This window comes from Lacerta agilis, chromosome 16, assembly GCF_009819535.1.
Source record: "Lacerta agilis isolate rLacAgi1 chromosome 16, rLacAgi1.pri, whole genome shotgun sequence".
In the NCBI taxonomy this organism is placed as follows: domain Eukaryota; kingdom Metazoa; phylum Chordata; class Lepidosauria; order Squamata; family Lacertidae; genus Lacerta; species Lacerta agilis.
The window spans coordinates 19,336,531-19,397,478 of NC_046327.1; the positions used below are offsets into that span (position 1 = coordinate 19,336,531).

The 60,948-nt window shown below is 42.1% G+C and overlaps 3 protein-coding genes across 7 annotated transcripts; all 3 read left to right on the plus strand.

The window, feature by feature from the left end:
• Positions 1 to 16,221: 16,221 nt before the first annotated feature.
• Positions 16,222 to 19,522, plus strand: TMEM139 (transmembrane protein 139). The gene is made up of 2 exons (XM_033173795.1): positions 16,222 to 16,810; positions 18,251 to 19,522. The coding sequence occupies exons 1-2, from the start codon at positions 16,383 to 16,385 to the stop codon at positions 18,660 to 18,662; spliced, it is 840 nt and encodes a 279-aa protein (XP_033029686.1). The 5' UTR covers positions 16,222 to 16,382; the 3' UTR covers positions 18,663 to 19,522.
• A 2,892-nt stretch (positions 19,523 to 22,414) lies between these two features.
• On the plus strand, positions 22,415 to 38,514 carry C9orf72 (C9orf72-SMCR8 complex subunit). Of its 3 annotated transcripts, XM_033173332.1 has the most exons (11): positions 22,415 to 22,538; positions 24,854 to 25,333; positions 26,348 to 26,407; positions 27,742 to 27,837; positions 29,132 to 29,196; positions 31,988 to 32,060; positions 32,386 to 32,502; positions 33,905 to 34,140; positions 35,812 to 35,869; positions 37,393 to 37,502; positions 37,598 to 38,514. In XM_033173332.1, exons 2-11 carry the CDS (start codon positions 24,890 to 24,892, stop codon positions 37,782 to 37,784), a joined length of 1,446 nt encoding a protein of 481 aa, XP_033029223.1. In that variant the 5' UTR covers positions 22,415 to 22,538; positions 24,854 to 24,889; the 3' UTR covers positions 37,785 to 38,514. The 3 variants fall into 3 exon arrangements, with proteins under 3 accessions (XP_033029223.1, XP_033029224.1, XP_033029226.1); XM_033173333.1 differs by lacking the exons at positions 35,812 to 35,869; positions 37,393 to 37,502; positions 37,598 to 38,514 and adding an exon at positions 35,672 to 35,792; XM_033173335.1 differs by lacking the exons at positions 35,812 to 35,869; positions 37,393 to 37,502; positions 37,598 to 38,514 and having other exon boundaries at positions 33,875 to 33,949.
• A 3,070-nt stretch (positions 38,515 to 41,584) lies between these two features.
• Positions 41,585 to 59,715, plus strand: CASP2 (caspase 2). Of its 3 annotated transcripts, none has more exons than XM_033173182.1 (11): positions 41,585 to 41,724; positions 44,409 to 44,559; positions 48,506 to 48,673; positions 49,355 to 49,436; positions 52,013 to 52,107; positions 52,870 to 53,046; positions 53,812 to 53,940; positions 54,291 to 54,381; positions 57,685 to 57,834; positions 57,996 to 58,105; positions 58,898 to 59,715. In XM_033173182.1, the coding sequence occupies exons 2-11, from the start codon at positions 44,410 to 44,412 to the stop codon at positions 59,030 to 59,032; spliced, it is 1,287 nt and encodes a 428-aa protein (XP_033029073.1). In that variant the 5' UTR covers positions 41,585 to 41,724; position 44,409; the 3' UTR covers positions 59,033 to 59,715. The 3 variants fall into 3 exon arrangements, 2 of the variants coding, with proteins under 2 accessions (XP_033029073.1, XP_033029072.1); XR_004428024.1 differs by lacking the exon at positions 58,898 to 59,715 and adding an exon at positions 54,495 to 54,550 and having other exon boundaries at positions 41,586 to 41,724; XM_033173181.1 differs by lacking the exon at positions 41,585 to 41,724 and adding an exon at positions 44,084 to 44,172 and having other exon boundaries at positions 44,407 to 44,559.
• Positions 59,716 to 60,948: the final 1,233 nt, after the last annotated feature.

Here is a 60,948-nt window from a genome sequence, read left to right on the forward strand (position 1 = left end):
GTTTCACAAATGTGGGTTATTATTATTTTGTGTGGCCCCGCTCTGGCCCTTAGTAGAACAATCAGCCACCCCCTTATGTATGAGTAAAAATGGCCAGAGAGTCGGGATTCATAAGATTTCAAACATTTTATCAGTCATTTCAGCCTTACCATTAGCAGACAAAATTTTCTGCCCTTTATGTACAGGGGGGAAATGGTCAAGGCTCATCCTCCCTAAGTATGAGTATGTATGTGCTTAAATGTTTGCTGGACTTTTTTTGCTTAAAAATGGCTGACAAAATGGTGAAAACCTCTACTCATTCCAATGCCTCTACCATTGCCATCAGTAGATTCACCCTCAAAATGCCTTATTTGCTTTTTCACACTGAAATCAGCAAGGCAACTGTTACAGACAAAGGAAGCAGTTTGATGCATCAGCTTTTAAAATGGGTATTCTAAATGTACAGTATTACCTTAGGAACAGAATTACTGGCAAGGATCCAAAATGCTGGCATGTTTGGAACCTTCTGGATTTATACACATCTGAAGGAACAAAAACTCAACAATATTTTGGTGACCCTCTTCTGCAGTTGCCAATTAACTACAATTAGGTATAATACTCTCACCCTTGGTTGGCTGCTTTTTGCTGCTGCTCCTTGTGGCTTTCTCAGTTATTTCCCCCTTTTTTGCTTACCTCAGAACCAATTCTTGATCCTAGTTTCTTTCAAAGCTTTTCTGGTTCAATAGTTATTTCTCTTTTCGTGCCTTCATTCTTTTCTAACTTCACCAATCTGAAGTGGCTCCCGGAATGCTTGTCAGTTTCCTTGATTCCCATCAGGAAAAGGGTGGGGTATTATTAAAATATAATAATTATAATAATAATGCCTCTTCCTAGCTTCATATGCCAAATGCCACCACTTTTAAGTCTGCTGCTCAAGAGGGTTTGTTATTCTGCTACGTGGAAGCCACATTATAAATACAGTAAAATGAAGTTCTGCCCATTAGTGAAGGAGTTTATCTATAGTCCCAAAGAAGCTAACACAAAATGGCTGCAAAGCATTTTTGTAAACAAGGCAACCTGAGCTAACATGAAAGTAAATGGGACTATGTTGTCTTCTCCCCCTCTGCTTTGCTCTTTATCACATGAACAGCTTTCTTTCCCCCTGGATCCCCCTACCCTTCTCACTTCTAAGTCTTACCTGTGTAAAAATCATCCCAATCTTGGTTTTTCTAACTTCTGGAGCAAGGTTCTGGAGCAAGTGGTCACAGACTAGATCCAGGTGCTTTTGGAAGAAGCTGTTTTTCTGGATCAATTTCAATAGGGGTTTGTCCTGGCTTTGGCACAGAAACTGGTTTTGGCGTTGGTCGCCCTGTACGATGACCTCTGTCGAGAGAGAGACAAGGGAAACATGTCCCTGTTAATTCTTCTCGACCTCTCAGCGGCTTTCGTTACCACCGACCATGGTATCCTTCTGGAGCGACTCTCCGAACTAGGAGTGGGTGGCACCGCTTTGCGGTGGTTCCAGTCCTACTTGGGATAGTCGCTCCCAGATGGTGTTACTTTTCAGCCCCGTGGAACCTCCAATGTGGGGTTCCCGCAGGGCTCAATTCCAGCCCCCATGCTGTTTAACCCTGGGAGGTCGCCTGCTCTGGATGGGGTTACACTGCCCCTGAAGGAGCAGGTTCGTAGCTTGGGGATACTCTTGGATCCTTTGCTGTCACTTGGGACTCAGGTCACCTCAGTGGCCCAGAGGGCCTTCCATCAGCTTCGGCTGGTGGCCCAGCTACGCCCCTATCTAGACAGGGATAGCCTAACTACTATTGTCTATGCTCTGGTAACCTCAAGGTTAGATTACTGCAATGCGTCATACGTAGGGCTGCCTTTGAAGATGGTTCGGAAACTTCAGCTGGTGCAGAATTCAGCAGCCAGGTTGCTCACTGGAGCAAGACGGTTTGACCATATTACACCGATCCTGGTCCGACTGCACTGCCTACCAATTAGTTTCCGGGCCCAGTTCAAAGTGCTGGTTTTGACCTATAAAGCCTTAAATGGCTCAGGACTGCAATACCTCAAGGACCGCCTCTTTTCATATGAACCTACCCAAACCCTGAAATCATCTTCTGAGGCCCTCCTTCATCTGCCTCCTCCTCGAGTTCCAGAGGGTGGCAACATGAGAACAGGTTTTCTCTGCGGTGGCTCTATGGTTGTTTATTGTTTTGATTTTGTGTATTTGATATGTTATGTGAACCGCCCTGAGACCTTCGGGTATAGGGCAGTATATAAATTAAATAAACAATAACAACAACAACTTTGGCAACAGAAACCCCAGCCTTCTTTTTATGGAATGGCTTCTCCAGTTGCCTTTTAAAAGAAAAGCCTTCTATTTTCCGTATTTATTCTTCACTCTGCTCGAAGCAGACTTCATACCCACCTACCCTTTCCTGTGCTCCTTTTCACATCCAAATACTTGATGGTTGAAAGGCGAATAAACTTGATTTCGCCCCTCACGCTCTTTCATTTGTCTTAGTTCTCCCTTGTATCTCTTTTTAAAGTTGTAAATAATAATATTTCCGTGCCGTACAATTCCTTTGTTTACTTTTTACCCCCCCCCTCCCCTAATCCCTCTGCCCATTAGCTCTCCTCCAGCACTGGCCAGTGAGAGGACTAAAACCAGTAATATAGCCAGGGACAGTCTCGCTCACTAGAATCTGGGTCGCTCCTTCCACCACCTGTTGGTCATAAGGACACATAAAAAAGTCCCTCAGCCCATTAATACAAATGTGGATACAAATGTGTTTGTTTTCAACATGGGATTATTGCGCATGGGTGAGAAATTACTGCCCACCCCACTCCCTCATAACAAGGTTGCTGGGGTGCAGGGGTGCCAACTTGAATAAAATATGGGGGCAGTATTATCAATCAAATTGTGGCAGTGGCCCAAAGGGCCATAAAAATGTGATAATGTGAACCCCTATAAATCATTGAATATGCCTCTAATAGAAGATGGTAATCTGCTGCTTTAAGAAACAGATGATTTGGCATGAGACCTTCCCTACAGGCAAAGTAGTACAGCGAACACGTCAATCACACACAAAGATGCCATTCATAAGCTAGAACATAAGTTAATACATGGAAGAAAAGCCAAACACAGGTTCCGATGCATTGCATACTAACAGAATGTAACAGATTATTAGGACCAAGGTTTATTTAGCAATGCTTGTTGTGCATGTGTATTAAATTAGGTAATGTACATGGGTAGGCTACTAAACTAAAATGAGGTGATGAAATATGATTGGTTAAATTGAAACCCTTTGTCTGAAATGTTATAAAATACCCCTGCCCAGACCTTTGGGCGGGGTTGCAGGCTTGCGAAAAGATTTGACTGTAACCTTTATTGCTTTGGAATAAATAAACAAAATGGACTCCTAGCTCCTCTCAAGTCTTTGAGTTTTATTGGTGTAGCTCAGAAGATAGGCCTTTCTGGCCAATACAACAACATGACCCAGCGCACACACACCATTTGAATGGCAATACTCATCAACTTTTGGGGGGGGGGCGGGGAGGCCCAGCCCCTTCAAATATTTTATTGGGGAGGGGGCTTAAGAGGAGTTAGCTCCTAAGCTGGGGTATGTGTCATTTCTGGATCAATGTCTTTGCTTGCTTGGCTATGTGTAGCACAGGGCCCAACAACCTTTTTCAGCTGTGGGCTGGTCCACCGTCCCTCAGACCTTGTGGGGGGCTGGACTATATTTTGAATTCCTATGCCCCACAAATAACCCAGAGATGCATTTTAAATAAAAACACACATTCTACTCATGTAAAAACACCAGGCAGGCCCTACAGATAACCCAGAGGTGCATTTTAAATAAAAGGACACATTCTACTCATGTAAAAACACGCTGATTCCCAGTCCATCCGCGGGCCGGATTGAGAAGGCGATTGGGCCGCATCCAGCCCATGGGCCTTAGGTTGCCTACCCCTGGTGTAGCACCTGCTGTGCCTTTGAATGGCATTATGCCCATGTATCACACTGATCTGAGCATTAAAGATTTTGGTAGACACTGCAACCTGAGTTCAAACTCTTCATTGAGTGGGAGATGGGAAATTCCCCTCCACAGTGTGCTTTTCTGGAGATTCTCCTGACCCTCTCAGAGTCAGGTGTTTTTTTTCAGGAGGGGGGGGGAGCATGTGGGTGTGTGGGTGTCTATGCTCTTCCCTTTCCCTATAACAAGATGTTCTTGTTCCTCCAATAATTTATTTCCAGTTGTAATTGAAAGCGGCACCATGAACAAACATGTGCTAAGCTAAGGGATCGCAGGTAGAAAATGGTCTTTCTAACTTTTATTTTTTTAAAAAATAATAATCAAAAACTTTTCAATTCCGAAATTGGAAATATTATTTAACACAATATGAAGAGGTGTTGATGTGCCAGGTACAGAGAAACATTTTTTTGCATTGGATTAATTCCCAAACCCAGATAAATTTTTTAAAATGAGATTAATTCCTTTTGTCTTCTTAATTTTCTGAATCAAGATCAAAAAATGTTCACAGCAGACTGGTCAATAGTTTGAGTAGTAGTGCTCCAACCGTAGGAACATCTGCCCACTTCCAGTCTTGTGGTTGTTTAAGAATTTCCGAAAAGTGTAATTAACCACTGACATAATATCTGCAAGTTCCTTTAGTACCCTAGGGTGCAATTCACCAGGCCCTGAAGACCTGAATTAGTTTCAATGGGCTAAGGGCTCCTGTATCATCTCTTCACCTATCTTGGGATGCAACTCTGTCCATTTACAGTATCTCTTAATCTGTTTTTATGAGGTCAAGCACAATTTCCATTGTGTGAGAAGACTGAAGCAATCCTGTCTGCTCCCTGTCACCTGCTAACACTTCTCTATCCTTCACACTGTGAACCTACCATTTCCTGAACACAGCAAAACACACACACACACAAAACACCCTCCTTTTGGTTATTTTGAACACCTCTAATAAGCCTTACATGCATTGTGAGCTTTAGCCCTGCTGATGATCTGTACAAGCTTTGGCTATTTATCTGAAATTGCCCTCAGTGATTTTCCCTTTCAGAACTCTTCCTCTTAGAAGCTCAAGAAAATAAATATGTTTGGACTGAACATATTTTGGGCGTTTCTAGAGTGGTTCCCTGCTCTAAAAAGGTCCTAGAAAAATATAATTGTACATCAATGGGTTATCATACTTGACAGTTCAGAATGAATCCCAGACTGTTTATGTGGTTGTATCTACTCACTTTAGCTAAGATGCATCTGTTCCACTCTAGCGATTAAACCTCTTGAGATCCTCCTCTGCTTCTAGATGTTGATCTGAAGGTATAACAAAATTTATTAAGACTCCTTTAAAGGGGAAATAGGGGCATATCAATTATTGCTTGGGCTGTGCTCTGGGGCAGGTTGAGGCAGTTCTGCAAGTTTGCAGCCCAAACTGGCTGTGGATGAGGGTACCAATTATCCAGTCTATGATTCCTACCCTCATACCATGCTCAGGGCACTTTTGCTTCTATTCTAAACACTTCTTTTTTTTAAAAAAAGGGCAAAGCATGAATGCTTAAATTAATATATCTATACTTTTAAAAGGAGGATTCGGTGTGCCAAAATAATGTACTACTATCCGATGAATTGCAAAGCCAGTAGGAAGCTGCATTTCGAACACGAGTGAAGAACCTACCATGACTAGTCTTTAAATATTGGGTTGATTTAGATTCAATCCCAGGCTCGCACAGTCCCTATCCCACTGGCATGGCTGTGAGAAAGAAGTGTGCATCTGAAGAAGTGTGCATGCACACGAAAGCTCATACCAAGAACAAACTTAGTTGGTCTCTAAGGTGCTACTGGAAGGAATTTTTTATTTTATTTTGTTTTGACTATGGCATGGCAGACCAACACGGCTACCTACCTGTAACAGACAACCTAGTGTTACGGAAAAATCTAGGTGTGAGGCTGCTCAGTCACCCAGCTCGTCGGGCAGAGCCCGCGGGTCCCTGCGGAACAAAAGAAGGAGTCCAGCCACCAACCGGAGCAAATAGCTATAGACCGAAGTTTATTGCGCAACAGGTTCAAAGAGGAATTTTGAACCCAGAGTATGGGGCGACATTGACTTTTAAAACTTCTCACCACATCCCAGGATACAGTTCACACAGCATCATTGATACATCATCTTTACATCACTGACATGTCACAAAAGGGGAGGGGTAGACAGGGGTTACACTAGTTTAACCTAGGCAAACATATCCAGACAAGCCCTTGGTTCAAGATTAGCATAAACTGGCATGTCAGGGCAAGACCCAGGTATAAGATTAGCATAGGCAAACACCCCTAAAGTCCCACAATAGAAATTCCTTTGCATGTCTGGACCCGCTGGCAAGTCTGGTGATGGGATTAAGCTTTCCTTGGCCATCAATCAGCTCAGCAATTGTCACCTCTGGGCACTTCCTGGAGTCCCTTTTTCAAGGGCAAAATAGCGCTGGAATGGAGGAAACTGGCAAAGGAGTTGATTTTATATGATTTTTAAAGCTAGGTAACCTCTCTGAGCTGTCAAATCGAAAGGATACATTTATGCATAATATTTGTAACATCTAACAACTTTAAAGATGCCCCCCCCATAATTTCTGTGACACTAGGCTAATTGAAACAGGCCAACGTCAAGACAGTTTACCAAATTAGCTTGTTTCAACTAACCATAGTTAGGGTTAATTATGCTGTGTTCACACGACAGGTGAAACTGGAGGTAATCTGAAGTGGGTGTTTATGATGTCTTATTTGTGGCTGCCCTGGAGAGGGGCATGGAAGAGGCCAAGGCTCAATGGGGCCCATTATTGTTCTGTTAAGCCATCTGTAGCGTATGAATGGGGTGGAGTGGCCGTGGCATCCTTTTGTTATTGGTGATGCACTCACTGGGGCAGGGATGAAGTGTGGCAAGGTGGTGGCAAGGCTCGGGGTGGGTGGCATGTATGCTTGCAGGACACCAAGACTATCAGGCTGCAGTTCCCCAGTCTCTCTGCCTCTGTCACCAGGGTTGTCACCAGGAGAGTGCCGCTGCCACCCCACCCTGCTCACGTGCCACTGCTTTGCTAAACCGTGGTTAATGCTTTATCTGAACACACTTGTTATGCCTATCTTTTCCCTATATCTAAAATCTACTAAGTGCTGAGCGACATATGTGCAGCAAATAAACATGAATCCATGTCTACTGCAAGAAGGTACTGTTTCTGTTGAAAGTCTCTCGACATATTTCTGTCCTGGAACCAATATGATTGGAAATAAATAACAAGTCTTTTTATGGAGAGCTGGAAGCACTTTGAAAGAGGATCACTGCTTATGTTGTACACTATCACAAGAATATACCCTCCCAACATTTCTCGGATGAAAATAGGGACATCCTATTCAATAATAATAATACATTTATTATTTATATGCACACACCATGGGAAATGTTATCTCTCTCAAGCTACTTTCAGTAGTCATAAAAATGATTGTCTGTCTCCAAGTAGCTGAAAAACAAAGTCCATTTCCCTCAGCATGACTCAGCACACCATGTAAGAAAAGAAACAACCTGTGAAAGGGAAAAAGAAGAATTGGTGTTTTTAGACCACAGAACCATGAGAATTAAAATCAGATGTAAGGTGGTAAGTCTGTAGCTGCTTGGCTGTATAAATTCAGGCTACAGGTGGGGCTCCATTGCTGGATTTTCCTACAGATTAAAAAAACAACCCTTAACTTTAATTTCACTGTATGTAGAAAACAGGTGTGCCATGGAGGAAGTGAGGCTTCTATGTGTAAATTATTTTGTTTGAATAGAATAAAATGCAACTGTGCAAGCCCTTTATGTTCTGAAATAGTACTAGTCAGACACAATTTGACCACCTGAACTAGGGGTATGTCCACACAGGCAACTTAAAACACAGTGAAGTAATTTCACCACACACATTTGCACTAGCTGTACACACTAAAGATTTGTTGTCTTGTCCCCACAACTCCTATTCAAGGAAGTTGTCATCTGCCCCTGGGCAATGGCTGCTTAAACTGTGCACACTTCAGCCACAGCATGTGTTTTCAAATCAAATGGAAGCTGGTTTAAGGGAAAACACATCGAACAGGAGCATTTTTCGAGGAAGTGCAGGATGCGTATGGAGTGAAGCTAATAACCTATGTGCTCGGCTTCCAACACCTGCATTGGTAGTGCCCTGGCTCTGGAGTAAATAAATCGCAGTGCGTACAAATGCCTAGAGCAGAAAGAACAAATGCAGGCATTCCTGCATGTGGTGACTGTTTGTTAAGAACGGGAACAGCAGCCTTGAAATTGGTCACTGACTGAAAATGTAATGGAATTTATGGGCTGGGCCAAGGGCCCTCCCATTGAGAGCCAGGTAAATGCCTCAGGATACCCAAATGATAAGGCAAATCAATGGCAGCCTAGGAAAGTGGTGATTAGGAGGATTAATGGCTGACTGGAAAGAGAGGGAAAGTTAGGGGCTGTTTAGAGGCAGAGCGGTGTGCAGCTGACCTACTTCACAGATACAGCGGATTTACTTGTATATTTTTTATGTTTTTAAAAGCTGACGCAGCCGACTTGTATTACAAGACAGTAGGCCTGGTATAATAATATTTATCATTGATACAGTGTGGTTTATATCTGTTTTATATACATGGTCAACAACCCTTCAAGATAAGCCAGCATTATTATCCCCACATGGAAGGAAAGGGGGGCTGAGACGAAAAACAGTCCTTCCCAAGCCACACAGTTCTAGTGAGTTCTTGGTTAAAGTCAGAACTGAAACATGGGCTCCCCAGCTAACATCCTTACTTATGACACTAAGCCAACTCTATTCCATGTGTCATAAATGTAAAGGTAAAGGACCCCTGGACAGTTAAGTCCAGTCAAATGCGACAGTGGGGTTGCGGCGCTCATCTCACTTTCAGGCCGAGGGAGCTGGCGTTTGTCCACAGACAACTTTCCGGGTCATGTCGCAAGGCATAGCTGTCAACTTTCCCTTTTTTGTGGGAAATTCCAGCGCCATTTCCCACTGCAAAAAAAGGGAAGGTTGACAGCTATGTCATGTGGCCAGCATGACTAAACTGCTTCTGGTGCAATGGGACACCGTGATGGAAACCAGAGTGCACGGAAACTCTGTTTAACCTTCCCACTACTTGCACTGGTGTACTTTTGAACTACTAGGATGGCAGGAGCTGGGACACAGCAACAGGAGCTCACCCCGTCACGGGGATTCAAACCGCCGACCTTCCGATTGGAAAGCCCAAGAGGCTCAGTGGTTTAGACCACAGCACCACCCGTGTCCCTCCCTTCATGTGTCATATAGTGAATATGAATTGTAAAGTGGGCGGTCATTCATGGGAGTGTTTTCAGCACATTCCCATGATGAAAAACCATAAAAATATTAGCGTTGGTCATAAAAATATGAATGGCCTTGTCTCTTGTTTTACCTGGGTGGCATTCGGTTTTCATTCAGTTGCCCTTGTGATCCACACTTGTCAGGAAATGGTACACAGCCATGATAGCTAAAAAGGACTCCTCAGCTGAACTTTTTGTCCTAGGAGCAAATACATTATGATCTCATTTTCCCTGTTGTGTGTATCATTTGAAGAGTTTTAAACAAAAATTGCCATTAGATAGATTTGTCTCTTTTTGGAGGTGTTCTCTGCGGGTGTACATCTAGTTCAAGCAAAGAACACATGAAGGCTATCTATCATTCCCACATTCTGTTGGGTAAGTTTTCCTTTCGTGTCCATGCTTTCCATCCAAAGGTGTTTCTGGAGAACAACAGGCTCATTTGTCCTGTTAATGTAACATTAGGTTGCACACAAATCCATTTGGTGCCTTTGAGACAGGATACATCCAGGCAGAATTGCCACTGAAGTTATCCCAAAGGGAAACATTGAGGTGAATCTCAGTGGCACAGCCTCTCTTCAAATATTAGATAAGCTACCTTGAATCATAGAATTGGAAGGGACTGCAAAAGTCATCTAGTCCAACCTCCTGCAATGCAGGAATATTCACACCAATGTGGGGCTCATGAACCTGAGATTAAGAGTCTCCTTCTCTACCGATGGAGCTATCCCTCAGAGCTTTCTATTGTTTGGGCTTTCCACAACAACAGCAATACCTTTGCATGCATAGTATGGTGGGCATGTGACATTATGGCATCTGAAGCAAACTACCAAATGGTGCCTCCCCCACCAGGAATGAAGGGGTAAGTGAATATCTAAATCAGGAACAAGGGAGAAATAAAAGATCTATATTGGGATCTGCTGCCCCCGTGGACTCTGCCACCTGAGGCAGTCACCTCATCAGTGGGCTGAGAGGGAACAGGAAGGACTGGGGGATTAAGAAAAACAGAAACAATTTCGAAAGAGGGATTCAATTTAAATTGAAAATTATGTCAGCAAATTGCCAGCTGATTATGCCAAACTCCACTCTGAGTCAGCTGCCGTTTGGTGACTGGTTCTTCCATTGCACCATCAACTTGTGACTGATGCGCCTCCATAATTTTCAACCTTCTCAAGTGGGCCCTGTGGTTTGAGAAATCCCTGCTCCAGATTGTAGTGCTCTCCTGCTAGCAGGGACCAGGATAGCAGGCTGTGAAGTGTGCATGGCTTCATGGAAATATATGCATGATTGTTCCACAAGAAAGAGTGTCTGGCTTTTTCCTGGTACTCATCTTGTAGTGTTCCTGATGTGCAGATATAGTACCAAGCAGGGAATGTGGGGTTTTCCCATCAGCTGGGTCAAAACACAATAACCTACACGGGTGCCTTCAGATGTTTTGAAATACAATTCCCATGAGCCCTATCCAGGCCATGAAAGGCTGATCATCTCAGATAATAGTTTTCAAACTGTTCTGGGGAACTCCTAGCTCAGGAATTGAGCATGTGCCGTGTAGCTCAGTTCTGTGAAGTCGGACACGACTGGACCTAATGGTCAGGGGTCCCTTTACCTTTATGAAGCCAAAGGGACGTGGGTGGTGCTGTGAGTTAAACCACAGAGCCTAGGGCTTGCCAATCAGAAGGTCGGCGGTTCGAATCCCCACAACGGGGTGAGCTCCCATTGCCTCGGTCTTTGCTCCTGCCAACCTAGCAGTTCGAAAGCACGTCAAAGTGAAAATAGATAAATACGGTAGGTACCGCTCCGGCGGGAAGGTAAACGGCATTTCTGTGCGCTGCTCTGGTTTGCCAGAAGCGGCTTAGTCATGCTGGCCACATGACCCGGAAGCTGTACACCGGCTCCCTCGGCCAATAAAGTGAGATGAGCACCACAACCCCTGAGTTGTCCGCGACTGGACCTAACGGTCAGGGATCCCTTTACCTTTACCATTAAGAAGCCAAAAAGTTTCAAAGGCACTGATCTACAGTGTTGAATCACCTCCCTAATGCCCAGTTCTTTTTGCAAGTTTATATCCTGGGTTGGGGTAATATTTCAGTGATCCTTCACCCAGTTGTCAAGATTTCAACAACACAGCTGTAATTTTACAAGAACTTTCGCTGCTTTTTTCTGTGCTCCGAATCCCCAGGTGGTTTCCTTAAATCACACAGAGACACTCCACCTCGGCTGTCGTCTGGGAAGGTTACTGACCTGACAGCAGCAACATTCCCTCTTTGTCCATATAGCACAGAAGTCAAGGGTGTAAACTAAAACCGGTACCTGCCAGGCAATCTGAGTAGGAAGAACACATAGTTTATATCTTTACAGAGCTCATAAATAGTTATGTACATGCCATGTGATTTAGGGATGGGCTTAGTGCCCAACCCTGTTGAGGGAGGTGTCATTGAAGGCTTTCCACAGGATAAAAGAGAGAGAGAGAGAGAGATCTTTGCCCCAATAAGAAAAAGAAGCTGGAGAAGCAGATTGACACACACCCCTTGCTCACTCTTTGCAATACGCAACCCATTTCCTCAGCTGCCTTCTTGCTCTTTTAAAGAGGCCCAGCTGGGAGGGCAAAAGAGGAAAGAAAAACATTGTGGAGAAAGAAGACAATACTATTTGGGGGGGAAAGATCGTGGAATCTGCTTACTAAGGAGGGGTAGTTCTCTGTGTCTACACTCGCAACTTCCTCCTTGGATGTTTGGATGTGCCCTTAAAAAGTGAAGGCGGGAAGCTGCTGGCGATTCTTCTCTTGCTAGGAGCCCTGGCAAAGGAGCTTGCAATCAGTTACCTGGGAATGACAACAGGAGGCAAGAGCTCATGGCTGAGACTGGTGCAAAGCATCCATGTTTGGTGAGTCCCGAGGGCTGGTGGGGGGCTGCTGCTGTCAGAGACTTGTGTGAGTGTTGCTTGCGAAAGTAGCCGAGGTGTGTACATGCCCATAAGCAAATGTGACAAAATAAAATGAAAAATACTGAGAGCATCAGTCATATGTGTGTTTGTTTAGCAACAGAATCCTTTTACAAATCTTTAAATGACCTGACTGTAGTTCCTTCTGTCCTGTGCAAAAAGTCAGCTGGTGCTCAGACATTGCAATCACATTTATATTTACTTGGGAGTAAGCTGTACTCAGAGTGACGCGGGTGGCGCTGTGGGTTAAACCACAGAGCCTAGGGCTTGCTGATCAGAAGGTCGGCGGTTCGAATCCCCATGACGGGGTGAGCTCCCATTGCTCGGTCCCAGCTCCTGCCCACATAGCAGTTCAAAAGCACGTCAAAGTGCAAGTAGATAAATAGGTACCGCTCTGGCGGGAATCATGAATCATAAATGCAATGTATCTTAAAGGGTAACCAAGAAATTGGTGTTAAGTTTTGAATACTATTGCTAAGATTTAAAACAGTTTCCCGTGATTTAAGAGTAAAGACTTTTTAATTGGAAGAAGAAGAGTTTGGATTTGATATACCGCTTTATCACTACCTGAAGGAATCTCAAAGCGGCTAACATTCTCCTTTCCCTTCCTCCCCCACAACAAACACTCTGTGAGGCGAGTGGGGCTGAGAGACTTCAAAGAAGTGTGACTAGCCCAAGGTCACCCAGCAGCTGCATGTGGAGGAGTGGAGACGCGAACCTGGTTCCCCAGATTACGAGTCTACGACTCTTAACCACTATACTGTACCACAATGGCTCTCTACGTGTAAATAGATTCATTTATTATACATATTTACAATTTAACATGCCTTTCTTTAAGGAACGTGGTGTTTAGCAACCTCCCCTCCCCATTTTATTTTCACATTACAGTAGTTTAGGCTGAGCGATGGTGACTGGTCTAAGGTAACCTGGTGACTTTCATGGCTGAGAAGAGTTCAGAACTCCCTGGTCTTAGTTGGATGCTAACCACTATACCACATTAATTATCATAATTATAGGTATGCTTGTATTCGCTTGGGCTTTCTTTTGACCAAGTGTTTGATGATGCTTACATGACCATTTCTCAGCCATCTTGGATAGCCTAAGTGCAATTGGAAGATGCACAGTTAGAGACACTCTGAAAGTGGTGTGTGTGTGTGTGTGTGTGTGTGTGTGTGTGTGTGTATGTAGATATATATATCTGTTAATCCTACTGAGCATGTGAGCTAGTTTAAAGTCAAAAAACTCCTTGTCTATTCAATCAGATGACTGACTATAGTAAAAATGTCCAGAATTTCCAGCTGTATGTACATATGGGTCAATGTTTCTGGCTGTTGGTGGTTCAAGCCTACCCTGGGAAGGCATTATAGGGGGTTGGACAAGGTGACCCCCCCAGGCTAGATAAATGTATTGCACTGGTTTGTGAAGGTGTGATACCAGGAAAAGGTACTGCAGCTGAGAGGCAAATACATTTTTCAGACAACTCCTGCCACCCCACCCCCACCCCTTTCTTCCTTTTTCTTATTCACTTCCTTTTCTTCCTCCATCCTTTGTTTGGGTTTTGTAAGCACCTTCCGTCTCTGACTCTGCAGAGTGGAATTTTCCTGCACTGCAGGAGCTTCGGTGGGGTTTTTTTTTTAAAAAAAAAAAGTCATGGGAAACGAGAATCCAGTAAGAAAGCTATTATTAGTGCAAAACAGAGGCCAATAGCAGAACTTCCTGCATCTGGGATTTCCCTGTAGCCTGAAAGGAGCAATGTCCATGAGTGGTGTGGCACACAGCCTGCCTCACGATGACCATGCATGCTTGCCCAAAAGCAGCTGTTTAAAAGGGGTTGTGTTGCTGTCAGACATCAAAGGGAACAACATGACTGTGCTGTGAACATGCAAGTGAAGCCAAAGTTAAGAGAGCCATTTATTTCACCTGGGGATGCAGTTAATTCAGACTGGGTGAGCTTCTCTGCTTTTTTATCAGCAGTGGGTATAAGTAAACTATTATGATTAGGTATTTATTGCATTGGATTCCCCCCCACCCGTTTACCCCCTTTTTTTTGCCTGCTTCACAGACCCCCTGAAGCCCATTCACGGACCCCCTAGGGTCCCCTGGTTTCACTTCTCTTGGGTAAAGCAGCATAGGAGACTTGCAACGTCGTCATGTTTTTTATTTACAATTTAAATGTACACACAGAACATATGGGAAGCAAGGGGATTCCTGTGGCAGAACATATGGGAAGCAAGGGGATTCCTGCGGCGCGCAGCAGAACCACTGAGCTTGCGCCAGATTCCCAGACAGCAACTGCACCCCACGGTGATTTCATCTTTAGTCAACCCACAGCCGCATCAGCTTTCTACCTGGCTCTCTCTGCATGGGCTTTCAAACTTGTCCATCCCACTAGCCAAAAGGTGCTGCCTTTCAAAGGAGCAGAGAGATTCCAGGCTGTGAAGAAAGAGCTTCCCCCAGCTATTGAGAAAACATAAACTTATCTTCCCCATTGGCAAGTCCAATTAGCAATTTTGGATGGGTGGACAGAAAAGAGGGACAATTGATGTTGGGAAGTCTCACACAATGTGACAGTTGTGTGGGATTTGTTCTGAAATGTGTGGGTGGCATTCATCTAAGAGTCATTGAAATCAATGAACATACTGAGATAGGGTCCATTCATTTCAAGGAGTCTACTCCAAGTAAAGCTTAGTTGAATACCACCCTATGTTTTTCTGTGTAGTTGCTTGACTCCCTTGGAATTTGTCCTGGCAGCACATTCCTTTTGTCTGATGCATATTGGGCATGTCCTCATGGCTATGTGTGATATTATACTTTTTGAGAGACGCAAAAAGCTGTGTTGAAATGCTTTTGTTGCCCATTGCTTATTTCTTGTGTCTGCCTAGGGTCAGTTTAGCGTGCCTTTGTTGCTCTTCAGGTTCCACAAGGAAAGCTGGAATTAGTTCTCTGAAGTGCAACCAGTGCTGCATTTGGTCTTTCGTCTGCATCTTAGCATGACTATCACGAACATCTACTAGGATCAGTAGTTTTCAGCCTTATCAGACCACTTTTAACTCAATCATGCATGCAGGGGCTAATTTCTTAATTAATTTCTTAATTAAAAAAACCAAATTGCTTAAAAAAACCCAATCTATTTGTGTGGTGGTAGTGCTGTTTTTGCAACCTACCTTAGATCAGGCCATGACCTGGCTTGGGTTGGCAACCCACCAGCTGAAGACCAAGATGGCACTCGTGATAAGTCACCCACTTCCAATTCCTAGTGTTCGCAGCAATTTTGGACCAGTCTTTAACTTTAAAATTATATATGAGAATATATTTGCTTATCTAGATATCCACAGGAGCACTCATGTAGCCCTTTAAAGTAACAGCACAATTTTATTCAAGGGTATCTATTTTCACTCAACGGTGACCTAACATTTTTCATCCTATCTATCTATCTATCTATCTATCTATCTATCTATCTATCTATCTACCTACCTACCGGTAATCTCCATGTTTTCCTTTGAGAATCCACTAGGGCAGGAGGGGGGGGGGACATTTGGCTCTTCCAATGTTGCTAAACTACAACTCCCATCAGCCCTAGCAAGTATGGCCAATGGCCAAGGATTATGGTAGTTGGAGTTTGGCATCATCTGGCAAGCCAAAGCTTCTCCACAGTTGCACAAGAGCGAAGTCTAAGGAAGAGCAAGCTCTCTGCTCATCCTCCTTATTCCAGGAATCAGGGATGTCTTTCAGCTCAAGGGCGGAAGCCACATACCGGTACTAGTGGCAGGTGGAGCAACAGAGACCACATTCCAGCCATGCAAAAGCCAGCTGTTTCCACAACCAGAGGCCCACACACGTTTCTCCATCCATCCAGCAAGAGGAATTATCTCAGTCCCAGCAGGCAAAAGTAGTTGAGGAGGGTTGGTATGGCTTGGGGAGTCCCAAGGGCCAGATACAGAGGGCCACATTTGAGCCCCAGGCCAAAGGTTCCCTACCCCTGCCCTAATCCTTCATTATGTTGTATATTTATCCTGGATGAGGGCTAGTGCTTCAATAGCTCTAAGTGGTTACTTCATTGGAATGATTGCCTGTATATATTTGCACTCATGTCATCAGGTACTTGGCTTGCACATGGCGTGTCATTTGAGACCCTTGTCGTGAGCTTGAGTCGCATGTGCCCGTGTCTCTTCATCAGCATCACTGCCTTTCATCTCTTTGACAGATGCCCATTCTTGCCGCTGCCCAGCTTTCTCCCGTTGACTGCCACTCTTACCATTCCCTCTGCCATGTTGTCCGCGTCAAACTGGAAGAGCCTCCGTCAAACGTTAATGGTGCTGTTCACCGCCACAATTCTCATTGGAATAACCATGCTGGCCCTCTCCACTGACATCAACCCTGTTGGATTTTTCTTCATTGCAGTGGGGGGTCTGTGTTTGGTTGGCTACCTCATTAGTTTGGCAGTGGAGCTCTACCTGAAGCAACGCAATCCAGCGGAAGAAAATACTCCAGGCTCGCGGAGACAAAGTCAGGCTGGGTAAGCAGCCGCATCATAATTTTCTCTCCTTTGCATATGCTGACCCTTTCGAGGTAGTCTATACAAACAGCAGATTGTGGTAGATCAGGCTTCCTCAACCTCTGCCCTCCAGATGTTTTGAGATTACAATTCCCATCATCCCTGACCACTGGTCCTGGTAGCTAGGGATCATGGGAGTTGTAGGCCAAAAACATCTGGAGGGCCGAGGTTGAGGAAGCCTGTGGTAGATCACAAAAAGAGCATGGCCAGATGAGACCATGGATCTGTTTGTCCTGCATGCTGATTATAATATCGTTTATACCCCACCCACCTGGCTGGGTTTCCCCAGCCACTCTGGGCGGCTTCCAGCAAAATATAAAAACACAATAAAATGTCAAACATTAAAAACTTCCTGATACAGGGCTGCCTTCAGATATCTTCTAAAAGTTGTGTAGCTCTTTATATCCTTGACATCTGATGGGAGGACGTTCCACAGGGAGGGCGCCACTGCTGAGAAGGCCCTCTGTCTGGTTCCCTGTAACCTCACTTTTCACCGTGAGGTAAACGGCAGAAGAACCTTGGAGCTGGACTTCAGTGTCTGGGCAGAACGATGAGGGTTTAGGGCTTTAAAGGTTAGAACCAACACTCCAAGTGGCCAACCAATAATACTGGGAAGCTTACAAGCAGAGCATGAAGGCAACAGCCCATTCTGAGATATATTACCTCTCAGATGTTTAGCTACAAAGGCTCAAGATTCTACTTAACTGTAGTGGCAAATAGCTTGTAATTGATACATTCTCCATTGACTCAGGCCTAAAGTCTTAAAAGCTCTCCTGAGCTACTAGTTACCACCTCCTCTTGGGTCAGTGAATCAAATAATGCATTGTATGAAATATTCCCAGTGGAGGACTGCAGGATCATATTAACAAAACTGCTTGTGGCTGGTTGTTAAAAGCAATGTAAACCATGAGTTGGCATTGTATCTGAACCAACCTCAAGAAAGTCAGGGGTAAGAGTGAAGGGATTTGTTATTTTTGGGTGGGATTCTATCTGGAAGCACCCTAAAAGTCTATGAAATTCTACAGCAGGTTTAATAGTCACTCCTTCTCCGCACCAAACTTCGGGAACTGTAGCTCCAGTGAAAGGAGTAGGAGTCCCCTAACAACTCTCAGCTCTCTTGGAAAGCTACAGTTCCCATAATTCTTTTGGGGGAAACCCTCACTGTTTAATAATAATACTAATTTTATTATTTATACCACACACATCTGGTATCATAGTGTTTTAAATGCACGGTGCAGAGGAGGCCTGTGATGGGGGGGGGCAGAATGCACTTGATGATCCCATTGCTTGAATACAGTAGATATTATGCCTTGTTGAGAGCACAGATAATCCTCCTTTGTGGAAAGTATGGAGATATTATAATGATTTGTGTTTTTAACTACTTCCCCTCTCTTTTACCAGCATAGACAATGAGGCCTATGAGGCACCGGCATATGAGGAGGTGGTGACTACTGGCTACTTATCAGGACCAACCATCTGGACCATCACATCCAGTCCAGCGACAACCCCAGTGGAGCCCCCTCCGTACAGCGTGGTCATTGAGCCTCCTGCCCACGGAGAGACTGTGGTCGAGGCGTTCAGTGTCTCAGTGGCACCAGGCACACGGCGTGCCTCAGAGGCAGATCTGCAGTCCAGGTTCCGCCTCAGATTGCTCATACCGCCAAAACTGCAGCGATTTGTCTCCGATACCCATGAACTCAAAGGTGTTGAAGAGCGGGCAGAACGCCCTGAGCCCCTCACACCCCCTCCTGCTTATGAGAATGCCACTGTGGAGGAGATCTTTGAAGAAGAATTTCAGCCCTCCAGGCTATGAGAACAGTGCACCGTGACATTTTTTCATCAGACTTTCTTCAGTGGTCATCCTGTTGCAATCCATACGATATGAGAAACATGGCCTGTGTGCAAGATGTTAGCTGCTGTACCTCCTTTTTGAGAACTTTCCTGAGAAATGTGTGCATACAGGTCTGAATTTCTCATGGGAAATACAACTATACAGTATATATAAAAAACAAACTTGCGTTTTCTGACATTTCCAGAATGTTCTTGGACTTACAGTGTAGGCTGCTTGGAAGCTGGCTTTGAAGAAAGCTGAACTGGTTGGTGTAATGATTGCTGCTCCTTTTTTAAAAAAATAAAAAATAACCACATCTGAAACCAAATAAACTGAGATGGCAAATCTTGGATCAAAACTACGAACCACATCTTAGTGATTTCCAAAACCTGTTTAAAATCTTTGAGTCTGAGAGTTGGCAAACTGAGATTAATAAGGAATTCAGCTTCTGAATATAGCACTTACTCAATCCATATTTCTTTATTGTGGAACAAACTGCATATTATGGTGCAGAACAGTGAATTTGTAAATATGTAAAATCATAAACATTGATTGTGTACAACTGAATAATGATGCTGATACATGCAATTGCTTCCTGCCCTTTTAAGAAACATATTAACTTGATTTCCAAGGAATGCTGTAATGAAAGAATTTATGAAATAATTTGATCACAGAAAATCTATCTTGCAAATCTATTGCAGCCAGGATACAAACTGATGGAAGACCAAGTCTTTTCCTCAACATTGCAAACAGTTTAACTTTAGGAAACTTGAAAACAGGACAAACTGTTTAAGAACTGTGTTTATTGTCCAACATATCATGTATGCTAAAGGTAAAGGTAAAGGGACCCCTGACCATTAGGTCCAGTCGTGTCCGACTCTGGGGTTGCGGCGCTCATCTCGCATTACTGGCCGAGGGAGCCAGCGTACAGCTTCCGGGTCATGTGGCCAGCATGACAAAGCCGCTTCTGACAAACCAGAGCAGCGCACGGAAACGCCGTTTACCTTCCCGCTGGAGCGGTACCTATTTATCTACTTGCACTTTGACGTACTTTTGAACTGCTAAGTGGGCAGGAGCAGGGACTGAGCAATGGGAGCTCACCCCGTCGTGGGGATTCAAACCGCCGACCTTCTGATCAGCAAGCCCTAGGCTCTGTGGTTTAACCCACAGTGCCACCCGCGTCCCATCATGTAACTACTGGGTGTCAAAAACAGATGACAGGCCAAGGGACAGGAGAGAATCATGGAGATGGAATGGCAAATGGGTTAAGATGAGCGTGCTGCTGTATTTAGTCATCTGAAACTGGGTCCAGAATGGACGGAAATAGGGCCGACCCAATCCAAAGGCAAACTGAGACTATTCTCTCAGATTACAGGGTGTGGGTGAATCCACTTCCAGATGTGGAAGCAAATTCCATTGATATCCGAGGGATTTACTGTTGATTTTAAATCATCTTTTAAATGTTTTTAAGTATCTGGTTTTTATCAATAATTTCAATATTTTATATTATATTTTTGTACACTGCTTAGAGAGGTTTTCTTATGATAAGTGGTATGTAAATTTTATTAAATAAAGGAAAATTTGTTCTACCAGCTTCACTCTGGCACCTTTAACAGCTGATTGACATGCAGAAATTAAACAGACAATGTTTCGCCCAGTAACAGATGGTAGCACCTATCTTTAGAATTAGGCAGCAATCCTCTGCATAATTTCACACATTAAAACCAGTTGACTGCAGCCCTCTGTCCACTTATTCTGAGAGTAAGCCTCACTGAACTCAATCAGATTTAATACTGAACAGGCAAGTATGAGTTTGCACTGCAAATTTATCTATAGATATAAGAAGGAAGAGAAGAATTGCTGCGAACTGAGCAACACGACAGGTTAGTCTCTTTAACCTAAAGAGAAATCTCCAAATCAGTGAAATCTAATGAATATGCACATGTGAGACATGAAGAGACACTGGGTACATTGGGCTTTGGTCATTCTTTGAAGGGTTCCGCCACCCTATTTGCCGAATCTGATTACCACCCCACTCCACCATTGTGTCAGGCAACCTTAGAATGAGCACCATATTGGAATTCCATCCCAATTGCTACATCCAGCTTTGTTGTTCAGTTAAAGGGTCTCACTCTGCTCTAGCAGTCTTTTACTGCAACAAAGCAAGGAAAATTGCATTGGAGCTTCAACCATGGAGTCCTATCTCCTCTGTCTCCTCTTTTCCAGGCTAAACATAACCAACTCCCTCAACTTTTCCTCATAAGGCTTGGTTTCCAGACCATTAATTATCTCCTCTGCACATGTTCCAGCTTGTCAATATCCTTCTTAAACTGAGGCACCCAGAAGTGCACACAGTATTCTAGGTGTGGTATGACCAAGGCAGAATAGAGTAGTACTATGACTTCCCTTGAGCTAGGGACATGGGTGGTGCTGTGGGTTAAACCACAGAGCCTAGGGCTGCTGATCAGAAGGTCGGCGGTTCAAATCCCTGCGGTGGGTGGGGGGGTTTGACACATATTAAGCTTATGAACAACTAAGACCCCTAGATCCTTTTCAGATGTACTACTGCCAATCCAGGTGTCCCCCATCTTATATTTGTGCAGCTGGTTCTTCTTGCCTAAGCGTAGAACCTTGCATTTGTCCCTATTGAAATTCATTTTGTTAGTTTGGGCTCAGTTCTCAAATCTGCAAAGGTGCCAAGGCAGTCATCTCGCACCTTAAGGCAGCTCTCACTTGTTGCTTACTTTTATATAAAAGGCACAGCACAGTTTTTGTTTGTCCTAGCTAGCTTTGTTCCTTCCTTGCAGTGTATTATGAGGGCCTGGAAAACAGGCAAACATCTCTTAAGAATCATAGAATCATAGCTCTGTTGGAAGGGACCACGAGAGTCACCTAGTCCAAACCCCTGCAATATAGGCAGCATTTGCCGAAAGCGGGGCTCGAACCCACGACTCTGAGATTAACAGTTTCCTGTTCTATCGACTGAGCTGCCCCAGGTGTAAAGGGACGAAGGAACCAGCAACGAAGGGGGGGAAACGCACCTGTCCAAACACCGAGGAGGCGGGTCTTATAGCGTCAGGCTTAAAAGAGTCTCTCAATGAGGGCTTTTTTTTCCTGACGTCCGGTTCCCAATTAACAGAACTTAGCGTCCTCCATATGCGGGGCGGGAGAGCAGGAAGCACCTTTAACCTAGTGAATAAAAAATGGGGTCCTTTCAAACCCTGTCTGTTAAATAGCTACCCATCGTGTCGCGAGGCTTTTAAATGCACAGCAGGTCGGCCGGGGAGTGGGAGTAGTCTTTGGAAAAGCATTAGGCTCGCTTTCCCTTACTCTCCATTTACATGTGTGAGTGGAGATTCGTCATGACCCTCATGGTCCCTTCCAGCTCCACAATACTATGAATCCGGCATCACCAGCATAGTTTCGAAGCCTGAAAGGGAACTTCTCTTTATCTCTGCTCGTCCCTCACGAGCTTCTCCCCCTTTCCTCTCATCATGCAACGGTGCCCTGAGGCAAAAAGAAGACAGGGCTCCTGAGAATACGAGAGTGCGAATTCCTGCCACCCTCATTCCCAGGTGCGGGAAATGCTTGTCGCTATTCTATTCAATGTACTGTGTAAAACATTTGGAAACAACAACTGCAAATGGGAAGCCGGAAGTCTGAGGCGCACACGACTGGTTTTTGCCTCTAGGAGCGCGTGAGAGAATCTCTGCCTCCGAAGGGCCGGTCGGCGCGCACGCGCAGTGGCAAGGGCGCCCTCCCAATGCTCTGTGTTTACTTCGAGGGCTGCCCGGGCGAGTGAGGGGGCGATACTTCCGGCCCTCAGGTGGCCGCGTGCCTTTCCGTTGACGTCTGAGGGTGAGTGGGTCGGTTTCACTTGTGGGTGCGGTGGGGTTGGGGGTTTCTTCAGGCTGCCCCATCCAAGGGAGGTGTGCCGAAATTGTGCCGCCGGTGTGCAGGGTTGGGATCCTACTCGCGGGGGTTCCCATGGCTACCAGGCTGGATGCTGAGGGGGCAGGATGCTGCGCTAGGTCAGCCTCCTTGCGCTCGTTTTCAAGAGCAGGGAAGAGTTCCAGGTGCACCGAACATGGGCGTAGGCAAGGGGGGGGCAGGGAGGGGAGCTGCCCCCTAAAAAATCAATAAAAATCAATAAAAACACTTAACTAACCAAGGTTCTGTCCCCTCAACATAAAGCATGCCCCCCGTCCCCAACAAAAATCCTGGCTACGCCCGTGGCACTGAAGGCTACTGGATTGGAGGTTGGAAATTTTGGGGGCTTAGGAAATTTTGGGGGCTTAGCCCCTTCCTGTGCTTCCATCGTAGCTGGTCTTGCTCAAAACAAGGATTTGCAGCCTAATTCCTATGCTTTTGATTCTGCGGTGGGGTGCTGTAGCCGCAGGGCACGATCCATCTATGAGCACCCATCAAGTTATGGACATGATGGAATGCAATCCAAAAGCGAGCAATCTCCCAGAAACAAGAGCTTTGCAGACATTGCGCCTCAGTTTCTGCAGGTTTCAAACTCATTGTGGTGGCCCTCTGCTTGCACAACGCTGCGCCCAAATCGGACACAGCCTCTCCCGACTCAGATGTTTTGCTCCGGATTGCATAATAACCAGTTCTGTGTGGGTTGAGGGTTCAAATCTATAACTCTGCCTGAATGTACATGGCAATTTAGATTTAGATTTTCCCATCGTAACTTGAAAACTGATCGCGCGTCTGAAAGTGCAAGGTTAAAATAATTCTGATCGTCACAGTTGATAATTAAAACTTGTTAAGCAGAATTTAAATAATTATTTCTTGGCAGCCGTGACAAAAATCCCATTGTGTGCAGCATTTGAAATCCATCAGGCACATTTTGCACCTGGCTATCGGCCACTTGCGACCAAGTGAAGATGACCGGGTGCCAGGATGGCATCTGAGGTCTCCACCATCTGGAGGTGCATGCCCAGGGATCCTTAGATCTGTATTGTTTTTACACACTAGCAACACACCCTGTAACAATCTATCCACTATATTTTATCAGCACAATCAGAATTAAGTTCAGGAACCAAAAAGTCATATTGAAAAATACGACTTTCGAGTCCTCTGGCCCCAAAATGGCAACTGAGCATTCTATTTTGATGATTGTAACTCTGGTTTAAGGAGCCATTTGGTGCCTAGCTTATATATCTGAGTTTCTAACACTGCTGTGTGTAATGCATATTCTGTATTATCCTACATATGTCATTTATTTTTATTAACCTCTTGGTTGAAATATTTTTTCCCCTTTTTGTGTTCAGATCAGTTGTGTATACAAATACAGAGACTCCTGTTTCAAGTTTTTCAGTATGTTTACATTATGGCTGTAGTCAGATCAGTCTTGTTTCTGAGAAGTAAATTCAGTTGAAATTAGTTGAAGTTGACTAAATGGGTCGAGACAGTCATATGCTGTTGTTTATAGTCATGTGATCGCTTGCAATGTAGGTCAAAATCAATGCGGAATATGTTGAAAACATGGAACTTGCATTTCATTACGGAACTTCCTCACTATTGCATGACTTCCTTCTTGGCTTTCAACACAGAAAGTCCACTGGAACTGCTTTGCTTGTGTGAGAATATGACTTTGAAAAACATTGATTTCCTTCTGCTTCCCTCAATGCTTCATGCATTGTTGATGTTATAACATGGAAACATTATTTAAAGTAGCATTTTCTTCTGTTATGCTTTTTATATTTTGGCTGATGTTGCTATTATAAATTGATGGTTCTCATCCTACCACCAATTTCATGTATGAGCAGAAGCATTGCACAGTTTGTCTCAGTGTTGTTCTGCTAGCTGTGCAATCATCTATCTGACTTCAATGAGGCTTACTCCAAGTAAATGTGCTTTCTTGACCCTTAGAAAAATGTTGAAATGTTACTTACCTATAAGGAGTTATAGTGGAGATCAGCTCTTTAGTATTACTACAATCCTAAGCATGTTTACTTGGATGCAATTCCTGCTGATTCCAAAGTTCCTTAATTACTAGAAGTACAACCACAACTTATTCAATCGCCTATTCTGATACTGGTATGTGATGATATAACATCAATTTCACTACTGCTAAATATGCTACCTCCATTGTATATATTACTGACAGATGTTTTATATGAATCCTGCTATGCTCACACTCTGCTTTGTTCAAACTCTAGGTTTTAGGTATCGGTCATGTGACAGTTGGGGTCGCCATGTCTGCTCTGTGTCCTCCTCCTTCTCCTGCTGTTGCCAAGACTGAGATTGCCTTGAGTGGAGAGTCACCATTGCTGGCTGCTACTTTTGCCTACTGGGACAATATTCTTGGCCCCAGGGTCAGGCACATCTGGGCCCCCAAAACAGACCAGCAGCTTCTCAGTGATGGAGAAATAACATTTCTTGCAAACCATACTCTGAATGGGGAAATACTTCGTAATGCAGAAAGTGGTGCAATAGATGTGAAGTTTTTTGTTTTGGCTGAGAAAGGAGTCATTATCGTTTCCTTAATTTTTGATGGGAATTGGAACGGGGACAGAAGTACATATGGACTATCAATAATCCTTCCGCAAAGTGAGCTTGGCTTCTACCTTCCCCTTCACAGAGTATGTGTCGACAGGCTGACACATATTATAAGAAAAGGACGGATATGGATGCATAAGGTAGGATACTTCTTTATGGGAACCACTTTTAAGTCTGGAGCACAGAAGCTGTTGCCCCTTGTGATTGGCTAAGCATAATATTTGCCAGCAGATGGTGACCTAGCCAAATAAATTCAAGATCTTCTTCCTGCTGCTCTTGACCTTGGGAGCCCTGACACTCTTATCCATAGCTCAGCGTGATCATTTTTCAGTTTATTATGCCTACACAAGAGTAAGCCTTTTCCTTGCACACACAAAGCCACTTTGCTCTATCTGTGAGGTGCAATCCCCACAGAACTTTAACATGACCTACAACAACACAAGAACAATCTTCATTCTTTATAGTGTGTGTTATTTTTACTACGGTAAGTAAAATACGTGTACGACTTGGATGGCCATGTGTATATATTTCAGTTATTTAAATAGTTATCAACCACACTTTCATGGAAAAATTACAAGGTGGTCTACTCTCATACATGGTCTACTCTTGGTCATTGCCTGCAAAAGAAATACCAGTGCACAAGGCTTTACTATGAAAAATATCCAAGGCGTTGGTCTTTTCAGGAAGTATAACCTTCCTAGTTCGTTTTAGAATGGGACACTTGGGCTTTTTATTGGAAGAACAATCTTAAGATCTGAAGTGCAGCTGTGTGGAAGGATGTCACTCAAATCAGAGGTTTTTCTCTTTTTTGTTTGTTTGATCCTACTCAACTACAGAGCTGCTCAAGGCACCATACCTATTTGGTGATATTATCCCACTTGACCTCACAAGAACTCAGTGGACTAGGTTAGGCTGAAAGCATCTGGGCAGACTGAAGCTACTCACTAAGATCATGGCTGAACACAGATCTCTTTCTCTTATCCTTTTTAAAATTGAATGCGAATTTGTTTTGACTAAGATACCCCAGCTTAGTTGGGTTGTTGTTGATCTGATGTCTTTTTATAGAACACTGGCTGTACGGTGTATGGGTTAAAACATGTACGCATGTACTAGAAACTTTTTTTTTTTAAATAACAATTTCCCCCTATGCCTAGGAAAGGCAAGAACACATTCAGAAGGCTGTCCTGGAGGGCACAGAGAGAATGGAAGATCAGGTAAGAATGATGCAAGTGGGAAAACTCAGCGTACATTTAAATATTAACACTTCACGTCCCATCGATTTCATGTCCCAAGGATTACAAGTGTTCTTGCTCCTTTCCCATTCAACCACATCCATTTGTAGAAGCTGCTTCCTCTAGGTATCGTGAACTTTTTCTATAAGAGAATGATTTCCATGAAGATGGAATAGAAACACTGAGCAAACTGAAAAAACATGTCAACTCCATGCCATTGTGGAGTGAAGTAGAATTCTGAGTGGTATTTTATTCTCTTTGTACACAGTCCATCTAAATGAGGAGTGTTTTTAAAAAAGTGGTGGCTTCTTCAGTTTACTGTACTATCAACCTCCTGTCATAACAGAAAATCTTACTACACCATTAGTTTATCAGGCAAAAGAACTGGCAGTGCATGTGTTTTGGGCTACAGCTGGCTGGGAGAGGGTTTATTATAGAGAAGGGTTGGGGAACATCAAGTCCAGAGACCAGATGTGGTCCTCCAGGCATCTTTGTCTAGCCCTTGGGACTTTCTCCAACCCCCCCTCCCCAACTCACACTTCTCACTGGCCGTGCTTCACACCCACCTAAAATGTTTTTGCATGGAGGGTAGAGGAGGATGTGTGAATGTGTACAGAAATGAGCTTGTCTAAAGGTAACATTTACTGTCACTGTTCCACCCACTTTTGCCTCTGGCCCTACCCACCACTGGGATATGGCCCCCAGAAAGTTGCCCAGATGGGAATGTGGCCCTCAGGTTGAAAAAGGTTCCCCATCCCTGTTGTAGATGACCTTGGGAAAACAGTACTTAACAAGGAATGAAACCACAAGTATTCTCTCTTTATCAACTGTAAACTCTAGCAATACCTAAACTTATTCATTTTTTCTCTGTTTGTCCTATATCTGCCCAGGCTCTTGAATTTTATTTAACCGAGTAGTCTAACACAAGAGCTTAGAAACTCAGTTTTAAAATTGCATTCAGTTCAAAAATTATATTCATTGTTTACTAAGTAATTTTTCAGTTAGGTTGGAACAAATCTGGAAAATAAAGCATTGAATCAAACTAAGTTATATTCTAAGCGGACCTATTAAAATCAATGGGTTCAACTAACTGACTTGACCCACTGGAGCAGGTTTTGGGGACGTGGGAAGCTGTTTGGTTGGGTGGAAGGTGAAGTCCTATCACACAAGCAGACGTCTACTTACATACCATTGAATTGTTTTACTAGTTTCTTGCTACTCTTTCTTTCCTCTCCAGAAAAGTTCACCCTATTCAGGTTCTGTTCTTTAAGTGCACAATCTGCTTTTTATTTCATAAAACATTATTTATTGCATAGGGCCAGAGCATCATTCCAATGCTGACAGGGGAAGTTATTCCTGTAATGGAGCTCCTTTCATCTATGAAATCACACAGCGTTCCAGAAGAAATAGATGTAAGTCTTACTGTTAGCTGCATCATGAAAGGAAGCAACTCTTCCACTCTTTCTCTTTTTTTTTGAAGTGCCTTTAATGAAATGAAATGCAGCTCATTAGTCAATGGATTTCTAGCTTTTGGGTTTTTTTGGCCAGTAGAGTACATAATTTATACCAGGGACCGCTCCGGCGGGAAGGTAAATGGCGTTTCCATGCGTTGCTCTGGTTCACCAGAAGCGGCTTAGTCATGCTGGCCACATGACCCAGAAGCTGTATGCTGGCTCCCTCAGCCAGTAACACGAGATGAGCGCCGCAACCCCAGAGTCGGACACGACAGGACCTAATGGTCAGGGGTCCCTTTACCTTTTTACATGCATCCATACATAATTTTATTTGTATGCCAACCTTTCAAGAGTTAAAACCCTGCTTAAGGCTACTTACAACATGAAAAAATACATAATTAACAAAAGTAGTCTTTAAAACATTGAGAAGCACACAATCAAATTGAACAATATAAATCATAGTAAGATCCATAATAAAGATACCAAATATTAAAATTAATAACAGCAACAAAAAACCCCGGCAACGCCCTCCCCCCGGCAAACCTCTAAACAACACCCCTGCCCAAGAATCTGTTCAGCATTCTCAGCTTTTGTAGCTGGAGTCAGTCCAGGCCCTGCAAGGCAAACAACAGGTCTTCTAGGACCTGCAGCCAAGGGCACATTTCACAGATATCACAGCACCTTTTAAACTCTACAGGACTAAATTGCATGTGATCTGGTCTGTACGTAGCTCTTTAAAGTGTAAAAAATAAATAAATCAAAATTGTGATTCATTCCACAGGTGGTTGTTTTTTTTAAAATATCTAGGGAGTTCAAAGGTAGGATCTTTTTAGATCCAAGGCATTCTTTTACTGGATCATTAATGTATCAACCAAACAAATACATACTGATACAGCAGTGGGTGTGGAGCTTGTAAAGCTGGCAGTGGGGGGATTATACAGGCAAAGCAATGGACATTTAATTCCACAGTCACCCTCTTCCTTGTCTGAATTGTGAGAAAGGATTGGCGCTTGTGTCCATGCAGGTTGCTGGAAGATAAAGGTCCTTTGGAGTAAGATGTGGGATAGAAAATAAATAAATGAAGGAATGAAATGTATTAAAATTCTCACTTTGCCTACTTCCTTATTTTGTATAAATCTATTATTTATTTATTTATTTTTGCATTAAAATAGGGTTGGTTCCTGGGCTGTTCGTCATTTGTAGCATGTACACCATGGCTAATCTTCCTCCCTGTGCTTTTATCACATTCCAGATAAGTGACACGGTGCTTAGCGATGATGACATTGGAGACAGCTGCCACGAAGGTTTCCTCCTTAAGTACGATCATTTGCTTTTGGGAAAGTACTTCTAAAGCAGAGATTTTGGGAAAGAGCGGGGTGATGGGTTACGATGAGTGGGGAAGAAGAAAAATCATTTTTAGTTATTGGTAGGGTTTTTGCCTATAGGTAAGCCTCTTTTAAATAGTCTAGAGTGAAAATGAATTGATGTGAAAACTAGGGTGATCACTTACTAACCTGCTTGTGTAGCACTATATTGACAGTTATTCATCTCACCTGTTGCCTTGGTAAGAAAACATATTAAGACTTATGCATAAGGAAGTTTGGAAACTATGTTGAATCAAGGCAGTGGCTGAGAAATGGATTCTCACTAAACCAAAAAAGGGCTATGTTTCTTGCTTCTCCATACCACCCAGTACATCTGTTTTCTAGGTTAAAAATAGTATTTCCTTGGCATTGATAGCTAAAAATCTGACCAACCTAACTTTGAGATCTGTGACATTGTAGGTATGCCATCATTCCTGCCAGAAGGAAGTATAATTCTCTACTCTTATACTTTGCATTCTGTTTCTCACTGGCAGAGTTAATGAAAGGCATGCCACAGGTTTCATTGTACTTCAGTCAATGGAGGCCTATAAAGCAGAGTCTATTAACAGAACTTGGGTTTCGTTAAATCTTCCTGGGGAAAAGGGGAAGTCATTCTGCTAACTACTTTTCCCCAATATGGCAGAGAGCTTTTTCATTTATGTCAACAAATTGAAAGTTCAGACTGCATACTATAACGTTGCTGGTTAACTTGGTTGGTTAGAGCAGGCATGGTCAAACGTGGCCCTCCAGATGTTTTGGGACTACAACTCCCATCATCCCTGACCACTGGTCCTGTTAGCTAGGGATGATGGGAGTTGTTGTCCCAAAACATCTGGAGGGCTGAGTTTGCCTATGCCTGGGTTAGCTGAAAAAATAAGCCTATGCTGCCAATACTCTTGGTAAATCAGTATACAATCAGCAGCACAGAAACGGCGCACACAAATCTACTAAACCATTCCACGTATAGAATTCTATATTGGTATTCCAATCAACAGGAAAGCAATGCAAAAAGTCAAAAAGTCAAACAAAGAAGCCACAAACAGAAAACTCATTCAAGTTGGTACAACAGGACAATTTCAGTCTTTAAATGTTTTTAGCCAGGCTCCTGTAGATATTGACGAAAATAGATCCAGTCAGATGATATGTACAGATGTTAATAGATGAAAGTAAGTCCAATCAGAGGGAATATTGAATATTCAGTAAGAAGAAGCCCAAAATTGTCCGTGGGCGAAACAGGGGACAAACGCCGGCACCCTGTCTATTGTGCGTCACATCGTCAATATTCCCTCTGATTGGACTTACTTTCATCTATTAACATCTGTACATATCATCTGACTGGATCTATTTTCGTCAATATCTACAGGAGCCTGGCTAAAAACATTTAAAGACTGAAATTGTCCTGTTGTACCAACTTGAATGAGTTTTCTGTTTGTGGCTTCTTTGTTTGACTTTTTGACTTTTTGCATTGCTTTCCTGTTGATTGGAATACCAATATAGAATTCTATACGTGGAATGGTTTAGTAGATTTGTGTGCGCCGTTTCTGTGCTGCTGATTGTATACTGATATGCCTGGGTTAGAGCATGGTGCTGATAATGCCAAGGTTACGGGTTTGATCCCCATATGAGTGCATTTTCCTGCATTCCGGTGGGTTGGATGAGACGATCCATGGGGTCATTTCCAACTCTATGATACTATGACATGATTCTATGAGTCAATGTCACATTATTTATAGAAATCCGGAAATAGTTTATTCTGTACAGCTTTGGTTTCTTCCCTCTTATGAAATCAAATTATGCCATGAAATATACATATAATGAAACTACCGTATTTTTCCGTGTATTAGACGAGGTTTTTTTTACTTAAAAATTGTGTCAAAAAATGGGGGTTGTCCAATACATGGATAGTGGCATGGGGGGGGGGAGGAGAAGCTGCGCGCCCGCCAGCCAGCCGGTTGGTGGGAGCGCAACTTCCCCTGATGCCGCAGTGAGTGGGAAACAATCTAGGGAGTGTTTCCTGTCTGCAGCTGCGGGGGGGGGGGGGACTGTGTGCCACCAGCCAGCTGGTTGATGGTAGTGCAATTTCCCCAATGTCACACGTGGGAAACACTCCCTAGATCGTTTCTTGCACGCAGCAGCATCGGGGAAAGTTGCGCTCCTGGCTGGGGGGAGTGCAACTTTCCCCAATGCTGCTGCCCGCGGGAAACAGTCTAGGGAGTGTTTCCTCCCCACAGTTGTATGGAGGGAGAAGCTCAACAACTTTGAGCCATCTCCCCTCATTTTCTTAAAATTGAGTCCCCCAAAATAGGTGGGTGTTATACATGGGGGTGTCTTATAGATGGAAAAATACGGTAATCAGATAACTAGTTGGCAGTCTGTGGCTCCATTCTCCTATCCTATAATGATTACTGCAGAGTAAAACAATATATTCACATAGGAGTTTAAGGCAATTCATACACTTACACAAAAATGTGAGTAGCTATTAAATGATATCATTTAATTTGTTTTTGTTTTGCACATTTGTCTGAAGTCTAGATTTGTAGTAATTTAATTTCAGGTAGTGGAACTAACCATATACCTGTAGTTCTGGCCCTTGGTGTTTGATTTTAGTACAGACTACTTACCACATTTGGAAACATTAGTATTGTTGACAATAAAACACTTTGCAGAGTCTTTTTAGTTGCTGCATGTAAACTTCTTGTGAAGTATTTCATATTTCTTTGTATGCCTCTCTTTTCAATTTGCAGAGCCATCAGTTCACACTTGCAGACCTGTGGCTGCTCGGTAGTTATAGGAAGCAGTGCAGAAAAAGTTAATAAAGTAAGCATCTCCTATCTTATAAATGTTTGATTACCAGGCAGAACAACATGCTGCCAGAAATCATAGGCGTTAGTCCTTTGATTTTTTTATAAATTACCTGTAAAAAGGGGGGAATTCTTCTAGCAACAAAATATGAAGCTTGTGTACTTAGAAAATGAGGTCTCCCAAAAATAACAATATAACTGGCAAAAAGTCATTTGGGTTCCTATAATTGGCAAGTAGCAACTACCCAGTTACTATATCATATAACAATTTTCATTTGCAAGTTTTCTTTCTGCTAAATTTCCCTGCCTATAAGTAATTTTACAGTATTTTTGTATTACAGATAGTACGGACACTGTGCCTCTTTCTAACTTCAGCAGAGCGAAAGTGTTCTAGGCTGTGCAGAAATGAAACTTCCTTTAAGTATGAATCGGGGCTTTTTGTGCAAGGATTACTGAAGGTGAGGTCTTCCATTTGCTCAACTACATTTTGTCAGGAGCCAGTAACTTTAGTTATTAGTTATTAAATGAAGTTGTGCTTAGATTAATCAATTATTTATTTTGTTAGCATCATTAGTAATGTCCTTTAAAATTAAAATACATGTTTCTGGTAGGTTTTCCCTTCAAGTGAGGAAGTTGGAAGCGTTTATCCAGCAGGACAAAGGACATAGATTAAACTGCTAGTTTTCATCAACACAACTACTATTTTTTTTTTAAGGAAAATCTACTTTTCTGTCTGTTCTATTGCTATAAAGATAAATCAACATCTTTCCTTTTCTTCTCACACTTAAATGTTTCATATAGTGGAAACTGGAGAAATCTTTTCTGAAAGTGATATTGGTAATAGACTAGAAATGTTTAATGTAAAAAATAGGTTGGTTTCTTTTTTAGGCAGTCCAAACTGGACATTTAAAACTTAAAAAACCTTTAAAAGCAATAATCCCCCCCCCCAAAAAAAAACCCATCCTCAGGGTGGCGGGAAGAAAACTGGTAACAATAGTAAACCAAACTACAAACTGCAGTTGTGTTTCCCTCTCTAACACAGTCTTATTATGATTAATACTGATTTCATTTATGAACCACTTCTCATTAGGCATCATGAAGTGAATTACAGTATAACATATATAAAACCAGCTAAAGTAATTGCAAACGCAAAAATTTCAGTGGAATACTTCCTTCTGAGTTTTCTATAAGGGCACTCGCTATCCACAATCTGGAGTCCCCTGTGCATTCGTGGAGTTTCTATGCATGTTTACCCACAAGTAAGCCCAAATTTAATGCTGTAACAGAGTCTGCTTTCTGTATGGAGAACATTCAAACTCTTATAATTCATATGTTAGCGCCACTGAGTTCAATTAAGCTTATGTCCATGCACATCAAGGCAGAAATCCTAAACCTGCACCCAAGGGATTAAGTAGCTCATTTGGTTAGAGCATGGCACTGATAATGCCAAGGTTGCAGGTTCGATCCCTGTATGGGACAGCTGCATATTCCTGCATTGTAGGGGGTTGGACTTGATGATCCTCAGGGTCCCTTCCAATTCTACAATTCCAGGATTCCTACTGAATTTGTTGGGACTGTATATGTGCTAAGAATTGAATTGTAAGATGCTGAGTGCTGTCCATATAGAACACATCCTCAGTGTGACATATCTATCTATCTATCTATCTATCTATCTATCTATCTATCTATCTATCTATCTATATCTTTCTATGTGTGTGTAAGAGAGAGAATTGTCTTAATTTATTGCCATATATGAAAATAAATCAAAATGGTTCAAATTGTAATCTGATAGTGCCTTATAGTTTTTAATTCCTCTGACTTTTTTTTTAGTAACTGGACTAAATGTTTTCACTGTGACAGGATGGCACTGGAAGTTTTACGTTGCCTTTCCGTCAAGTGATGTATGCTCCATATCCTACCACGCACATTGATGTAGATATCAACACCGTGAAACAGATGCCTCCTTGCCACGAACATATCTATAATCAGCGGCGGTACATGAGATCGGAGCTAACAGCTTTCTGGAGAGCCACTTCAGATGAAGAGATGGCTCAGGATACCATTATCCATACGGATGAGAGCTTCACCCCTGATCTGTATGTGTTCCTGTAGAGTTGCAGAATTTCAGATGTTGATGCCTATCATGGTTTAAATGCAGTGTCTATATAACATTTTGGTTCCGTTTTGCCATGCAGGCAAAATTTCTGCCCTGAAATTAGGACCAAATTACCCAAGCAATATTCAAAGCCAGTAGTCATTTTTTCCATTTGCACGGCTGAGATCCTACCTTTCGAATGGGGAGTCTCTTGTTCTCTCCCAAGAATTGTAAAACAACTGAGCACTTGTTCCCTATGAGTTTCTTAGGATGCTTCCGCAGCCATGAAAATTTGATTTCTGTCTCCACCAAACACTCTTCTGAGATGCCATCCTTTGGTAGGCTAATGGCATGAGAAGTAGGATCACCAAAGTGGTTATCCTCTACAAGATTTGGAAGCTTCTTAGCTTTTTTTAATAAACTAGCAGCAAGAAGTGATCAGGTAGACTTGTTGAACAATTCATTCAACACTCAGGTCCGGTTTGTACATGCATGTACAGTGGTGCCCCGCTAGACGAAAATAATTCGTCCTGCGAAAATTTTCGTCTAGTGGGTTTTTCGTCTAGCGAAGCGGCAATGACAGCCGCGCTCCGCTAAACGGAAAAAAAGACGAAAATTTTTCGTCTTGCGAAGCAGCCCCATAGACTTTTTCGTCTAGCGGGGCAGCTTCCGCTAGACGAATGCCGTTCGTCTAGCAAGTTTTTCGCCTAGCGAGGCATTCATCTAGCAGGGCACCACTGTATATGGGATGGCTCCACTGAAAAACACAGGCCCAGATTCAACTAACCAGGTGCACTAGCAGAAGCCTGTGCAAGGTCTCCTGCTAGCACACTAGGGCTTTCCCCCATCTCTGCCCCCCCTGTCCCTCTCCCAAATCTGCTCTGGAGGATCCGGAGAACCACCCCAGAACAGTGCAGTGGTGGAGGAGAGGGTTCCATATAGCAAGCAGAAATGCTTGCACCGATGGAACGATTGCCTTAGCGTGACATTGAGTTCCACCCATGGTGTTTGAGATGATGAGAGAAGAAGTTCTCTGGTATTTGGTCTGTGAGAGCTCATTCATACACGCAAATTAGCACTTGAGGCTGTAGTAATCAAGTCATGAGCCAGCCTTCGTCATGGGTTATCCTTTAATTACAACTGGCACAGTTTAGTCTCATTTTGTATACAAAGTATTGTGTGCTTCTATAAAAGTATTTTTAAAGTAATTTAAAAAAAAGATTTTCTTGATTTACAAAAGTATGTGCAATGTCTTTCATATTTTTTCCCTCTATAAAAGTATTTACTGTATATTCTGGCGTATAAGACTACTTTTTAATCCAGGAAAATCTTCTCAAAAGTCGGGGGTCGTCTTATATGCCGGGTGGAGAATCTGCGGTCGAGTATATCTCAAACTCTATATTTTAACTGGAAAAGTTGGGGGTCGTCTTATACGCCTAGTCGTCTTATATGCCGGAAAATACGGTATATAGAAGAGTTTGCCTGCTATGTTTGCATGATTTTTTTTTTACTAGCCCTACTTTATATTTTAGATCACATATAAGAACAGTGGGACTTCTGTGTTTTTGAATGCTGTAAGGAATTATTGATTACAGATACTGAATGGTACTTCAACTTTGCATTGTGAATGAAACTCAACATATTACTGCATGCTTCCTCTGTATTTTTACAGGAACGTTTTCCAAGATGTCCTTCACCAAGACACTTTAGTAAAAGCCTTTCTGGATCAGGTAACTGTTCATTCTAATGAATTAAAGCTGATGAGCGATATATTACCTATTTTAATTTTTTTAATGAGTTCATTTTGTGTAGTTGTAGCCTTAAAAAAACATCACTCGAGTGGTTCCATTCTGTAGTATTTTAAAGCGTGATTTCAAAGATGCTGTAATCTAATATTAATGAGATTAATTACCTGCTGCCTGTCTTTTCTCTATATTTGCACTCTAAAGTCAAGTCATGTGGCAATACTGGGAAAGTGCAGGATAGCTTCTAATATAGTTAAGGGATGTAGGAATAAAATGTCTTTGTTCAGTATGCATTTAGCGTTTAGCAGATTAATTGTAGTTGTAATAGTAGCATCAGCAGTTAACAAACCACTGACTTCAGTGAAATTTCTGAAGTTAATTATGGGACTTGGGCCAAAAATTCACTCAAATATTTTATGTTTATTGTTGATACATAAACAATATGTATCTGCATAATCTCTTTCTTTGCAAAAGCTGGTTCCCAGCATTGCCAAACACAAACACAGCAGAACTACAAACATAAGCAGACTTGATTCTCAATAGCTGAAATTACCAGGGTAGGAAGCAGGTTTAATCCTCGCCCAAATAGTGTTTCTGTGCACATCCTTTTACATTTGCTATAAGTTGCTGCTGCCATTTACCTCCTACAGGTAAAAGTAAAACACTGCACTTGAGAGTGGCTGTTGCAGCAAGAACGAACCACCTCTCCACTCTTTATTTTTATTTCAGAAATCCTATCCCACTCAGCATATAAATATCAGGAATATAAGAAAACCATTATGGTTTTCTAAAACTCAGCCGTTCATAAAACAAAACGCTAAAATAGAAAATTTCAGTATGAAGCGCAATCAAAAATTTCAGCAAGGCACATAGCTGGGTCACAGTGAAGGGAATGCCTGTGTCAGTAAATAAACACTTCTTGAGCAAGGGCCGAAAACAGTAGGCCTACTGTGGGTTCCTGCTTGATATCCAAAGGGAGTAAGTAAATTCCATAAATTAGCTGCAGCAGTGCTTAAAGCCCTGCTCCAGATGGCTAGGAAGTGAACCTTAGGAGTATATGGAGTAGCCAAAAGTGCATCTCCTGAAGACAGTAGAAGCCAGGTAAGTGCATAAGGGAACAGGCAGTCCCTCAAATAAGCTGGTCCCAAACTGTTTAGAGCTTTGTATACCATCAGCAAAACCTTAAATGTGGCCCAGTAGCATACTGGCAGACAGTGCTGTTTCTTTAGCAACTATGGGTAGCCTGCCTTTAGCAATGGTTCCTACAGAAGTGCATAATGTGTACATGCAGAGCATTGAGATGCACTGCATCCTGCCCCAACCCCCGAGTCCCTGCAAGATCCATGCTTGTCCTCTGTGTAACCAACTTGTATCATAATGTATATTTTACTAGTCTATAACAGGAGGCAGTGTATGGGGTGAGCCATGCGGGAGAATGCCACTAAACAGAACCCTTTCCCCCATTTAATGTAATGTGTACTGATCTTTTATGTGACAATTCTTAACAGGTCTTTCATTTGAAACCTGGGTTGTCCCTGAGGCGTGTGTTCCTCGCACAGTTCTTGTTAATCCTTCACCGAAAAGCCTTAACCCTAATCAAATATATAGAAGACGATACGTAAGTATAAAGCTAAAGGGAGCAGTGTGGTTTCTTGGTACAGTTTTCACCAAAATCATTCCGTTTAACCACACTTTCCCCCTCCCCTCCCACAGGCAAAAAGGCAAGAAGCCTTTTAAATCACTCCGTAGCTTGAAGATAGACCTGGACTTGAGGGCAGAAGGTGACCTTAACATAATAATGGCCTTAGCTGAGAAGATCAAGCCTGGATTGCATTCATTTCTGTTTGGGCGCTCTTTCTACACTAGCGTGCAAGAGCACGACGTTCTAATGACGTTTTAAAGGTTTATTTATGTTTATGTGGGTTGGTATTTCTTCACAATGCTTCTCAAAGGTATTGTTTAAAGGGAATATAGCATTTCTCTTCACAAACACGTGTTGTGGTCTGGTGCAACAGAATGTGTGGTTAACACTACAACAGTCTTCTTCCCCAGCCCAGTGCTGTCCAGCTGTTGTTGTTGGACTCAAAACTACCATCAGTCCCACCCAACATGGCCTGTGGTCAGGGATGATGGGAGTTGTAGTCTGCCAATGTTTGGAGTGTATCATTGCAGGGAAGGCTGCAGAAATAGTCAGAGAGGGTGCTGTTTAGACCTGTACAGCCCAGGTAGGGCAAAGTTTCTAACCTGCCTTCTGAGCACCAAGTGCCACTGCTGATTCCTGAGAAGGGAAGGAAGAAGGCGCAGGAAGCTCAGTGTGTTTTGGGTTTGGCAGTAGGAGAGTTGGGTTGGCTCTGCCACCATGCCGCTTTGCTCCCTGTGCCTCTCCCTCTCGGGAGCTGGCAACAATATTCTGTGTTCGGAAAGCAGGCGAACAACCCTGTGCCACCCCACCAGTTGCTACTGGAATCGAGTCAGTTCAACTTAGGCATGCATCAGATGTTCCATTTTGATTACAGGGAGAGCAAACATTGGTGTGGTTTGTTTAAAGGTTAAGTTAATGGCATTTTCAAAACCACAAAGTTGAGGACAACTTTTAATGGGTTTTTAAGAGGATATTGGTTTATAATTTCTCTCTCTCTCTCTCTCTCTCTGTGTGTGTGTGTGTGTGTGCGTGTGTGTGTGTGGTATTGGGAGACATGTTCCATTTCCTCCTTTCTGTTCAAGGACTGTTGATTGCAAAACAAATGGTCAAACGTAATTTTAGGACTATCGCTTCCAGTGTGTTTGGTAATATGAACAGTGCCACCTGCTTTTTCTCCCTGCCCCCCCCCACTTTACATATCCTTCAAAAGCCAGCAGAAACTTGTGGTGACATCTTAAGCACTTCAGCACAGGCATGGAACAGGCAATAAGGCAGTACTTTTAGATGGTGTCATCAAAAGTGCCAAGCAAGTGCCAAGCAAGACTATTCTATTGCTAATTATGTCACCCATCTTGCATGTTGCACTGTGTTTTGTCAAACATAGGTGCAAGTCAAACAGAGTGCAAATTAGGAAAGGTATGTTTAAGCTGATAGGAGCAATTGCCAAGCTTTTTCTGATGAGCTACTGAGTGAAAGCCATATAAAAATCTCCTGGATCTCCAATTCTTCTGAGCAGTTTGGGGTGAGGGGGCAGGTTAGAGACAAACTTAGTTGGTACCACAACTGAAATAAGGGTAGTAATAGCAAACTTCTGTTTTTCCTCTTCAACTCTAGCATATTTGCCTCTCACCTCTCAGCTTCTTCTAAATCGAAAAAAGATAAACATTATGTATTTGCCTGTTTTCCACTGCCTTTCATACCTGTATAATATGGAATATTAATAATGGCTTTAATGTACATGTTTTGCAAAATGCAAAGAGCTGCCATAAAAGTGCATGTCATGTACTTCAGAAGGTTTTAAATGCATGCTGCTGTTTTTAATTTCATTTTTTAATTGTTTGCCAGGTTAGGGTTGTTCCAATACGCTAATATGTTTCTTTAAGTGCAATATTTTGTTTCATGATTAGGGAAAATTTACTGTCAGAAAGACATCTCTAAGCTGTTACTGAGCATTCCTTATTATGAATTCTTATTATTTTCTTGTAAACCTGTTCTCCCTTCTCATCTGATGGCTGTGTCCCACGTGTGATGGTGATGGCTCAGATAAAGGGTATCCAATTTAACTTGTGCATCTTGGGAAGCTGTGATTGCCAAACTTTCCCCTGTAGTAAAATGAGCAAGGTGCAGTGTCTTATGTGAAGCTAACTGCATACAACAGACTCTCACCGATCATTGGCTTATTACAGCCAGTAATTTAATTTGTAAAGATGTGAAGTTGCCATGTCAAAAGACTAAATATTATTGTGGAGGTGTGGAGCCTGACAAAGCAGCTTTTGCTCTTCGGGAAGACAGGGATGAGGGCAGTACTGGTAGAAGCTAGGCAGGAATGAGAAATGCTTCTTAGCTCAGTGTAGGTAGGTGTCATGGGTGAGCAAGAAATAACATCCCGGTGAATGGCCTGAGCATAACTCTGGTGGCCTGTCAATAGCTCTACTGTTGAGATTAAAAGTCCTGTGCAGCCATAATAAGAAGGCAGACAACTGACATTTTTCTGTCTTAGGGCTAGTGATGAATTTACAGGGAATACTGTCAGACCATGAAGATAATTGTGTTCTTTTCCATAACTTATTTTACAGAGTAATAGTCCTGGTGTTGGTTTAAAAGCAGCTTTAAAATTTGAAACTAATATAGTATCCATTTACCTGGGATTTTTTGTATTTTCATGCTGCTACGTCTATGGATTGCAAGGTGCTTGAAAAATATCAGTAGGAGAATTATTGCTGATATAATCTAGTAATGAGACAAATTCCATTTGCCATTTTAAAAAATGCATACTAGGGACAGCAAGCTATATTTTAATGTTTTTGAAGTGGCTTTAGAGTTCTGAGGAAGAAATATGAGAGGCATTGCCACACAGAGAACACATTATTGAACCATATGCCTAATTGTAGACCGATGCATTTTTGGCAAATAAAACCGGCACTACCAAAAAGAAATCTCTGTTGCCTGAAATATATCCTAGTGTCATATTTTCACTATGAAATGTATAAATGCTAGTAATTTGATTTTTTTGGTGCACTTTCCCCATGCATGTACATTATAATAAAACAGATAAATACCTCCATATTTTGTGTTGCACATCTTATTGCTCAGGGTAAGATTAGGCTATTGAAAGCAATATTGCAAGAAGATTCATTTACCAAAAGGTCTTGGCTGCAATAGGCATCCTCTCAGACAGCATAAGTACACTTTCTCCAGCACCTGTGTCACAGCACCATCCATAGGGACGCAACTGCAATGCAAAACAGCACCAGTTCCTCCCTTTAGCTAATTTACTGATCCAAGTAATTATTTCTTCTAACATCAATGCAGCTTGTTTTCTCTAGGCTGCAAATTGGTGCTATATCCAACTATTTATTGGGTACTGGGATTTCACCAGAACACAGCAACCCTGTCACATATACAGCTTCTTGAACATTGAGGGCAGCTGGGGACAGTGTGGAATAAATAAAATGTGCATGGATTATTATTTAATTATTGATTGATATTATTTCTAATTGTTTCTAATATGCATTTTTTGGAACCGTTGTACTTTAAGTGATCACATGAGATGTGAGCCACTTTGGGCACAATTTTGTGGAAAAGTGGCATACAAATAAGCAGATGATGGTATTGCTGGAGCAAGGCCTCTTTTTTAAAAACTAGCTAGCTAGCTAGCTATCAGAATCAGAACTACTTTTGAAACTGCTCTGTTCTTTTAAATAAAAAACCATCACCGCCATCCTCATGGGAGTGAAGACAGAATGTAAGGTCGGGCAGAATGCCGAAAAAATAAAAAGGGAGACGCCGGCGGGTGAAAGCACGCCTGCGCAGTAGAGGCCAGCGGACGGATCCAGCGGAATCCCCAAGGAATAAAGAGAAAGGCACGCATGCGCTCCATAATAGGCGGGTTCTGGGTAGTTTTGTTGAGGTATCGAGGCGTGCGGGGGAAGAGACTGGCAAAGCGAGTGGGTTGTAATGCGCGCGCATTCGCTCTCATAGTCCCGCCCGTTCTGCGCAAGCGCCCCAATCTAGTTGCAACCACGTGATCGGGAATAGTTCCTCCTCTCTCGCCCCCCTCCTCTTCCCCACCCCCCCGTTTTATTACTTGCAGGCCGTTGGAGGAAGGAGAAATTTTAGGCGGGAAAACCTGCACCTCCTGCCTCGCGCCCCTGCGGCCTACCGCGCGCCGGGAAGCGCCAGGCCACGGCGGATGCGAGTGAGTGGCCTTTGCTCTTCTTCGCGGTTCGTTGAGGCAGCAGGGGCCGGACGGGGTGGGGTGGTGAAGCGGGGCGAGAGGGAGCTGGACGGGGGAGCAGCTGGAAGGGCGCAAAGCCCCTCAGGGGAGGAGTGGAGGCGGGTGGATGGGACGTAGCAGATCCCAAGAGAAGAGGGAGAGACCTCTGGTGGCAGATCCCCAGGTGGGCAGGGGCAGAGCCGGGTGGGAAAGAGGTTGGCAGAGCCGCGCATCCTGCCAGGACCCCTTCAGCGTTTCCTCCCTGGCACTAATGGGCCTCTCCACCGCCATCACCGCCTCTCTTTTCATCGCTCATTATATATAATGCAGTGACTCCGCAGAGCCACGAATAAACAATGCTTGGCGTTTATATAACGCTTTTATTTTCATTGTTCAAAGCGTTTCAGGCATAATTAATCCGTCTCACAGCAGTATAATGGGTAAGCTGTGAACTGATGGTAGTTTTGGTGTGACTTGCAAATATAAAATTCAGGTGGAGAAACACAAGGCAGGGGAGTGAACTAAAAATAAAATAATGGGGGGGGGGGCTAGGTAAGCCCTGCCCAACATAATCGATCACGAGTGTGGCACAGGCACACCATTTGAATAGCAATGGCCATCAACTCTGAAGGGACCTGGGCTGGCCCACTCAAATGTTTTATTGGAGGGGGGCTTAAGGGACCTCAGCCCCTAGTAGTTGGCTCCTATGATCACAGAATTGTAGAGTTGGAAGGGATTCCAGTGGGTCATTAGTCCAATAGTTTTAGAAGGGACACAGCTATAGGGATTATTGTGAGTGTCTGCACTTCAGAATTTACCAGTACACTGGAGGTTTAAACTGTTCTTAAAACACCCAACTTTTCCCAAGTGTCCAAATCTGTTTACACCACCATGTGAAAAGGTGATTTCAAGTGTGCACCTGTGGAAATATATTGGGAAATTGAATATTATTTATTAGATTGTTGTTCTCCAAATGAAGGCAATATGTCCAAACAACATCAAAGTTAAAATACAAACATTTTAACAGTTAAAATTCAGTAGCATATAAGAAATCAAGATACACTCAAGTAGAGTAATGCTCCGTCAAATCTAATGCACACCTCAATTTTCAGAACCCTGAAACCAAAAAAGTATGTGCCATTGAATCTAATGCGCACCTCAGTTTTTGCAACGTAATTTGGCACAAAAAGGTGAGCATTAGATTTGAGTAAATACAGTAGATTTATATTGAATAAAAGTCAAATGAGCTACTATGTTGCAGTAAGTATGTATGAACAAAGTATCTCTGTTCAGCATGCAGCGTACTGTATTTAATACAGTATTTTGTTGTGGCCATTCTAGTGTTTATAAAACTGATTGTTTTGTTTATTGCAGAATTGCACTGAGGAAATAATATAGCAATCTTTCCCAGTTTGCACCTGTATTAGACTTGGTTTTAGTTGCTTTGATTTTATTGATTGTGTGTTTGCCTCCTTGTGCTTCTTTGGGAGGAAGGGCACACTATAAATTTAATAAGTAAATAAATTACTTTTTCACAAACTTTGAAATGGTTATCTTTCAGCATAGACATTTTCAAATTCTTTTTGAATTCCATAATTTGTGAGCCACTACTGTGACTGTTTTCAGTGTAAGGCTGATGTTTACGAAACACTGGTATAGAAAGCAATCCAATGTTTTTGGAAGATGAGAAAATCAGAGCTGGTGGCCTATAATTTTGGTCAATAAAGTATGGCAGGGCAGAGCAATATGTTGCCTACAAAAATTCTTTAACTTTTTGGCAACAATATCTTTGTTGTTGCTTTTCACTGGAATAGCAACCTTTTCCATTTGGAATAAAATAACACTATAGATTATATAGATGTAAATAATTTTTCAGAAATGTGAGTGGAGTTTAAATAATACAGATGTTTCTTTGTGTAGTCTATAGAAAAGCTCAAATAATAGCATGAGCAAATACTTCAACTCTTTGTTGGATTCAAAGTAATTGCTGGGTCCTTTGCCCATATCTTACAGTAATTTTCTCTGTAGGCTTAATCAGTAGTCATCAATGGCCTCTGTACAGAAAACATTTTTATTATGATTTTTATCAGTTGCAGTCCAGGGACAGAAAAGCTCTTAGATCTGTATTTGCTGTATGTTTGCCAGAATCCCTAATTCAAAATAAGGTTTTTACAAAATTTCAAGAATAGGCAGCCCACTATTCTTATGAATATAATTCATACAAAGGAAATTTACAAACAGGGCAGCTCTTTTTTCTAACTGATGTTATTTCTAACTCGTACACACTCCCATCGGGCTATTGGCGTGATCACAAAAGTTCTTGTTTTCCTTCTTCCAGCCAGCAGATCCTTCACCAATCTTTGTTGGATATTGCTGATGCAAAACTGTAATTAGGGAGAGAGGAAAGAATGTTCAGGAATCACTAAAAAAGGTGTGTGTTCTCTACTAAAAGATCTGTGTAATAGAATAAACAAGTGTTTCAAAGCTAGATTTCTTTTCATTCAGAATTCCCCATGATACCCCTCTTCCATTTACCAGACAAAATTCTATGTTCCTAAGAATTCATAATGGAAACACACAAGTTTCACTCCTCATTTGGTGTATGGTTAATGTGAAAACTTGTTTCAGTAGATTGTTAGAAGACAAAGGATTTTTATCTCTTCCAGGATGCTGGGCGCATGTGGCATGCAGAAATGTCACCAAGAGGCTCTGAAAAAGAATCGTGTTTCCCTAGCAAAGCAGCTAGTTTTGAAGGAACTAATGGAACACCTCATAGAAAAGGATGTGATCACTGAAGCAATGATGGAGATGATACAGGTACAATTACTCTTGTCAGCAACTGGAATTAAAAGTTTAATTATCCAAAATTATTGTTGCTGTTTATGCTTCTAAGTGCCACAATTATTCCTGCGTGTCAAATGAGATCAGTAGTATTCAGCAAATAACTAGATAAAACAAATGTCATAGACTAAGACTTGTAATTAGGGATGGGCAGATCAATCTAATTCCAGGCCATTTCCAATGTGTACATTCAGAAGTCCATTCTGTCTGCAATTTTATTTTCAATTCAGTTTTTGGTACGCATCTTAAATATGCATACTTTATATGCTTTGTGCTAAGTTTTTGAAATGGAAAACTATACCACCAAATTGGACAAGTGCAAAAACCAACCCCGTATTAGTCCAAGTGAAATCAGGGTAGTTTGCTTAACAATATGGACTGAGCTAATTCCTTAAGCCTTTTGTCTTGTGATTAGCTTCTTATGTGGTAAGAACTGCCTGCAAGTGACCTTTTTAAGACGGAAAAGGGTTAGTACCCTCTGTTTTCAGATTCAGTGTGCTTCAAAAGACTAAGGCAGGCCTTCTAAGAAAAATATAAAGGGTAGGCTAATAACTTTCAAGGACATTTGTGAGGCTGGGCTAAAGAGCAAGAGAATGAACAGAAATGAGGCACTTGGCTAAGTTCTAAAAGCTCAAAGCTATTGATCCAAGCACCCCTTTTGTCATTTATGTCTCAGTAGCTCCCAAAAGTTAACATTTTAAAACAAGTATTTGCATTACAGAGCATCATGCCTCTTAAAACACTGGGTGCTATTGAAGTATTCCCATTCTATAATCTTCTTCTTGTAGGAGTCCAGCTGTGTTGTTGGATGATGCAGACTTAACCAATAAATTGAAATAATGTAGAATGCTGGAGAAGGAAATAATTTTTCCAGTTCCAAAGCTGTGAGGCAGACTTTTCCAGTAATAAATCACAAACATTTTTATTTCTATGTAATTCTAAAGAACCAATATTTTAATACAAAACTTATGTTAAACTGTAGCATTATGTTTAAATTCCCAGATCAAGGGGATGCCAACTTCTTTGTGTGTGAATCAGTGTTAGAAACTGAGATACGAAAGCTAGGAGCTAAATGGCACCTTAAACCTAGGTTATGGGTGCAATTTATTTAGGCACTCTTTTTTATAACAAGAATACAAAGCTGACAATGAATGAACTGCAGCTAAAATCTTATGTTCATTTTTCACATGGTCTAGTCCTCATCTGAAGACTGCAAAAAACAAAGCCATGCTTCCCCAGCCCCCCCCCCCTAATATTCTTAAGAGGATCTCTTCTCCAGTCTTCAGAGAGTGGCTGGAATTGGGGAGGCAGAAGAAGGTCCTTTCCGTTCACCGTGCAGATTTAATCTGAAATCATAGGCACAGTACTGTACTACGCCCAGAGCTCAGAAACTGCTTGTGCTAATGAAATTCTCTTGTCGCTAAATGTGCCTAGAACAATGGGAGTTTCGAACACTGGTGTGAATAAATGTGTAAAGTGTGATTGTCTGATTCACCCTGAGTAACGTTATGTAGGGGTTTTTTTTGTAGCTGCTCTGTGTTTTGCGTAACATGTCTTGGCTAGGAGTTATGTCTTGGGGATGGCGCATATATGCAAAGAGACATATAACCAAACCAGCCCTCTTGTGAGAAACCTCCCAAAGTCCAGTAAGCAAGGCAGAGAGCTTAAGAGCTCTTTCTGTGCTGGTGCAAAAGGAGCTTTTAAACTCCTTGCCTCATGTGCAATTAATCTGCGGGATTTCAACTGGCCATCTTACAACCATATAGGCTTGAAATCACACAAGTTAATTGCGTGCAAGATGTGATTGTTCTGTGATGTAAAATATTTAATCCTCCCTGTGCAATTTTCTTGGAGGTTTCTGTACAGGGTTGCTATATGGGAGACAAAAGGAGGAAAGAATAGTGAAATTGAATCTATATATATATAATGCAAGTGTCTCTGCGTCCAGTCCGTGTGTCTCTGGGTTTGCGCTACTGCGCATGTGCCCCAGGGACACAGGGATTGGATGGAGAGACATCGGGCAGGGAGCAGCGGCGGCAGTTGAAGCGGGGCGGTTGATTCAGAACGTCGGCGCTCCAGAGGCCAGGGGAGGCCGAGACGGGAGGTCACGCTGCTGCTTCCGCCCCGCTACAACAAGAGCCTGTTGTTGCTGACCCCCTCCTGCCCCGTTGGCCTGCATGGCGCTGCTGCTGCCGCCGCTGGCTCTTAGGGGGTTGGCAGCAGGGGGGACGAGCCCGGCGGAGAGCGAGGGGGATGGGGAAGAGGTGAGGCCGGCTCTGCCCGTGGAAGCCCCGGGCTCTCCTGCTCCCTTCGCCCACACGAGCCCACTGTCATGGAGACATGGCCGGCGGAGAGGCTAGGCGGCAGGAGCACCGGCAGCAAGTCAGCAGCCCCGCAGCGGAGGTGCCTCTTGCGCCGGGGACCCCGGACGGAGGTGGGCAAGGCGCGTGCGTGTGCAGGGGGTCGCTGGCTCCGGGTTTGTCCACCCCCCGACCTCCCGCTAAAGCAGGCTTTGGCAGGGGGCGGGGGCGGGGCAGGCAAGCAGGGCTTCTCCGCTAAAGCGGAGAAACCACTGTTTGCCTCTCCTCCACCCCCCCACCTCCCGCTAAAGCAGGCTTTGGCAGGGGAGTGGGGGGTGGGGCGCCAGCCCCCTCCACATATGGTCTAGCGCCCGTTATTTTAACGGGCTTAAACCACTAGTATATTTATTAAATGTATGTTAACATTTGCATGATTCCATTATTTCAAATTAGGCAGCAATCATATACACACTAAGGAGTTCTAGATATAGGTAGGTAGCCATATTGGTCTGCCGTAGTCGAAACAAAATAATTTTTTCCCCTTCCAGTAGTACCTTAGAGACCAACTAAGTTTGTTCTTGGTATGAGCTTTCGTGTGCATGCACACTTCTTCAGATACTGTACACTGAAACAGAAGTCACCAAACCCTTATATATAGTGAGAGGGTGAGGAGGGGTATTACTCAGAAGGGTGGTGGGAATGGGTGATTGGCTGAAAGGTGTGGTAAACCAGTTGACAACTGTTAATGTTAATGGAAAGATAGAGGACTTTATTCACTTCTTCCTCTACTGCCCACTATATGCCTCAATAAGATCCAGGCTTCTCTCTCTAATCCCGTCGACTATTGCCAGGGACGTTGACTGCATGAAATATCTACTGGTGGATGCCAACCCCTTGGTTTCACGTGGAGTGGCCATCTACATATTACAGGCCCTGAAACTCAGGACCACCTTTTTGGCCAACTTCCCCTAGCCTTAGTCTTATGCACATTCCCAACATGGAGACTGTCGTCACACCTGCTAGTGCTTTTTATTTTTACTTTTATTTTATTTTATTTGTTTTAACCTGTTCGATTTTACTGCCAATTGTTTTAACTGTTGTATTCTCTGTATAATCGTGTCAGGCTACTGCCTGGTCTTTTACTATGTGCTATGGCCATAGGGCTAATGCAATAAATAAATTGAATTGCTTAATGACTGCAATTGATCTTCCAGGAAAAAGCAAGGGATGAGATGGCCAAAAATAGCTTTATCATGTATAATGAGATAAGAATCCAGTGTCTCTATTCAGGCCAGGTCCCCATGGTTTTAAGTTTGGTAATAAGTTGTAATTCAGCAACTTCTCTTTCCAGTCTATATCTGAAATTCTTTTGTAATATTGCAGCTACTTTGAGATCTTGTATAGAATGTCCTTGGAGATTGAAGTGTTCTACTGGTTTCTCTGTCTTGTGATTCCTGATGTCAGAAACTAAGGAGTGAGATTCATCAAACGAGTTGCTTTTGAGTAGATATGTACAGGATTGAACTGCCAGGGTGAGAGCACCTCAAAGCTCCATAGGAACGATGTTGATTCACCTATCCAATTCAGCGATCTTTTAATATTATTTTTTTTCCTGAATTCAGGGCAAGTCTGGAAGTTTTAGCCAAAACATAGAATTCCTGAACCTGCTCCCAAAGAGGGGTCCCAAAGCCTTCTCAGCTTTCTGTGAAGCTTTACAAGAAACCAAACAGCAGCACTTAGTGGAAATGCTCCTGAGCACCATTCCCAGCCATAGCAATGGGAGTGCAAGGGTAAGGAAGGATCAAATAAAAGTGGGGTGAGGGGGACCCCATATTAGTTTAGTGGTCTCCTGCTGTCTTCTCATAGACTCCCTGTCCATGCTCCTGAATACCCTCACTTCTATTTTTGTTGTTATGCTTGGGTGGCACATGATTCCTGTGGTGTTTTACATGATGATTATTTACTGGGGTTGGGTGTGGGGAGGGGGTGTAAATATATTTATACACTTGGCTTGAAATGAATATTCTCAAAAAGAGAACCAAGAATCCTAACTTCAATAGATATACACTTACATGTGTTTTATCTTGTCTGTGCTTTGTGTAAAGACTATCTAGGACAGGGGTCAGCAAACTTTTTCAGCAGGGGGCCGGTCCACTGTCCCTCAGACTTTGTGGGGGTCCCGACTATAATTTTGAAAAAAAAAAAAGAACAATTCCTATGCCCCACAAATAACCCACAGATGCATTTTAAATAAAAGGACACATTCTACTCATGTAAAAACACACTGATTCCCGGACCGTCCGCGGGCCGGATTTAGAAGGCGATTGGGCCGCATCCAGCCCCCGGGCCTTAGTTTGGGGACCCCTGACTAGGATGATTGGCATGTGTGTAGACGCCCTGTAGACAGAAGGTGGTTCTTTTCCTTTACATCTCTGTACTTCTGTTTAATAATGCTGTGTGGACTCTTTCAGCTGAATTCTGGCTATGAGGAAAAGCTGTCATTTCCTCTATCTGAATCAGAAATCTCTCAAAAAAGGCCACGGTGGCAACTTGGTAAGTTTATTTTTGGGAAATGTGACTATTGCAATTGTAATGGCTAAAAACTTGCTTTCGTTGTTTACTAGCATTCTATTTAATCTGACACACAATGAACAAAAGGAAAAAAAATTCTCTTGTGTGGGTTGGAAAATGCATGTTGGTTTTCCAGTATTACCTTTGGTTAAGAAAAGATGAAGCATTTTTGTTAGGAAAGAGCAAGCCTGAAAACGTTTAGCCCCAAGGAGCTATTTTTTAAATATGTGAATAATAAAAGTCAGAGATCAGTGTGCAAGGCTTTTGTAATCCAAAATAGATTCCCCCCTTTGCTTTTGCTATGGCAGCCACATGGTGGTGGTGGTGCTTTATTTGTTTGGAATATTTATATATTCCTTCCTCATAAAGGCTATTTTTAGTAGTAGGATACTATAGGATACTTTGAAAATTGCCAGAATGTGTCCACTGATGAAATGCTATTTTTGCTTGAAATACCTGTTTGATTTCATATATTTTAAGTTTTGATACCCTTGTGGTTTTCTACTCCAGCTTTCTTATCCACATACGTGGAGCCAAGCATAATGTTTAGAAAAGATAGTATATATTAAATCACATAAAGATAGGCAACTTGTGGCCTATTTTTTCAGACCTAGCCTATGAAACAATATTATCTGACCTGATGCAACCTTCAAAATTGTAATGAAAGGTTTCCTGCAATCCATTTATAAGGAAAAATTCCCACTTTAATATTACACTTGTATCTTTGTTTTGGATGTTATGCTCCAAACTGTAATTGCTTGCAGAGGTCCCCAACCTTTTGGGACCTGGGGGCACATTCAGAAATCTAATAAACTGTTGTGAGCACCACAAAATGCCCAATTGGTGGTGCTCAGAAATGAGCCGAACACACATAAAAAACAAAAACAAATAAACAGACAAAAAAGTTGGCTCTTCACATACCACCCCAACAACAAACCCAAAAGCACAATTTTTTATATGAAAAAATGTCCAAAATTGGGAGAGGCAAGAGGCTTTGGGGTGCAATGGGTGGCTTTGGGTGCCATGAGCGCACCATTTTGGGGGCGCAGGTTGCTTGGAAAATAAATGCTGCAAAGGGCTCTTGTATTTTCCTCTTGTTTGACTTGTATCTCATGCATATTGTTCATGGCCAGACTTCTTTGAGGCAAATTGTTTTCTCCCTATATATTTTGAAGGGATAGAGATATATTATAAATAAATTAGATATAAATAAAATTAAAGAGAAGAATGTGCCTGAGATTCACATCTCCATAACAGAAATGCTTAAAACTAGGTGACATGTGTTTTTAATAGAACCTGGCTGGGATGTGTGGCAAATTGTATTTCAGTCCCCAGACTATTGTTTTCAGAATGGTGCTCCTAAGAATACAATATATCAACTATAACATTCTTATATTTTCCATGCAAGAATAATGTTAAACTTTAAAAAGCTGACCTAGTTTTTACATCCAAATTTTATCACTTGGTTTTGGTTGCATCCTGCTGATCTTCTAAATTGCAAACTGTTTTATTATTAACTAGCAACCAGATAAATTATTCAATATATGCGTTTTTTATCCATGACTATTAACAATAGCTATAACACAGAAATAATCACAAAACTATAATTGATTGCCATTAGTCATTATATTTGGCAGGTTGCACAGGGCAAGGTGCCTAGACTTGAGCAAGTCATAGCAGTTTAACTTATTTATTAACCAGCTATGGCGAACTAGTGGCCCTCCAGATGTTATTAGGGTCCAGCTCCCATCAACCCCAGCCAACATTGGTTATTGTCACAGAGAATGGGTGTTGTAATCCAATAACATTTGGTGGGTTTTTCTAAAACGGGGCTCTCTCTGTGTTTCACTGGTAGCCTCAACCCTTTCTCTCCTTGATACAGTCCCAACAAATGCCTATTTGAAGTTGCTACTTCCACTTCAAAGAAATGCCCCAATGGTGTCAATGGGGGCTTCCCTTGAAATGTAGAAAGCAGCACCAGAGAGGCTGTTTTTGTTAGCACCATAGTAGGGAGAGAATTAGAGAATTGTAGAGATGGAAGGGACCACTAGGACCACCTAGTCTAACCCCTGCAGTGTTGGAGTATTTTGCCCAATGTGGGGCTTGAACCAACAACCCTGAGATTAAAGAGCCTCATGCTCTACCAACTGAACTATCCCTCAGAGCTAGAAAGTAAATTTACCTACTCCATCTCCACAGCCATGAGGCTTCTGCAGCTCCCCTGCAAATGCACACTAATTACATTCATACACTTTATATCAAGTCTGATTTAACCCTGAGATTCTCCCCACTTAATTAATATACACACATGTTCTAAATATCAAAAAAGTGGTGTTTTTAAAAGCTACATAAACATGCACATGATTTGCAATCATTTTGATCTCTTTACTGTAACTGGGAAGTCCATTGTGGACTTACTCCTCCAGCACTTAAAAATTTGGCGTGTTACATTATTAATCTGGTATCCCTAAATAGTTGTAAATGCCAAGTTTACACCTGCAGAGAAGTTACTTTGTTGCTGAGCCACTTACATTTTGGTTGTTGGCCTGTGTTGGCAGAACCAATGGAGCATTCCTTGGATAATGGAGATGGTCCTCACTATCCTCAGGTGAAGCTATGCACCCCAGAATTCTATCATGAGCATGAGCACATGGTAAGTATCCTGAAGGGTGGAAGTTGAGGGTCCCCCCGCCCAACAAGCTTTGGATGCTTTTATTGGTAATCTGCAGAAAGCCAGCTTCAAAATGTGAAATAAATGCCTGTTCAGGGGATGACATGTTTTTTACTTTTGCATGCAGTTCTAAAAACATGATCCATCTTAAAGTGAAAAATAGAGACAGGTGGTTTAATAAGTTTTATTTTGATGTGTGCTTCTCTTTTAGATACTTGTATTTTCTTCCCAAAGCCACTTACATATTTTCCTAGGAGCTTATGCCATTTTGGACTTCAGTTGATTCTGAGTCCAGTTCTTAAAGTGTAATAGCATGAGTTCCATTGCAGTCATTTTATTCAAGTATCCTTCCCTTACAGTCTCTGCCAGGCGTTCTCTTCTCACTGGTGCTTCTACCAGACTGGGACATTTTTTTCTAGTTCCTTAGGCAACACAATAAAGTTCTTTTAAAATCATCATTAAATTTCTAAATGGAAATCCTGTACACTGATAGAAACAAATATGAAATTGTTTGAGCGTTAGAATGAAATCTTACATTGCTGGGATTTTTCTGGCCATTAGCCTATAAATCCTTTTAAACTACAGTGTTTTTTCTGCTATAAATGTAAGGTGTCCTCTCCTTTTGTGTTTATTTGTGTAGGTATGGAACAGGATTCTGACTGTCATGAATATGTATCTTGTGATTTTGCTGTTTTACATAATATACCAGTAATCTGGATCCATCAGGTTACCTGTTTTTCATAGGCATACAGGATGAAATCACACCCACGGGGCTTGGCGCTGATACTTAGCAACGTGCATTTTAGCAATGAGACAGACCTAGAGTTCCGTTCTGGTGGCAATGTTGACCAAGCTGCCCTAGAAATGCTCTTCAGACATCTTGGGTACCAAGTGATGGTACGGCATGATCAGACTGCACAGGTGAGCCCTGAGAATGGAACAAGCATGATGAATGTCTGTGTCCTGGAAGTCATTTTTTATAATTAGCTCCTCACAATAATTTGGGTAACTGACATCATTTCTAATGTGAATCTGGGTATACTGGAGCAATCAATTTATGTATACTAAGGATTGTATTTCCATGTAGAATTTTTATCTCTACTACTATCTAGATAGCATAATTTACTGTATTTTTATTAAGTACTTTAGTTCAGTCTCACAATTTTATTAGCAAATTCATTTATTTTAACGCATTTCACTTACGTTACTCTCACACACGTTCAATAAAAATCTACAGAAAATTGCTTAGTGCAATAACTTTGTTATAGTGATTAAATAACTTTGGTCCCCCAGAATTGTAGAGGCTGGGCACAGCAACCAGAAGTTTCTCTCAGCCTTTGCCTAGACAGCCAGACAGCTTGGGCTGTTTCTGCCATCAGGAATGTTCTGCTTCCTACTCTGGAGTTAGTGGATGTGGTTAGTGGAGGCCCCAGGAAGACTGGCTGGCTGGTTACAGAATTTTAGAAATTACTATCTCAGAATGCTTGGATTAAACAGAATATAAAATCTTAAAATTCTCTGGAAATTGGGCCCATGTTCAACCATTTTTGATAATTAATAAGCCCTCTTTGGCTCCCCATTAAGCTTGTTATTGGTACATGACTTTGCTCTGTTAATTGTACATTTTCCACTTCTCTGGTATTTGCAGTTTCAGGGATTGCTGATTCTAGTTATCTCTTTTCTCAGGAAATGCATAAGGAGTTGGAAAACTTTTCAAAGCTTCCAGTTCACCGAGATGTAGATTCCTGCATAGTATCACTTCTCTCACATGGCATAGAGGGTGGGGTCTATGGAGTGGATGGCAAACTGCTTCAGGTAATTTACCTTTGTGGATTCCTCCTTTGTGTAGGGCATGGTCATCTAAGGATGATGAAATTGGCAACCAGCTACTGGCAAATAAAGTTATAATGGATTCTGGCCTGAAGCAGAAATGAAGGTATTTCTAGAAGTTGGAGAGCAATTAATGGCGACATAGAGGAGCAGAGTGTATATTTGAATGATATTTAGAATATTGTGATTGCTTGCCTATTTCATTGCCACCCTTCAATATAAATATTCTCATGATGATTTACAGAATAACATATATAACAATTTAAAACCATGATTCAGATAAAACTGATTTAGCAGTTTTTTCTAACAAATGTTTACTGTGGGTTTTTTTCCAGTTGCAGGAGATTTTCAGGCTCTTTGATAACGCAAACTGCCCTAGGCTTCAGAATAAGCCCAAAATGTTCTTCATTCAAGCATGCCGGGGAGGTACGTAACCCAAGGGGAAGGGTGTGGGGGTATGGGGGTGGGGTTACCTGTGCTTCACAAACATTCTCCATTCTACACAGCTTGCGCTCAACTCTCCTCTTTGCTTCTCTCAGGTATAAGCGGAACCCACATTCACCTCCCTGCCTTGCTGTTGCCACTACCTCTCTCTGTAAGTGCTTCTCACACTGCATGGCATGTGGTCAGCAGATTGCAGACCCTGCAGCACCGTGAAAAAGGGGAGCTTTGTAATAATTCCCATATCTTGCATGTGTGGTGTGGGGCGGTTAGCCACACTAATCATAACCCAGCATGGAGATTTTATCTGCATCCTGGAACTTTATCACAGTTTCTCTTTGGTCTGGACTATAGATTTCCGTATCTTTTCTGGATTTGGGGGAAATGAAAAAAGCAGCAGTCTGAGGGCCAGTAACCCATCTTCCATAACACCAATCTTCTGTAAAACAAGCACTATGAATTCCTTTGAAGAGAGATTCCATTGAAAAACTCTTTTATGAAGTTCCTTAAAATCAGATGCGGAACAGGGTCTTCAGCTGCATTTAGACCATGTACAAGAAAATTTAGACATTCAAAGCTTAATCTCACCATCTTCAGTGACATAATCCTTCATGGAAGAAACTCTTAAGTCCATTGAAAGGAATTTTGGAAGAAAACTACCAATAAACACAAGAGGGGCATAAGCTTCTTGGCATAAACTTGCTAGCACATCTTTCAATTATACTATGTTTTAAGAGACTTGTATAGGAGATGATGGGAGATTCACAAAACAGGTCACTTTCTTTAGACATTTGAGGCTATGCTGGAACATAAGCCTACAAGAAATGTAGCATTACTTCCCAGTAATATTACTAATTCAAGCACAGAACCTTAATGAATCCTCCCCTTCAGCGAAGAAAAAGCTCCCAGAGTGGCTTCCAGTTCTTAAATGTAATAAAGCTAACATGTACACGCACCACAACTTTTCTACCTTGCTCCAAGCTCGTGCTCTTCTTTCTTAATTGCCTCCCTCACACCTTTATTTCCCTCACCGCCTGCCCTGCCAGCAAATGTCACTACAAGTGCCTCTGGGGCTAATGTTCTCCCAGTTGTTTTTCTGGTCTGAGAGAGAAGGAAGAGGGGTCAGTTTGCTCTTGATGCTCCTCCTGTCTTTTAAAACACCACTCTGCTCGACTTTGACCTGCTCAAATTATGCAAGAAGCGATCTCAGAATGGTGTATTCAATGGGACTGAGACATCCAGAAGTGGGATTTAGGCCTTTCAAGTTAACAATCACATTTCCAACTGGATTATCTGTCTTTAAGCAATTCTTAACATAGAAGCTTAAGTTCTTCCAAAATTCAGTTCTGATGCCTCTGCCTGGTGGCTTCAGCAAGCATTTCCAAACTGAATAAGCCCGTCTGGATGGGCTAAACCAAATGGAGCTTTTGCAACGTATTTGTGCTCAATGCAGGCCTAGTTTTTTTTTTTAAAAAAAAAAAATATAGACACTATAAAACCATTATGACCTGGAGATCCTTTGAACAGTATGCTTGGAGTGCATATATAGACTATATAGTCCAACTCCAACTTTTGAAGAGAAAATTGTTTGAAGAAGTGAACGTTTCAGCTGATAAGAGAAGTAATAAAAAATGGAAGCCATTCCTTTTCATCCAGTCAAAAGTTATAGTCCTCCTTCATGCTTTTATATTTTCCTTTTCAGTCTTTACCTTGATAGTGAAAAAACAACACTCAGGTTTTATTCTAAGAAACAAATGGAAAATTTATAGTATCCCATGCTCATGAAGCTACCTTGAAGGTTCTGTCTGCCAGCCTCATACCTACCAAATTAAATTTCTTCTAAGCAGAAACACTGTGGTCACTTATAGAAAATTCAAGGTGCAGTTTTGCTAAATTTTGCTTAAACCTGAGTAGAGATCACTTTGATACAAGAGACTCAGGGCTATTCAGATGAGCTTTAAAGCAGCAAAATTGAAAGAAATTAGTGTCTCAAAAATAAAGCAGAATTTCTGATCTTGAAGCAAGTTTTGGGCAGCAGCTTACCGTTTGGCAGTTTAATCCAATTTTGCAAGCTCACTGCTGGTGGAATAAATTGTGAAAATACTTTGCAAGCATTACTTAATCAAACTTCATTTTACTGGACATCATTGGAAACTAGCTTGAGGGTGTCACTTGAAATTGTTTCTCCTGAGTCAGATCTTCCCTTCTCGCCATGCTTTTGCTAAATGATGATGATTTGAAGTTTTAAATATCAAAAGTCAAAGTGGCTAATGCCTGTATATCTTACTAGACATGTTGGTGATGCTGCTCGAGAGCAAAAATATCTGTTCTCAGTCTTTCTTAAAATGGTTTTGTGTGTCCGATTTATTTGTTGGTGGATGCTTGATGTTTTCAAAAGTTGTAATGCAATCCAAGAAGATTGTGCTGTTTGAAACCAGGCAGTTTTCATTCAAGTCTTATCTAAAAAATGATCAAGGGCTCTGTCCTACATTTTTCGCATTCCTTTTATCACCTCCAACCTATGTATACACATCTTTTGTACAGTTTAAGATGTATGGTGATTACAGAGGGAAAGCAGCTGGTACAATCTTTCCAAGATTTGTAAATACTTTCTCTTCAAATTTTCTTCCCAGATTTGCTTCGCCTCAGGTTTATACCCTTACTTAAATATGCTTAATATTACTTAATAACCTTAGTGTTTCTTTTCTTTTTTTCCTTGCTCTTCCTGAATATGTTGCTTTTTCCTATTTACTCTGGCAAGATGTAGAAAGAACAAAGTGTCTGTAACACTTTAAAGGCTTAATAAACTAATTGTGACATAAACTTTGTTAGGCTGGAGTCCACTGCATCAAGTGCATGAAGTATTCTCAGTTGGTTAGTCTTTGCCAATGGGGGTATAATCAATGGGATTTTCCTCTTCTATGGCAGGTGATTTTCCAGGGGCTGATGGGGAAAGGGAAAGCTAAGGTGAAAACAGTTGGGATTCTTAAATCAGCCTGGCATACACATGACTACTTTGGACAAGAGTTCCCAGACTTAACCCCATGGGTACCAGGGGAGTGGTACCAATGCTCTTTGATAATTTAATTACTGCAAGGTAGATAAGTGGCTAATAAGACTATTGTAGGCAAATTTGGTCATTGTTGCCAAAAGTAAAGAGGTCGGGGAATGTAAATGATGCCCAATAGTAAACCCTACTAATGGAACATATAACTAAAAATGTACCTTTAGAAAATATGCTTGGCGGAGGTGAGTGAAATTCCTGCCTTCTTGTTTTCTCTCTATTAGATGAGACAGACCGTGGAGTGGACCTGATAGATGGGAATGAGCGTGCTGACTCCCCAGGTTGCGAAGAAAGTGATGCCAACAAGAAAGAGAATCCCAAGCTGCGTCTTCCCACTTGCTCTGATATGATATGTGGCTATGCTTGTCTGAGAGGTATCTTGGATAGTATCATAAAGGTCTTTGTGTTACGTTATTTTAATGAACTGCTCAAGGGTGGTTTTACACCTTTGAACTGAGCTGCTGTTAGTGGATCATCTTGCACTTGTACCTCTTTTTCTACTTTGCATTGACTTTACTTACTTACTTACTTACAGGCACAGCTGCTATGAGAAACACCAAACGTGGGTCCTGGTATGTAGAGGCTCTGACCTCTGTGTTTGCTGAAGATTCCAGAAATACGCATGTGGCTGACATGCTTGTAAAGGTGAGCTGGGATGCTGTGCTTCACTCTTGCTTCTCAACTAACTTCTAGAAGGTTCTGTACTCTTGAGATACATTCTTGTTTAACTTTTGTTGGACCTCCTGTAGCATTACTGTCCCCTTTTGGCGCCTCTGGAAAGCAAAGTGCAACTTCTGCAGACAGAAATTTGATATAATTTAGGGGTGTGCAAGATAGGGTACAGTTCTGATCCTACATTGTCTTGGTAAGCAGGTAACTTCGGCTTGGACTACCCAAGGCATGACTAATGAGAATATAAACAAACCACTGTAACTTGTGTTTTGACAGAAATTGATGAAATTTGTAGGCATAGTTTCTCTTTCTGAGTGAAATCTGCCACTCTTCAGATAAATAGGTACAGGTGTTATTCTGTGCTACATGCCTTTTAAAATGATTTAAAAAAAAAAAAAGGGATGTGTATAGGTGCTATTTGCAGAATTAAATTTGCAGGCATGGGTACCTTCTGAGGGGATGAAACTCCCAAATTTCAAACAGATATATGAAGGAGAAGGGTTGTAAAAGGGTAATTTTCTTCCCTTCCCTTCCCTTCCCTGATTCAGGCCTGATTCAGTTTGTGCTTTGTCCAAAACAGATTTGCATGCCTAGTTTGATTCTTCAATTGGATATCCCCAGAACTGGAGTAAACAAATATCCTGTCTGGTTTGAATTTCAGTAGAGCATCTGAACCAAGATAAAAAAATAATATTTTTATTCAAAAATAAATACTATTTTAAATTTCTAAACCTTTCTTTTGCCTTTTGTTACCTTTTCATTTAGGTGAATGGAATGATCAAGCATCGAGAAGGTCATGCCCCAGGCACTGAGTTCCACCGCTGTAAGGAGATGTCAGAGTATTGTAGCACTCTTTGCCAGGACCTTTACTTGTTCCCAGGAATTAACTCTATCATCTAAGGGGGCCACTGCCACTAAGGCCAAAGTCCATGAAATACTCTGTGCCATAGGATGACCTCCTGTAGAGGTCTAAGGGCTACTCTTCCCTTACAGCATTTCATATGGAAGGTAGGGGGCGTTAAGCTGTCCTGTTTAGGAAGCGGTTGACTGATGAACATAAGATACTTGTTCTGCTGTTTCTAACAGTTTTTCTGATTTTATTGGGAATTTCATATGTTATCAGACATTATGACCTATGGAAATTACCATATAAACGTCTTTAACTTGATCATGCCTGGCTAAGCCAGCTTTCTTATTCATTGTGCAAATTTCTCTAATATCACTTTTTCAGACAGACTTTGGCAACTTGTTGATGCTTGCCATCCAGTTCAGGGTTTATAAGTGTAGTATTGTGTTCATGTGCCAACATTGAGGTTGATGGGGAGCACCTAGGTAGCGAGTAATTTATCACAAACAGGAGTGTGAGAAATAGCATTCATAAAGCTTTTATAAAACAAAAACCAAAAGCATGCTTTATAAATTGAATTTTGTTTTAAGACAAATTTGTGGGCAGCTAAGCAAATTTGGCGAAACAACTAGCTAAACTGAAGAGGAATCCTCTAAATAAATGAAGGACATGCAGACTAATAAAGACAGTTTGGAATAGTTAGGTTAATGCTAAAGTCATTTTATATCTTTCACCCCCCCCCAAAAAATGAATACACATGCAATTTCTATTTTGCTAAAAAGACACCCCCCCCAAATCTGTTCTGCTTATTTTCTCAAAGAAGTTGATAATTATTAGCACAGACTCACACCAGGACTTGGAAACAATTGAAACAGGTTTTCCTTTCCACAAGGTGTTTCTAATTATATAACAAGTTTGTATTTTTGACTTCTATTGTTGCTATTTCCATTATTCTCAATGGTAGCATACCATGTGATGACTATTGTAGACATGTCATTTTATTAGGAGATGTTTGCCTACACCGTATTTGCCTATATTTTCTGCCCACCCATCCCATGATTCCCTATTCATTGTGGGTGAAATGGATCCTCATGAGCAGAGGCATGGCTATAAGCCCCGCTCTACTCAGATGCTACACGTGGCTTTTTAAGGGCAAGTCTACAACATTGGCAGAGTTAGGGAAATCATCTCTGCATGCACATTTGCTTTGCTCCTCCCATTGTGTGAGCAAACAATTCAGGAAGTCTTCAGTTAATTATGCATTCTTTTCTCCAGTACTGTAACGGCCCCCTTTTGCGGGACCTGCCATTTTAAGAAACTCACTTGCAAAATGAGGACAATCCTCAAGAGCCAGTCTTATTTTTATGTGCAAATGTATACTCCCAGTGGTGCAACAGTCCTGGCACCCAATTGCCACAGGTGGTTAAAAGCCTGGGCTTAAAACTGGTGCTTATGTTTGCTGCAGAGGACAGGAAATACGCTCTATTTCCTCTCACCCACCACTTTTTTTTTTAAAGTTGCATGCCACACCTAAATTTTGCAGTTACATTCTTGTATATGCTTTAAAAAAATGTTATTGTTGCCTTTTGGCATCCTAATAACCCTGCAGCCAAGGACTGTATGCTTAAACCAGCTGCCCTTTCACCTTGATCAGCCTTTATCATTCTCTTTTGCCTAAGATTTTGAAAAAAATATTTTTATAGGATTTTGATATATATATATATATTTAAAAACAAACATAATGGTTAGGAAAATAACATGAGGCAGAATAATCTAACAAGAGGCCAGAAGCTTAGAGGGTCCTCTTGTCCTGCCCTAGTGCAGTTGAACTTTGTACTACACCTGTTGAGCAGTAGCCATTTCGGGGCCAGTGAACATCTCAGGATGACAACTCAAAGGTTCTTTCCTCTGGGTGAAAATAGAAAAAAACATGGGAGTCCTCTCTGGAAATTGGTGCTTGATAACTGTG

Coding starts and splice junctions, on each gene's coding strand:
- TMEM139 (XM_033173795.1), top strand. CDS start 16,383: ATGTCATCAGGTACTTGGCTTGCACATGGCGTGTCATTTGAGACCCTT. Junction 16,811..18,250: donor CGGAGACAAAGTCAGGCTGG/GTAAGCAGCCGC, acceptor CTCTTTTACCAG/CATAGACAATGAGGCCTATG.
- C9orf72 (XM_033173332.1), top strand. CDS start 24,890: ATGTCTGCTCTGTGTCCTCCTCCTTCTCCTGCTGTTGCCAAGACTGAG. Junction 27,838..29,131: donor GCGTTCCAGAAGAAATAGAT/GTAAGTCTTACT, acceptor ATCACATTCCAG/ATAAGTGACACGGTGCTTAG. Junction 35,870..37,392: donor TAAAAGCCTTTCTGGATCAG/GTAACTGTTCAT, acceptor AATTCTTAACAG/GTCTTTCATTTGAAACCTGG.
- CASP2 (XM_033173182.1), top strand. CDS start 44,410: ATGCTGGGCGCATGTGGCATGCAGAAATGTCACCAAGAGGCTCTGAAA. Junction 53,941..54,290: donor TGGATGGCAAACTGCTTCAG/GTAATTTACCTT, acceptor GTTTTTTTCCAG/TTGCAGGAGATTTTCAGGCT. Junction 57,835..57,995: donor TGGCTATGCTTGTCTGAGAG/GTATCTTGGATA, acceptor ACTTACTTACAG/GCACAGCTGCTATGAGAAAC.